Source organism: Microtus oregoni, unplaced genomic scaffold (genome assembly GCF_018167655.1).
Source record: "Microtus oregoni isolate MIOR12 unplaced genomic scaffold, Mior012 000051F_ref0000332, whole genome shotgun sequence".
Classification (NCBI taxonomy): domain Eukaryota; kingdom Metazoa; phylum Chordata; class Mammalia; order Rodentia; family Cricetidae; genus Microtus; species Microtus oregoni.
Window position 1 is genome coordinate 12,531,179 of NW_024543811.1, and position 66,095 is coordinate 12,597,273.

Genomic DNA, 66,095 nt, shown 5'->3' on the forward strand with positions numbered 1-66,095 from the left:
TGCTGGGTGCTCAGTGCTCAGGGTACTGGGTGCTCAGTTCTCAGGGTGCTGGGTGCTCAGTGCTCAGGGTGCTGGGTGCTCAGTGCTCGGGGTGCTGGGTGCTCAGTGCTCAGTACTCAGGGTGCTGGGTGCTCAGTGCTCGGGGTGCTGGGTGCTCAGTGCTCAGTACTCAGGGTGCTGGGTGCTCAGTGCTCGGGGTGCTGGGTACTCAGTGCTCGGGGTGCTGGGTGCTCAGTACTCACGGTGCTGGGTGCTCAGTACTCAGGGTGTTGGGTGCTCAGTACTCCGGGTGCTGGGTGCTCAGTTCTCGGGGTGCTCGGTGCTCAGTACTCAGTGATCAGGGTGCTGAGTGCTCAGTGCTCAGGGTGCTGGGTGTTCAGTACTCAGGGAGCTGGGTGCTCAGTACTCAGGGTGCTGGGTGCTCAGTGCTCAGGCTGCTGGGTGCTCAGTACTCGGGGTGCTCGGTGCCCAGTGCTCAGGGTGCTGGGTGCTCAGTACTCAGGGTGCTGGGTACTCAGTGCTCAGGGTGCTCGGTGCTCGGTACTCGGGGTGCTGGGTGCTCATTCTCGGGGTGCTGGGTGCTCAGTACTCAGGGTGCTGGGTGCTCAGTGCTCAGGGTGCTGGGTGCTCAGTACTCAGGGTGCTGGGTGCTCAGTGCTCAGGGTGCTGGGTGCTCAGTACTCAGGGTGCTGGGAGCTCAGTGCTCAGGGTGATCGGTGCTCAGTACTCAGGGTGCTCAGTGTTCAGGGTGCTTGGTGCTCAGTGCTCAGGGTGCTGGGTGCTCAGTACTCAGGGTTCTCATTGCTCAGGGGGCTGGGTGCTCAGTACTCAGGGTGCTGGGTGCTCAGTACTCAGGGTGCTCAGTGCTCAGTACTCAGGGTGCTCAGTGCTCAGTACTCAGGGTGCTCGGTGATCAGGGTGCTGGGTGCTCATTGCTCCGGGTGCTGGGTGCTCATTGCTCGCGGTGCTGCATGCTCAGTGCTCGGGGTGCTCGGTGCTCAGTACTCAGGGTGCTGGGTACTTAGTGCTCAGGGTGCTCGGTGCTCAGTACTCGGGGTGCTGGGTGCTCATTCTCGGGGTGCTTGGTGCTCAGTGCTCGGGGTGCTGGGTGCACAGTACTCAGGGTGCTGGGTGCTCAGTGCTCAGGGTGCTGGGTGCTCAGTACTCATGGTGCTGGGTGCTCAGTGCTAAGGGTGCTGGGTGCTCAGTACGCAGGGTGCTGGGTGCTCAGTGCTCAGGGTGCTGGGTGCTCAGTACTCAGGGTGCTGGGAGCTCAGTGCTCAGGGTGATCGGTGCTCAGTACTCAGGGTGCTCAGTACACAGGGTGCTGGGTGCTCAGTGCTCGGGGTGCTGGGTGCTCAGTATTCAGGGTGCTGGGTGCTCAGTGCTTTGGGTTCTGGGTGCTCAGTGCTCAGGGTGATCGGTGCTCAGTACTCAGGGTGCTGGGTGCTCAGTGCTCAGGGTGCTGGGTGCTCAGTCCTAAGGGTGCTTAGTGCTCAGGGTGCTGGGTGCTCAGTGCTCGGGGTGCTCGGTGCTCAGTATTCAGGGTGCTGAGTGCTCAGTACTCAGGGTGCTGAGTGCTCAGTACTCAGGGTGCTGGGTGCTCAGTGCTCAGGTTGCTGGGTGATCAGTGCTCAGGGTGCTGGGTGCTCAGTTCTCAGCGTGCTGGGTGCTCAGTGCTCGGGGTGCTGGGTGCTCAGTACTCAGGTTGCTGGGTGCTCAGTGCTTGGTGTGCTCGGTGCTCAGTACGTTGGGTGCTCACTACGCAGGGTGCTGGGTGCTCAGTGCTCAGGGTGCTGGGTGCTCAGTGCTCAGGGTGCTTGGTGCTCAGTGCTCAGGGTGCTGGGTGCTCAGTACTCAGGGTGCTGGTTGCTCAGTACTCAGGGTGCTCAGTGCTCAGTACTCAGGGTGCTCAGTGCTCAGTACTCAGGGTGCTCAGTTCTCAGGGTGCTGGGTGCTCAGTCCTCAGGGTGCTGGGTGCTCAGTGCTCAGGGTGCTCAGTGCTCAGTGCTCAGGGTGCTGGGTGCTCAGTACTCAGGGTGCTGTGTGCTCAGTGCTCGGGGTGCTGGGTGCTCAGTACCCAGAGTGCTGGGTGCTCAGTGCTCAGGGTGCTGGGTGCTCAGTGCTCAGGGTGCTCGGTGCTTAGTACTCAGGGTGCTCGGTGCTCGGGGTGCTGGGTGCTCAGTGCACGGGGTGCTGGGTGCTCAGTGCTCGGGGTGCTGGGTGCTCAGTGCTCAGGGTGCTGGGTGCTCAGTACTCAAGGTGCTGGCTGCTCAGTACTCAGGGAGCTGGGTGCTCAGTACTCAGGGAGCTCAGTGCTTGGGGTGCTGGGTGCTCAGTACTCAGGGTGCTCAGTGCTTGGGGTGTTGGGTGCTCAGTACTCAGGTTGCTGGGTGCTCAGTGTTCAGGGTGTTGGGTGCTCAGTACTCAGGGTGCTGGGTGCTCAGTACTCAGGGTGCTGGGTGCTCTGTGCTCGGGGTGCTGGGTGCTCAGTGCTCGGGGTGCTGGGTGCTCAGTGCTCGGGGTGCTGGGTGCTCAGTGCTCGGGGTGCTCAGTGCTCAGTACTCAGGGTGCTGGGTGCTCAGTGCTCAGGGCGCTGGGTGCTCAGTGCTCGGGGTGCTGGCTGCTCGGTGCTCAGGTTGCTGGGTGGTCAGTACTCGGGGTGCTGGGTGCTCAGTACTCAGGGTGCGGGGTGCTCATTGCTTGGGGTGCTGGTTGCTCAGTGCTCGGGGTGCTGCATGCTCAGTGCTCAGGGTGCTTGGTGCTCAGTGCTCAGGGTGCTGGGTGCTCAGTACTCAGGGTGCTGGGTGCTCAGTACTCGGGTGCTGGGTGCTCAGTGCTCAGGGTACTGGGTGCTCAGTGCTCAGGGTGCTGGGTGCTCAGTGCTCAGGGTGCTGGGTGCTCAGTGCTCGGGGTGCTGGGTGCTCAGTGCTCAGTACTCAGGGTGCTGGGTGCTCAGTGCTCGGGGTGCTGGGTGCTCAGTGCTCAGTACTCAGGGTGCTGGGTGCTCAGTGCTCGGGGTGCTGGGTACTCAGTGCTCGGGGTGCTGGGTGCTCAGTACTCGCGGTGCTGGGTGCTCAGTACTCAGGGTGTTGGGTGCTCAGTACTCCGGGTGCTGGGTGCACAGTTCTCGGGGTGCTCGGTGCTCAGTACTCAGTGATCAGGGTGCTGAGTGCTCAGTGCTCAGGGTGCTGGGTGTTCAGTACTCAGGGAGCTGGGTGCTCAGTACTCAGGGTGCTGGGTGCTCAGTGCTCAGGCTGCTGGGTGCTCAGTACTCGGGGTGCTCGGTGCCCAGTGCTCAGGGTGCTGGGTGCTCAGTACTCAGGGTGCTGGGTACTCAGTGCTCAGGGTGCTCGGTGCTCAGGACTCGGGGTGCTGGGTGCTCATTCTCGGGGTGCTGGGTGCTCAGTGCTCGGGGTGCTGGGTGCTCAGTACTCAGGGTGCTGGGTGCTCAGTGCTCAGGGTGCTGGGTGCTCAGTACTCAGGGTGCTGGGTGCTCAGTGCTCAGGGTGCTGGGTGCTCAGTACTCAGGGTGCTGGGTGCTCAGTGCTCAGGGTGCTGGGTGCTCAGTACTCAGGGTGCTGGGAGCTCAGTGCTCAGGGTGATCGGTGCTCAGTACTCAGGGTGCTCAGTACTCAGGGTGCTGGGTGCTCAGTGCTCGGGGTGCTGGGTGCTCAGTATTCAGGGTGCTGGGTGCTCAGTGCTTTGGGTTCTGGTTGCTCAGTGCTCAGGGTGATCGGTGCTCAGAACTCAGGGTGCTGGGTGCTCAGTGCTCAGGGTGCTGGGTGCTCAGTCCTCAGGGTGCTTAGTGCTCAGGGTGCTGGGTGCTCAGTGCTCGGGGTGCTCGGTGCTCAGTACTCAGGGTGCTGAGTGCTCAGTACTCAGGGTGCTGGGTGCTCAGTAATCAGGGTGCTGGGTGCTCAGTGCTCAGGTTGCTGGGTGATCAGTGCTCAGGGTGCTGGGTGCTCAGTGCTCAGCGTGCTGGGTGCTCAGTGCTCGGGGTGCTGGGTGCTCAGTACTCAGGTTGCTGGGTGCTCAGTGCTTGGAGTGCTCGGTGCTCAGTACGTTGGGTGCTCACTACTCAGGGTGCTGGGTGCTCAGTGCTCGGGGTAATCCGTGCTCAGTACTCAGGTTGCTGGGTGCTCAGTGCTCGGGGTGCTCAGTGCTCAGTACGTTGGGTGCTCACTACTCAGGGTGCTGGGTGCTCAGTGCTCAGGGTGCTGGGTGCTCAGTGCTCAGGGTGCTTGGTGCTCAGTGCTCAGGGTGCTGGGTGCTCAGTACTCAGGGTGCTCAGTTCTCATGGTGCTGGGTGCTCAGTCCTCAGGGTGCTGGGTGCTCTGTGCTCAGGGTGCTCAGTGCTCAGTGCTCAGGGTGCTGGGTGCTCAGTACTCAGGGTGCTGTGTGCTCAGTGCACGGGGTGCTGGGTGCTCAGTACTCAGAGTGCTGGGTGCTCAGTGCTCAGGGTGCTGGGTGCTCAGTGCTCAGGGTGCTCGGTGCTTAGTACTCAGGGTGCTCGGTGCTCGGGGTGCTGGGTGCTCAGTGCACGGGGTGCTGGGTGCTCAGTACTCAGAGTGCTGGGTGCTCAGTGCTCAGGGTGCTGGGTGCTCAGTGCTCAGGGTGCTCGGTGCTTAGTACTCAGGGTGCTCGGTGCTCGGGGTGCTGGGTGCTCAGTACTCAGAGTGCTGGGTGCTCAGTGCTCAGGGTGCTGGGTGCTCAGTGCTCAGGGTGCTCGGTGCTTAGTACTCAGGGTGCTGTGTGCTCAGTGCACGGGGTGCTGGGTGCTCAGTACTCAGAGTGCTGGGTGCTCAGTACTCAGAGTGCTGGGTGCTCAGTGCTCAGGGTGCTGGGTGCTCAGTACTCAGGGTGCTGTGTGCTCAGTGCACGGGGTGCTGGGTGCTCAGTACTCAGAGTGCTGGGTGCTCAGTGCTCAGGGTGCTGGGTGCTCAGTGCTCAGGGTGCTCGGTGCTTAGTACTCAGGGTGCTCGGTGCTCGGGGTGCTGGGTGCTCAGTGCACGGGGTGCTGGGTGCTCAGTACTCAGAGTGCTGGGTGCTCAGTGCTCAGGGTGCTGGGTGCTCAGTGCTCAGGGTGCTCGGTGCTTAGTACTCAGGGTGCTCGGTGCTCGGGGTGCTGGGTGCTCGGTGCTCAGGGTGCTGGGTGCTCAGTGCTCAGGGTGCTGGGTGCTCAGTACTCAAGGTGCTGGCTGCTCAGTACTCAGGGTGCTGGGTGCTCAGTACTCAGGGAGCTCAGTGCTTGGGGTGCTGGGTGCTCAGTACTCAGGGTGCTCAGTGCTTGGGGTGTTGGGTGCTCAGTACTCAGGTTGCTGGGTGCTCAGTGATCAGGATGTTGGGTGCTCAGTACTCAGGGTGCTGGGTGCTCAGTACTCAGGGTGCTGGGTGCTCAGTGCTCAGGGCGCTGTGTGCTCAGTGCTCGGGGTGCTGGCTGCTCGGTGCTCAGGTTGCTGGGTGGTCAGTACTCGGGGTGCTGGGTGCTCAGTACTCAGGGTGCGGGGTGCTCATTGCTTGGGGTGCTGGTTGCTCAGTGCTCGGGGTGCTGGGTGCTCAGTGCTCAGGGTGCTTGGTGCTCAGTGCTCAGGGTGCTGGGTGCTCAGTACTCAGGGTGCTGGGTGCTCAGTACTCGGGTGCTGGGTGCTCATTGCTCAGGGTGCTGGGTGCTCAGTGCTCAGGGTGCTGGGTGCTCAGTGCTCGGGGTGCTGGGTGCTCAGTGCTCAGTACTCAGGGTGCTGGGTGCTCAGTGCTCAGTACTCAGGGTGCTGGGTGCTCAGTGCTCAGGGTGCTGGGTGCTCAGTGCTCAGGGTGCTGGGTGCTCAGTGCTCGGTGTGCTGGGTGCTCAGTGCTCAGTACTCACGGTGCTGGGTGCTCAGTGCTCGGGGTGCTGGGTGCTCAGTGCTCAGTACTCAGGGTGCTGGGTGCTCAGTCCTCAGGGTGCTTAGTGCTCAGGGTGCTGGGTGCTCAGTGCTCGGGGTGCTCGGTGCTCAGTACTCAGGGTGCTGAGTGCTCAGTACTCAGGGTGCTGGGTGCTCAGTACTCAGGGTGCTGGGTGCTCAGTGCTCAGGTTGCTGGGTGATCAGTGCTCAGGGTGCTGGGTGCTCAGTGCTCAGCGTGCTGGGTGCTCAGTGCTCGGGGTGCTGGGTGCTCAGTACTCAGGTTGCTGGGTGCTCAGTGCTTGGTGTGCTCGGTGCTCAGTACGTTGGGTGCTCACTACTCAGGGTGCTGGGTGCTCAGTGCTCGGGGTGATCCGTGTTCAGTACTCAGGTTGCTGGGTGCTCAGTGCTCGGGGTGCTCAGTGCTCAGTACGTTGGGTGCTCACTACTCAGGGTGCTGGGTGCTCAGTGCTCAGGGTGCTGGGTGCTCAGTGCTCAGGGTGCTTGGTGCTCAGTGCTCAGGGTGCTGGGTGCTCAGTACTCAGGGTGCTGGTTGCTCAGTATTCAGGGTGCTCAGTGCTCAGTACTCAGAGTGCTCAGTGCTCAGTACTCAGGGTGCTCAGTTCTCAGGGTGCTGGGTGCTCAGTCCTCAGGGTGCTGGGTGCTCTGTGCTCAGGGTGCTCAGTGCTCAGTGCTCAGGGTGCTGGGTGCTCAGTACTCAGGGTGCTGTGTGCTCAGTGCTCGGGGTGCTGGGTGCTCAGTACTCAGAGTGCTGGGTGCTCAGTGCTCAGGGTGCTGGGTGCTCAGTGCTCAGGGTGCACGGTGCTTAGTACTCAGGGTGCTCGGTGCTCGGGGTGCTGGGTGCTCAGTGCACGGGGTGCTGGGTGCTCATTGCTCGGGGTGCTGGGTGCTCAGTGCTCAGGGTGCTGGGTGCTCAGTACTCAAGGTGCTGGCTGCTCAGTCCTCAGGGTGCTGGGTGCTCAGTACTCAGGGAGCTCAGTGCTTGGGGTGCTGGGTGCTCAGTACTCAGGGTGCTCAGTGCTTGGGGTGTTGGGTGCTCAGTACTCAGGTTGCTGGGTGCTCAGTGATCAGGATGTTGGGTGCTCAGTTCTCAGGGTGCTGGGTGCTCAGTACTCAGGGTGCTGGGTGCTCAGTGCTCGGGGTGCTGGGTGCTCAGTGCTCGGGGTGCTGGGTGCTCAGTGCTCGGGGTGCTGGGTGCTCAGTGCTCGGGGTGCTGGGTGCTCAGTGCTCAGGGTGCTGGGTGCTCAGTGCTCGGGGTGCTGGGTGCTCAGTGCTCGGGGTGCTGGGTTCTCAGTGCTCGGGGTGCTCGGTGCTCAGTGCTCGGGGTGCTGGGTGTTCAGTACTCGTGGTGCTCAGTGCTCAGTACTCAGGGTGCTGGGTGCTCAGTGCTCAGGGCGCTGGGTGCTCAGTGCTCGGGGTGCTGGCTGCTCGGTGCTCAGGTTACTGGGTGGTCAGTACTCGGGGTGCTGGGTGCTCAGTACTCAGGGTGCGGGGTGCTCATTGCTTGGGGTGCTGGTTGCTCAGTGCTCGGGGCGCTGGGTGCTCAGTGCTCGGGGCGCTGGTTGCTCAGTGCTCGGGGCGCTGGGTGCTCAGTGCTCGGGGTGCTCGGTGCTCAGTGCTCAAGGTGCTGGGTGCTCAGTACTCAGGGTGCCCATTGCTCATGGTGCTGGGTGCTCAGTACTCAGGGTGCTGGGTGCTCATTGCTCAGGGAGCTCGGTGCTAGGGGTGCTGGGTGCTCAGTGCTCGGGGTGCTCGGAGCTCAGTACTCAGAGTGCTGGGTGCTCAGTGCTCGGGGTGCTCGGTGCTCAGTACTCAGGGTGCTGGGTGCTCAATGTTCGGGGTGCTGGGTGCTCAGTGCTCAGTACTCAGGGTGCTGGGTGCTCAGTGCTCAGGGTGCTGTGTGCTCAGTGCTCAGGGTGCTGGGTGCTCAGTGCTCAGGGTGCTGGGTGCTCAGTGCTCGGGGTGCTCGGTGCTCAGTGCTCGGGGTGCTGGGTGCTCAGTACTCGTGGTGCTCAGTGCTCAGTACTCAGGGTGCTGGGTGCTCAGTGCTCAGGGCGCTGGGTGCTCAGTGCTCGGGGTGCTGGCTGCTCGGTGCTCAGGTTGCTGGGTGGTCAGTACTCCTGGTGCTGGGTGCTCAGTACTCAGGGTGCGGGGTGCTCATTGCTTGGGGTGCTGGTTGCTCAGTGCTCGGGGTGCTGGGTGCTCAGTGCTCGGGGCGCTGGGTGCTCAGTGCTCGGGGCGCTGTTTGCTCAGTGCTCGGGGCGCTGGGTGCTCAGTGCTCTGGGTGCTCGAAGCTCAGTACTCAGGGTGCTGGGTTCTCAGTGCTCGGGTTGCACGGTGCTCAGTACGTTGGGTGCTCACTACTCAGGGTGCTGAGTGCTCAGTGCTCAGGGTGCTCAGTGCTCAGTACTCAGGGTGCTCAGTGCTCAGTACTCAGGGTGCTCGGTGCTCAGGGTGCTGGGTGCTCATTGCTCGCGGGGCTGCGTGCTCAGTGCTCAGGGTGCTCAGTGCTCAGTACTCGGGATGCTGGGTGCTCAGTGCTCAGGGTGCTCAATGCTCAGTACTCGGGGTGCTGTGTGCTCAGTGCTCAGGGTGCTCAGTGCTCAGTGCTCGGGGTGCTGGGTGCTCAGTGCTCGGGGCGCTGGGTGCTCAGTGCTCGGGGTGCTGGGTGCTCAGTACTCGGGGTGCTGGGTGCTCAGTGCTCAGGGTGCTCAGTGCTCAGTACTCAGTGCTCAGGGTGCTCAGTGCTCAGTGCTCAGGGTGCTGTATGTTCACTACTCAGGGTGCTGGGTGCTCAGTACTCAGGGTGCTGGGTGCTCAGTGCTCAGGGTGCTGGGTGCTCAGTGCTCGGGGTGCTCAGTACTCAGGGTGCTGTGTGGTCAGTGCTCAGGGTACTGGATGCTCAGTACTCAGGGTGCTCGGTGCTTAGTACTCAGGGTGCTGGGTGCTCAGTACTCCGGGTGCTGGGTGCTCAGTGCTCGGGGTACTCGGAGCTCAGTACTCAGGGTGCTGGGTGCTCAGTTCTCGGGGTGATCGGTGCTCAGGACTCAGGGTGCTGGGTGCTCAGTGCTCGGGGTGCTTGGTGCTCTGTACGTTGGGTGCTCACTACTCAGGGTGCTGGGTGCTCAGTGCTCAGTGTGCTGGGTGCTCAGTGCTCAGGGTGCTGGGTGCTCAGTGCTCAGGGTGCTGGGTGCACAGTACTCAGGGTGCTGGGTGCTCAGTGCTCGGGGTGCTGGGTGCTCAGTGCTCAGGGTGCTGGGTGCTCAGTACTCGGGGTGCTGGGTGCTCAGTACTCAGGGTGCTGGGTGCTCAGTACTCGGGTGCTGGGTGCTCAGTACTCAGGGTGCTGGGTGCTCAGTACTCGGGTGCTGGGTGCTCAGTGCTCAGGGTGCTGGGTGCTCAGTGCTCGGGGTGCTGGGTGCTCAGTGCTCAGTATTCAGGGTGCTGGGTGCTCAGTGCTCGGGGTGCTGGGTGCTCAGTGCTCAGGGTGCTGGGTGCTCAGTGCTCGGGGTGCTGGGTGCTCAGTACTCAGGGTGCTGGGTGCTCAGTGCTCGGGGTGCTGGGTGCTCAGTGCTCAGTACTCAGGGTGCTGGGTGCTCAGTGCTCGGGGTGCTGGGTGCTCAGTGCTCGGGGTGCTGGGTGCTCAGTGCTCAGTACTCAGGGTGCTGGGTGCTCAGTACTCGGGTGCTGGGTGCTCAGTGCTCAGGGTGCTGGGTGCTCAGTGCTCGGGGTGCTGGGTGCTCAGTGCTCAGTACTCAGGGTGCTGGGTGCTCAGTGCTCGGGGTGCTGGGTGCTCAGTGCTCAGGGTGCTGGGTGCTCAGTGCTCAGGGTGCTGGGTGCTCAGTGCTCAGGGTGCTGGGTGCTCAGTGCTCGGGGTGCTGGGTGCTCAGTGCTCAGTACTCAGGGTGCTGGGTGCTCAGTGCTCGGGGTGCTGGGTGCTCAGTGCTCGGGGTGCTGGGTGCTCAGTGCTCAGTCCTCAGGGTGATGGGTGCACAGTGCTCAGGGTGCTGGGTGCTCAGTGCTCAGGGTGCTGGGTACTCAGTGCTCGGGGTGCTGGGTGCTCAGTACTCAGGGTGCTGGGTGCTCAGTACACATGGTGCTGGGTTCTCAGTGCTCGGGTTGCTGGGTGCTCAGTGCTCGGGGTGCTGGGTGCTCAGTGCTCGGGGTGCTGTGTGTTCAGTGCTCACGGTGCTGGGTGTTCAGTACTCAGGGTGCTGGGTGCTCAGTACTCAGGGTTCTCATTGCTCAGGGTGCTGGGTGCTCAGTACTCAGGGTGCTGGGTGCTCAGTACTCAGGGTGCTCAGTGCTCAGTACTCAGGGTGCTCAGTGCTCAGTACTCAGGGTGCTCGGTGCTCAGGGTGCTGGGTGCTCATTGCTCCGGGTGCTGGGTGCTCATTGCTCGCGGTGCTGCATGCTCAGTGCTCGGGGTGCTCGGTGCTCAGTACTCAGGGTGCTGGGTGCTCAGTGCTCGAGGTGCTCAGTACTCAGGGTGCTCTGTGTTCAGTGCTCAGGGTGCTGGGTGCTCAGTACTCAGGGTGCTGGGTGCTCAGTGCTCGGGGTGCTGGGTGCTCAGTGCTCAGGGTGCTGGGTGCTCAGTACTCAGGGTGCTGGGTGCTCAGTACTCCGGGTGCTGGGTGCTCAGTACTCAGGGTGCTGGGTGCTCAGTACTCAGGGTGCTGGTTGCTCAGTACTCGGGTGCTGGGTGCTCAGTGCTCGGGGTGCTGGGTGCTCAGTGCTCGGGGTGCTGGGTGCTCAGTGCTCGGGGTGCTCGGTGCTCAGTGCTCAAGGTGCTGGGTGCTCAGTACTCAGGGTGCTCATTGCTCAGGGTGCTGGGTGCTCAGTACTCAGGGTGCTCATTGCTCAGGGTGCTGGATGCTCAGTACTCAGGGTGCTCATCGCTCAGGGTGCTGGGTGCTCAGTGCTCAGGGTGCTCGGTGCTCGGGGCACTGGGTGCTCAGTGCTCAGGGTGCTCAGAGCTCAGTACTCAGGGTGCTGGGTGCTCAGTGCTCGGGGTGCTCGGTGCTCAGTACTCAGGGTGCTTGGTGCTCAGTGCTCGGGGTGCTCGGTGCTCAGTACGTTGGGTGCTCACTACTCAGGGTGCTGGGTGCTCAGTGCTCAGGGTGCTGGGTGCTCGGTGCTCAGGGTGCTGGGTGCTCAGTACTCAGGGTGCTGGGTGCTCAGTGCTCGGGGTGCTGGTTGCTCAGTACTCAGGGTGCTGGGTGCTCAGTACTCAGGGTGCTGGGTGCTCAGTACTCGGGTGCTGGGTGCTCAGTGCTCAGGGTGCTGGGTGCTCAGTGCTCGGGGTGCTGGGTGCTCAGTGCTCAAGGTGCTGGTTGCTCAGTACTCAGGGTGCTCATTGCTCAGGGTGCTGGGTGCTCAGTACTCAGGGTGCTGGGTGCTCGTTGCTCAGGTTGCATGGTGCTCATGGCGCTGGGTGCTCAGTGCTCGGGTTGCTCAGAGCTCAGTACTCAGGTTGCTGGGTGCTCAGTGCTCGGGGTGCTGGGTGCTCAGTGCTCAGTACTCAGGGTGCTGGGTGCTCAGTGCTCAGGGTGCTGTGTGCTCAGTGCTCAGGGTGCTGGGTGCTCAGTGCTCGGGGTGCTGGGTGCTCAGTGCTCAGTACTCAGGGTGCTGAGTGCTCAGTGCTCAGGGTGCTGTGTGCTCAGTGCTCAGGGTGCTGGGTGCTCAGTGCTCAGGGTGCTGGGTACTCAGTACTCAGGGTGCTGCGTGCTCAGTGCTCGGGGTGCTATGTGCTCAGTGATCGCGGTGCTGGGTGCTCAGTGCTCGGGGTGCTGGGTGCTCAGTGCTCGGGGTGCTATGTGCTCAGTGCTCGCGGTGCTTGGTGCTCAGTGCTCGGGGTGCTCGGTGCTCAGTACTCAGGGTGCTGTGTGTTCAGTTCTCAGGGTGCTGGGTGCTCAGTACTCAGGGTGCTCGGTGCTTAGTACTCAGTGTGCTGGGTGCTCAGTACTCCGGGTGCTGGGTGCTCAGTGCTCGGGGTTCTCGGTGCTCAGTGCTCAAGGTGCTGGGTGCTCAGTACTCAGGGTGCTAATTGCTCGGGGCACTGGGTGCTCAGTGCTCGGGGTGCTCGGAGCTCAGTACTCAGGGTGATGGGTGCTCAGTGCTCGGGGTGCTCGGTGCTCAGTACTCAGGGTGCTGGGTGCTCAGTGCTCGGGGTGCTCGGTGCTCAGTACGTTGTGTGCTCACTACTCAGGGTGCTGGGTGCTCAGTGCTCAGGGTGCTGGGTGCTCGGTGCTCAGGGTGCTGGGTGCTCAGTACTCAGGGTGCTGGGTGCTCAGTGCTCGGGGTGCTGGGTGCTCAGTTCTCAGGGTGCTGGGTGCTCAGTACTCAGGGTGCTGGGTGCTCAGTACTCGGGTGCTGGGTGCTCAGTGCTCAGGGTGCTGGGTGCTCAGTGCTCGGGGTGCTGGGTGCTCATTGCTCAGTACTCAGGGTGCTGGGTGTTCAGTGCTCGGGGTGCTGGGTGCTCAGTGCTCAGTACTCAGGGTGCTGGGTGCTCAGTGCTCAGGGTGCTGGGTGCTCAGTGCTCAGGGTGCTGGGTGCTCAGTGCTCAGGGTGCTGGGTACTCAGTGCTCAGGGTGCTGGGTGCTCAGTACTCAGGGTGCTCAGTGCTCAGTACTCGGGGTGCTGGGTGCTCAGTGCTCAGGGTGCTCAATGCTCAGTACTCGGGGTGCTGTGTGCTCAGTGCTCAGGGTGCTCAGTGCCCAGTGCTCGGGGTGCTGGGTGCTCCGTACTCGGGGCGCTGGGTGCTCAGTGCTCGGGGTGCTGGGTGCTCAGTACTCGGGGTGCTGGGTGCTCAGTGCTCAGTACTCAGGGTGCTCAGTACTCAGTGCTCAGGGTGCTCAGTGCTCAGTGCTCAGGGTGCTGGGTGTTCAGTACTCAGGGTGCTGGGTGCTCAGTACTCAGGGTGCTGGGTGCTCAGTGCTCAGGGTGCTGGGTGCTCAGTGCTCGGGGTGCTCAGTACTCAGGGTGCTGTGTGTTCAGTGCTCAGGGTACTGGGTGTTCAGTACTCAGGGTGCTCGGTGCTTAGTACTCAGGGTGCTGGGTGCTCAGTACTCCGGGTGCTGGGTGCTCAGTGCTCAGGGTGCTCGGAGCTCAGTACTCAGGGTCCTGGGTGCTCAGTTCTCGGGGTGATCGGTGCTCAGTACTCAGGGTGCTGGGTGCTCAGTGCTCGGGGTGTTCGGTGCTCAGTACGTTGGGTGCTCACTACTCAGGGTGCTGGGTGCTCAGTACTCAGGGTGCTCGGTGCTCAGTACTCAGGGTGCTGGGTGCTCAGTGCTCGGGGTGCTGGGTGCTCAGTACTCAGGGTGCTGGGTGCTCAGTGCTCGGGGTGCTCGGTGCTCAGTACGCTGGGTGCTCAGTACTCAGGGTGCTGGGTGCTCAGTACTCAGGGTGCTGGGTGCTCAGTACTCAGGGTGCTGGGTGCTTAGTACTCAGGGTGCTGCGTGCTCAGTGCTCGGGGTGCTGGGTGCTCAGTGCTCGGGGTGCTCAGTGCTCAGTGCTCGGGGTGCTGGGTGCTCAGTACTCAGGTTGCTGGGTGCTCAGTACTCGTTGTGCTGGGTGCTCAGTGCTCAGCGTGCTGGGTGCTCAGTACTCAGGGTGCTCGGTGCTCAGTGCTCGGGGTGCTGGGTGCTCAGTACTCAGGGTGCTGGGTGCTCAGTACTCAGGGTGCCCAGTTCTCAGTACTCAGCGTGCTGGCTGCTCAGTGCTCAGGGTGCTCGGTGCTCAGTACTCAGGGTGCTCAGTGCTCAGTACTCAGCGTGCTGGTTGCTCAGTGCTCAGGGTGCTGGGTGCTCAGTACTCAGGGTGCTGGGTGCTTAGTACTCAGGGTGCTCGGTCCTCAGTGCTCAGGGTGCTGGGTGCTCAGTACTCAGGGAGCAGGGTGCTCAGTGCTCAGGGTGCTCAGTGCTCAGTACTCAGGGTGCTCAGTGCTCAGTGCTCAGGGTGCTCAGTGCTCAGTACTCAGGGTGCTCAGTGCTCAGTGCTCTGGGTGCTGGGTGCTGGGTGCTCAGTGCTTGGGGTGCTGGGTGCTCAGTGCTCAGGGTGCTGGGTGCTCAGTACTCAGTGTGCTCAGTGCTCAGGGTGCTGGGTGCTCAGTGCTCGGGGTGCTGGGTACTCAGTGCTCAGTACACAGGGTGCTGGGTGCTCAGTGCTCTGGGTGCTGCGTGCTCAGTACCCAGTACTCAGGGTGCTGGGTGCTCAGTGCTCGGGGTGCTGGATGCTCAGTACTCAGGGTGCTGGGTGCTCAGTGCTCAGGGTGCTGGGTGCTCAGTACTCAGGGTGCTGGGTGCTCAGTGCTCAGGGTGCTGGGTGCACAGTACTCAGGGTGCTGGGTCCTCAGTGCTCAGGGTGCTGGGTGCTCAGTGCTCGGGGTGCTCAGTACTCAGGGTGCTGTGTGTTCAGTGCTCAGGGTACTGGGTTCTCAGTACTGAGGGTGCTCGGTGCTTAGTACTCAGGGTGCTGGGTGCTCAGTACTCAGGGTGCTCATTGCTCAGGGTGCTGGGTGCTCAGTACTCAGGGTGCTCATTGCTCAGGGTGCTGGGTGCTCAGTCCTCAGGGTGCTGGGTGCTCAGTGCTCGGGGTGCTCGGTGCTCAGTGCTCAGGGTGCTGGGTGCTCAGTACTCAGGGTGCTCATTGCTCAGGGTGCTGGGTGCTCAGTACTCAGGGTGCTGGGTGCTCAGTACTCAGGGTGCTCAGTGCTCAGTACTCAGGGAGCTCAGTGCTCATTACTCAGGGTGCTCAGTGCTCAGGGTGCTGGGTGCTCACTGCTCGGGGTGCTGGGTGCTCAGTGCTCAGGTTGCTGGGTGCTCAGTGCTCAGGGTGCTCGGTGCTCAGTGCTCAGGGTGCTGGGTGCTCAGTACTCAGGGTGCTAGGTGCTCAGTACTCAGGGTGCTCAGTGCTCAGTACTCAGGGTGCTCAGTGCTCAGTACTCAGGGTGCTCAATGCTCAGGGTGCTGGGTGCTCAGTGCTCGGGGTGCTTGGTGCTCAGTCCTCAGGGTGCTGGGTGCTCAGTGCTCAGGGTGCTCGGTGCTCAGTGCTCAGGGTGCTGGGTGCTAAGTACTCAGGTTGCTGGGTGCTCAGTGCTCGGGGTGCTTGGTGCTCAGTCCTCAGGGTGCTGGGTGCTCAGTGCTCAGGGTGCTGGGTGCTCAGTGCTCAGGGTGCTGGGTGCTCAGTACTCAGGGTGCTGGGTGCTCAGTGCTCGGGGTGCTCGGTGCTCAGTACTCAGGGTGCTGGGTGCTCAGTGCTCAGGGTGCTGGGTGCACAGTACTCAGGGTGCTTGGTCCTCAGTGCTCAGGGTGCTGGGTGCTCAGTACTCAGGGTGCTGGGTGCTTAGTACTCAGGGTGCTCGGTCCTCAGTGCTCAGGGTGCTGGGTGCTCAGTACTCAGGGAGCAGGGTGCTCAGTGCTCAGGGTGCTCAGTGCTCAGTACTCAGGGTGCTCGGTGCTCAGTGCTCAGGGTGCTCAGGGCTCAGTACTCAGGGTGCTCAGTGCTCTGGGTGCTGGGTGCTCAGTGCTCCGGGTGCTGGGTGCTCAGTGCTCAGTGTGCTGGGTGCTCAGTACTCAGGGTGCTCAGTGCTCAGGGTGCTGGGTGCTCAGTGCTCGGGGTGCTGGGTACTCAGTGCTCAGTACACAGGGTGCTGGGTGCTCAGTGCTCTGGGTGCTGGGTGCTCAGTACTCAGTACTCAGGGTGCTGGGTGCTCAGTGCTCGGGGTGCTGGATGCTCACTACTCAGGGTGCTGGGTGCTCAGTGCTCAGGGTGCTGGGTGCTCAGTACTCAGGGTGCTGGGTGCTCAGTGCTCAGGGTGCTGGGTGCACAGTACTCAGGGTGCTGGGTGCTCAGTGCTCAGGGTGCTGGGTGCTCAGTGCTCAGGGTGCTGGGTGCTCAGTGCTCGGGGTGCTCAGTACTCAGGGTGCTGTGTGTTCAGTGCTCAGGGTACTGGGTGTTCAGTACTCAGGGTGCTCGGTGCTTAGTACTCAGGGTGCTGGGTGCTCAGTACTCCGGGTGCTGGGTGCTCAGTGCTCAGGGTGCTCGGAGCTCAGTACTCAGGGTCCTGGGTGCTCAGATCTCGGGGTGATCGGTGCTCAGTACTCAGGGTGTTGGGTGCTCAGTGCTCGGGGTGTTCGGTGCTCAGTACGTTGGGTGCTCACTACTCAGGGTGCTGGGTGCTCAGTACTCAGGGTGCTCGGTGCTCAGTACTCAGGGTGCTGGGTGCTCAGTGCTCGGGGTGCTGGGTGTTCAGTACTCAGGGTGCTGGGTGCTCAGTGCTCGGGGTGGTCGGTGCTCAGTACGCTGGGTGCTCAGTACTCACGGTGCTGGGTGCTCAGTACTCAGGGTCCTGGGTGCTCAGTACTCAGGGTGCTGGGTGCTTAGTACTCAGGGTGCTGCGTGCTCAGTGCTCAGGGTGCTGGGTGCTCAGTGCTCGGGGTGCTCAGTGCTCAGTGCTCGGGGTGCTGGGTGCTCAGTACTCAGGTTGCTGGGTGCTCAGTACTCGTTGTGCTGGGTGCTCAGTGCTCAGCGTGCTGGGTGCTCAGTACTCAGGGTGCTCGGTGCTCAGTGCTCGGGGTGCTGGGTGCTCAGTACTCAGGGTGCTGGGTGCTCAGTACTCAGGGTGCTCAGTTCTCAGTACTCAGCGTGCTGGCTGCTCAGTGCTCAGGGTGCTCGGTGCTCAGTACTCAGGGTGCTCAGTGCTCAGTACTCAGCGTGCTGGTTGCTCAGTGCTCAGGGTGCTGGGTGCTCAGTACTCAGGGTGCTGGGTGCTTAGTACTCAGGGTGCTCGGTCCTCAGTGCTCAGGGTGCTGGGTGCTCAGTACTCAGGGAGCAGGGTGCTCAGTGCTCAGGGTGCTCAGTGCTCAGTACTCAGGGTGCTCAGTGCTCAGTGCTCAGGGTGCTCAGTGCTCAGTACTCAGGGTGATCAGTGCTCAGTGCTCTGGGTGCTGGGTGCTGGGTGCTCAGTGCTTGGGGTGCTGGGTGCTCAGTGCTCAGGGTGCTGGGTGCTCAGTACTCAGGGTGCTCAGTGCTCAGGGTGCTGGGTGCTCAGTGCTCGGGGTGCTGGGTACTCAGTGCTCAGTACACAGGGTGCTGGGTGCTCAGTGCTCTGGGTGCTGCGTGCTCAGTACTCAGTACTCAGGGTGCTGGGTGCTCAGTGCTCGGGGTGCTGGATGCTCAGTACTCAGGGTGCTGGGTGCTCAGTGCTCAGGGTGCTGGGTGCTCAGTACTCAGGGTGCTGGGTGCTCAGTACTCAGGGTGCTCATTGCTCAGGGTGCTGGGTGCGCAGTACTCAGGGTGCTCATTGCTCAGGGTGCTGGGTGCTCAGTGCTCGGGGTGCTCAGTACTCAGGGTGCTGTGTGTTCAGTGCTCAGGGTACTGGGTTCTCAGTACTGAGGGTGCTCGGTGCTTAGTACTCAGGGTGCTGGGTGCTCAGTACTCAGGGTGCTCATTGCTCAGGGTGCTGGGTGCTCAGTACTCAGGGTGCTCATTGCTCAGGGTGCTGGGTGCTCAGTACTCAGGGTGCTGGGTGCTCAGTGCTCGGGGTGCTCGGTGCTCAGTGCTCAGGGTGCTGGATGCTCAGTACTCAGGGTGCTCATTGCTCAGGGTGCTGGGTGCTCAGTACTCAGGGTGCTGGGTGCTCAGTATTCAGGGTGCTCAGTGCTCAGTACTCAGGGAGCTCAGTGCTCATTACTCAGGGTGCTCAGTGCTCAGGGTGCTGGGTGCTCACTGCTCGGGGTGCTGGGTGCTCAGTGCTCAGGTTGCTGGGTGCTCAGTGCTCAGGGTGCTCGGTGCTCAGTGCTCAGCGTGCTGGGTGCTCAGTACTCAGGGTGCTAGGTGCTCAGTACTCAGGGTGCTCAGTGCTCAGTACTCAGGGTGCTCAGTGCTCAGTACTCAGGGTGCTCAATGCTCAGGGTGCTGGGTGCTCAGTGCTCAGGGTGCTCGGTGCTCAGTGCTCAGGGTGCTGGGTGCTAAGTACTCAGGGTGCTGGGTGCTCAGTGCTCGGGGTGCTTGGTGCTCAGTCCTCAGGGTGCTGGGTGCTCAGTGCTCAGGGTGCTGGGTGCTCAGTGCTCAGGGTGCTGGGTGCTCAGTACTCAGGGTGCTGGGTGCTCAGTGCTCGGGGTGCTCGGTGCTCAGTACTCAGGGTGCTGGGTGCTCAGTGCTCAGGGTGCTGGGTGCACAGTACTCAGGGTGCTTGGTCCTCAGTGCTCAGGGTGCTGGGTGCTCAGTACTCAGGGTGCTGGGTGCTTAGTACTCAGGGTGCTCGGTCCTCAGTGCTCAGGGTGCTGGGTGCTCAGTACTCAGGGAGCAGGGTGCTCAGTGCTCAGGGTGCTCAGTGCTCAGTACTCAGGGTGCTCGGTGCTCAGTGCTCAGGGTGCTCAGGGCTCAGTACTCAGGGTGCTCAGTGCTCTGGGTGCTGGGTGCTCAGTGCTCCGGGTGCTGGGTGCTCAGTGCTCAGTGTGCTGGGTGCTCAGTACTCAGGGTGCTCAGTGCTCAGGGTGCTGGGTGCTCAGTGCTCGGGGTGCTGGGTACTCAGTGCTCAGTACACAGGGTGTTGGGTGCTCAGTGCTCTGGGTGCTGGGTGCTCAGTACTCAGTACTCAGGGTGCTGGGTGCTCAGTGCTCGGGGTGCTGGATGCTCACTACTCAGGGTGCTGGGTGCTCAGTGCTCAGGGTGCTGGTTGCTCAGTACTCAGGGTGCTGGGTGCTCAGTGCTCAGGGTGCTGGGTGCACAGTACTCAGGGTGCTGGGTCCTCAGTGCTCAGGGTGCTGGGTTCTCAGTGCTCGGGGTGCTCAGTACTCAGGGTGCTGTGTGTTCAGTGCTCAGGGTACTGGGTGCTCAGTACTGAGGGTGCTCGGTGCTTAGTACTCAGGGTGCTGGGTGCTCAGTACTCAGGGTGCTCATTGCTCAGGGTGCTGGGTGCTCAGTACTCAGGGTGCTCATTGCTCAGGGTGCTGGGTGCTCAGTGCTCGGGGTGCTCGGTGCTCAGTGCTCAGATGGTTGGGTGCTCAGTACTCAGGGTGATCATTGCTCAGGGTGCTGGGTGCTCAGTACTCAGGGTGCTCATGGCTCAGGGTGCTGGGTGCTCAGTGCTCAGGGTGCTGGGTGCTCAATGCTCGGGTTGCTGGCTGCTCAGTGCTCAGGTTGCTGGGTGCTCAGTGCTCAGGGTGCTCGGTGCTCAGTGCTCAGGGTGCTGGGTGCTCAGTACTCAGGGTGCTAGGTGCTCAGTACTCAGGGTGCTCAGTGCTCAGTACTCAGGGTGCTCAGTGCTCAGTACTCAGGGTGCTCAGTGCTCAGGGTGCTGGGTGCTCAGAGCTCGGGGTGCTTGGTGCTCAGTCCTCAGGGTGCTGGGTGCTCAGTGCTCAGGGTGCTCGGTGCTCAGTGCTCAGGGTGCTGGGTGCTAAGTACTCAGGGTGCTGGGTGCTCAGTGCTCGGGGTGCTGGGTGCTCAGTACTCAGTGTGCTGGGTGCTCAGTGCTCAGGGTGCTCGGTGCTTAGTACTCAGGGTGCTCGGTGCTCGGGGTGCTGGGTGCTCAGTGCTCGGGGTGCTGGGTACTCAGTGCTCGCGGTGCTGGGTGCTCAGTGCTTGGGGTGCTGGGTGCTCAGTGCTCGGGGTGCTCCGTGCTCAGTGCTCGGGGTGCTGGGTGCTCAGTACTCTGGGTGCTCGGTGCTCAGTACTCAGGGTGCTGGGTGCTCAGTGCTCAGGGTGATGGGTGCTCAGTACTCAGGGTGCTGGGTGCTCGGTGCTCAGTACGCTGGGTGCTCAGTGCTCAGGGTGCTGGGTGCTCAGTGCTCGGGGCGCTGGGTGCTCAGTGCTCGGGGTGCTCGGAGCTCAGTACTCAGGGTGCTGGGTGCTCAGTGCTCGGGGTGATCGGTGCTCAGTACTCAGGGTGCTGGGTGCTCAGTGCTCGGGTTTCTCGGTGCTCAGTACGTTGGGTGCTCACTACTCAGGGTGCTGGGTGCTCAGTGCTCAGGGTGCTGGGTGCTCAGTGCTCAGGGTGCTGGGTGCTCAGGGTGCTGGGTGCTCAGTACTCAGGGTGCTGGGTGCTCAGTGCTCAGGGTGCTTGGTGCTCAGTACTCACGGTGCTGGGTGCTCAGTACTCGGCGTGCTGGGTGCTCAGTACTCAGGGTGCTGGGTGCTCAGTACTCAGGGTGCTGGGTGCTCAGTCCTCGGGTGCTGGGTGCTCAGTGCTCAGGGTGCTGGGTGCTCAGTGCTCGGGGTGCTGGGTGCTCAGTGCTCAGTACTCAGGGTGCTGGGTGCTCAGTGCTCGGGGTGCTGGGTGCTCAGTGCTCAGAACTCAGGGTGCTGGGTGCTCAGTGCTCAGGGTGCTGTGTGCTCAGTGCTCAGGGTGCTGGGTGCTCAGTGCACAGGGTGCTGGGTACTCAGTGCTCAGGGTGCTGGGTGCTCAGTACTCAGGGTGCTGGGTGCTCTGTACTCAGGGTGCTGGGTGCTCAGTGCTCGGGGTGCTGGGTGCTCATTGCTCGCGGTGCTGGGTGCTCAGTGCTCGGGGTGCTCGGTGCTCAGTACTCAGGGTGCTGGGTGCTCAGTGCTCGAGGTGCTCAGTACTCAGGGTGCTGTGTGTTCAGTGCTCAGGGTGCTGGGTGCTCAGTACTCAGGGTGCTGGGTGCTCAGTGCTCGGGGTGCTGGGTGCTCAGTGCTCAGGGTGCTGGGTGCTCAGTACTCAGGGTGCTGGGTGGTCAGTACTCGGTGTGCTGGGTGCTCAGTACTCAGGGTGCTGGGTGCTCAGTACTCAGGGTGCTGGGTGCTCAGTACTCGGGTGCTGGGTGCTCAGTGCTCAGGGTGCTGGGTGCTCAGTGCTCGGGGTGCTGGGTGCTCAGTGCTCGGGGTGCTCGGTGCTCAGTGCTCAAGGTGCTGGGTGCTCAGTACTCAGGGTGCTCATTGCTCAAGGTGCTGGGTGCTCAGTACTCAGGGTGCTTGCTGCTCAGTGCTCAGGGTGCTCGGTTCTCGGGGCACTGGGTGCTCAGTGCTTGGGGTGCTCGAAGCTCAGTACTCAGGGTGCTGGGTGCTCAGTGCTCGGGGTGCTCGGTGCTCAGTACTCAGGGTGCTGGGTGCTCAGTGCTCGGGGTGCTGGGTGCTCAGTGCTCAGTACTCAGGGTGCTGGGTGCTCAGTGCTCAGGGTGCTGTGTGCTCAGTGCTCAGGGTGCTGGGTGCTCAGTGCTCATGGTGCTGGGTACTCAGTACTAAGGGTGCTGGGTGCTCAGTGCTCGGGGTGCTATGTGCTCAGTGCTCGCGGTGCTGGGTGCTCAGTGCTCGGGGTGCTGGGTGCTCAGTGCTCGGGGTGCTATGTGCTCAGTGCTCGCAGTGCTGGGTGCTCAGTGCTCGGAGTGCTCGGTGCTCAATACTCAGGGTGCTGGGTGCTCAGTGCTCGAGGTGCTCAGTAGTCAGGGTGCTGTGTGTTCAGTGCTCAGGGTGCTGGGTGCTCAGTACTCAGGGTGCTCATTGCACAGGGTGCTGGGTGCTCAGTACTCCGGGTGCTGGGTGCTCAGTGCTCGGGGTTCTCAGTGCTCAGCGCTCAAGGTGCTGCGTGCTCAGTACTCAGGGTGCTCATTGCTCAGGGTGCTGGGTGCTCAGTGCTCAGGGTGCTCGGTGCTCGGGGCACTGGGTGCTCAGTGCTCAGGGGGCTCAGAGCTCAGTACTCAGGGTGCTGGGTGCTCAGTGCTCGGGGTGCTCGGTGCTCAGTACTCAGTGTGCTGGGTGCTCAGTGCTCGGGGTGCTCGGTGCTCAGTACGTTGGGTGCTCACTACTCAGGGTGCTGGATGCTCAGTGCTCAGGGTGCTGGGTGCTCGGTGCTCAGGGTGCTGGGTGCTCAGTACTCAGGGTGCTGGGTGCTCACTGCTCGGGGTGCTGGGTGCTCAGTACTCAGGGTGCTGGGTGCTCAGTACTCAGGGTGCTGGGTGCTCAGTACTCGGGTGCTGGGTGCTCAGTGCTCAGGGTGCTGGGTGCTCAGTGCTCGGGGTGCTGGGTGCTCAGTGCTCAGTACTCAGGGTGCTGGGTGTTCAGTGCTCGGGGTGCTGGGTTCTCAGTGCTCAGTACTCAGGGTGCTGGGTGCTCAGTGCTCAGGGTGCTGGGTGCTCAGTGCTCAGGGTGCTGGGTGCTCAGTGCTCAGGGTGCTGGGTACTCAGTGCTCAGGGTGCTGGGTGCTCAGTGCTCGGGGTGCTGGGTGCTCAGTACTCGGGGTGCGTGGTGCTCAGTGCTCAGGGTGCTCAGTGCTCAGTACTCAATGCTCAGGGTGCTCAGTGCTCAGTGCTCAGGGTGCTGGGTGTTCAGTACTCAGGGTGCTGGGTGCTCAGTACTCAGGGTGCTGGGTGCTCAGTCCTCGGGTGCTGGGTGCTCAGTGATCAGGGTGGTGGGTGCTCAGTGCTCGGTGTGCTGGGTGCTCAGTGCTCAGTACTCAGGGTGCTGGGTGCTCAGTGCTCGGGGTGCTGGGTGCTCAGTGCTCAGGGTGCTGGGTGCTCAGTGCTCGGGGAGCTGGGTGCTCAGGGCTCAGTACTCAGGGTGCTGGGTGCTCAGTGCTCGGGGTGCTGGGCGCTCAGTACTCAGTGTGCTGGGTGCTCAGTACTCAGGGTGCTGGGTGCTCAGTACTCGGGTGCTGGGTGCTCAGTGCTCAGGGTGCTGGGTGCTCAGTGCTCGGGGTGCTGGGTGCTCAGTGCTCAGGGGGCTGGGTGCTCAGTGCTCAGGGCGCTGGGTGCTCAGTGCTCGGGGTGCTGGGTGCTCAGTGCTCAGTCCTCAGGGTGATGGGTGCTCAGTGCTCAGGGTGCTGGGTGCTCAGTGCTCAGGGTGCTGGGTACTCAGTGCTCGGGGTGCTGGGTGCTCAGTACTCAGGGTGCTGGGTGCTCAGTACACATGGTGCTGGGTTCTCAGTGCTCGGGTTGCTGGGTGCTCAGTGCTCGGGGTGCTGGGTGCTCAGTGCTCGGGGTGCTGTGTGTTCAGTGCTCAGGGTGCTGGGTGTTCAGTACTCAGGATGCTGGGTGCTCAGTACTCAGGGTTCTCATTGCTCAGGGTGCTGGGTGCTCAGTAATCAGGGTGCTGGGTGCTCAGTACTCAGGGTGCTCAGTGCTCAGTACTCAGGGTGCTCAGTGCTCAGTACTCAGGGTGCTCGGTGCTCAGGGTGCTCTGTGCTCAGTGCTCGGGGTGCTCGGTGCTCAGTACTCAGGGTGCTGGGTGCTCAGTGCTCAGGGTGCTGGGTGCTCAGAGCTCAGGGTGCTGGGTGCTCAGTGCTCAGGGTGCTGGGAGCTCAGTACTCAGGGTGCTCGTTGCTCGGGGTGCTGAGTGCTCAGTGCTCAGGGTGTTCGGTGCTCGGGGCACTGGGTGCTCAGTGCTCAGGGGGCTCAGAGCTCAGTACTCAGGGTGCTGGGTGCTCAGTGCTCGGGGTGCTCGGTGCTCAGTACTCAGTGTGCTGGGTGCTCAGTGCTCGGGGTGCTCGGTGCTCAGTACGTTGGGTGCTCACTACTCAGGGTGCTGGATGCTCAGTGCTCAGGGTGCTGGGTGCTCGGTGCTCAGGGTGCTGGGTGCTCAGTACTCAGGGTGCTGGGTGCTCACTGCTCGGGGTGCTGGGTGCTCAGTACTCAGGGTGCTGGGTGCTCAGTACTCAGGGTGCTGGGTGCTCAGTACTCGGGTGCTGGGTGCTCAGTGCTCAGGGTGCTGGGTGCTCAGTGCTCCAGGTGCTGGGTGCTCAGTGCTCAGTACTCAGGGTGCTGGGTGTTCAGTGCTCGGGGTGCTGGGTGCTCAGTGCTCAGTACTCAGGGTGCTGGGTGCTCAGGGCTCAGGGTGCTGGTTGCTCAGTGCTCAGGGTGCTGGGTGCTCAGTGCTCAGGGTGCTGGGTACTCAGTGCTCAGGGTGCTGGGTGCTCAGTACTCAGGGTGCTCAGTGCTCAGTACTCGGGGTGCTGGGTGCTCAGTGCTCAGGGTGCTCAGTGCTCAGTACTCGGGGTGCTGTGTGCTCAGTGCTCAGGGTTGTCAGTGCTCGGGGTGCTGGGTGCTCAGTGCTCGGGGCGCTGGGTGCTCAGTGCTCGGGGTGCTGGGTGCTCAGTACTCGGGGTGCGTGGTGCTCAGTGCTCAGGGTGCTCAGTGCTCAGTACTCAGTGCTCAGGGTGCTCAGTGCTCAGTGCTCAGGGTGCTGGGTGTTCAGTACTCAGGGTGCTGGGTGCTCAGTACTCAGGGTGCTGGGTGCTCAGTCCTCGGGTGCTGGGTGCTCAGTGCTCAGGGTGCTGGGTGCTCAGTGCTCGGGGTGCTGGGTGCTCAGTGCTCAGTACTCAGGGTGCTGGGTGCTCAGTGCTCGGGGTGCTGGGTGCTCAGTGCTCAGGGTGCTGGGTGCTCAGTGCTCGGGGAGCTGGGTGCTCAGGGCTCAGTACTCAGGGTGCTGGGTGCTCAGTGCTCGGGGTGCTGGGTGCTCAGTGCTCAGGGTGCTGGGCGCTCAGTACTCAGGGTGCTGGGTGCTCAGTACTCAGGGACCTGGGTGCTCAGTACTCGGGTGCTGGGTGCTCAGTGCTCAGGGTGCTGGGTGCTCAGTGCTCGGGGTGCTGGGTGCTCAGTGCTCAGGGTGCTGGGTGCTCAGTGCTCAGGGCGCTGGGTGCTCAGTGCTCGGGGTGCTGGGTGCTCAGTGCTCAGTCCTCAGGGTGATGGGTGCTCAGTGCTCAGGGTGCTGGGTGCTCAGTGCTCAGGTTGCTGGGTACTCAGTGCTCGGGGTGCTGGGTGCTCAGTACTCAGGGTGCTGGGTGCTCAGTACACATGGTGCTGGGTTCTCAGTGCTCGGGTTGCTTGGTGCTCAGTGCTCGGGGTGCTGGGTGCTCAGTGCTCGGGGTGCTGTGTGTTCAGTGCTCAGGGTGCTGGATGTTCAGTACTCAGGATGCTGGTTGCTCAGTACTCAGGGTTCTCATTGCTCAGGGTGCTGGGTGCTCAGTATTCAGGGTGCTGGGTGCTCAGTACTCAGGGTGCTCAGTGCTCAGTACTCAGGGTGCTCAGTGCTCAGTATTCAGGGTGCTCGGTGCTCAGGGTGCTGTGTGCTCAGTGCTCGGGGTGCTCGGTGCTCAGTACTCAGGGTGCTGGGTGCTCAGTGCTCAGGGTGCTGGGTGCTCAGTGCTCAGGGTGCTGGGTGCTCAGTGCTCAGGGTGCTGGGAGCTCAGTACTCACGGTGCTCGTTGCTCGGGGTGCTGGGTGCTCAGTGCTCGGGGTGCTCGGTGCTCAGTACTCGGGGTGCTCAGTGCTCAGTACTCAGGGTGCTGCGTGCTCGGTGCTCAGGACGCTGGGTGCTCAGTACTCAGGGTGCTGGGTGCTCAGTACTCAGGGTGCTCGGTGCTCAGTACTCAGGGTGCTGGGTGCTCAGTGCTCGGGGTGCTGGGTGCTCAGTTCTCAGGGTGCTCAGTGCTCAGTACTCAGCGTGCTGGGTGCTCAGTGCTCAGGGTGCTCGGTGCTCAGTACTCAGGGTGCTCAGTGCTCAGTACTCAGCGCGCTGGGTGCTCAGTGCTCAGGGTGCTCTCTGCTCAGTACTCAGGGTGCTCAGTGCTCAGTACTCAGCGTGCTGGGTGCTCAGTGCTCAGGGTGCTCGGTGCTCAATACTCAGGGTGCTCAGTGCTGAGTACTCAGCGTGCTGGCTGCTCAGTGCTCGGGGTGCTGGGTGCTCAGTACTCAGGGTGCTGGGTGCTCAGTACTCGTTGTGCTGGGTGCTAAGTGCTCAGGGTGCTGGGTGCTCAGAACTCAGGGTGCTGGGTGCTCAGTACACAGGGTGCTCAGTGCTTAGTACTCAGCGTGCTGGGTGCTCAGTGCTCAGGGTGCTCGGTGCTCAGTGCTCGGGGTGCTGAGTGCTCAGTGCTCAGGGTGCTGGGTGCTCAGTACTCAGGGTGCTGGGTGCTCAGTACTCAGGGTGCTGGGTGCTCAGTACTCGGGTGCTGGGTGCTCAGTGTTCAGGGTGCTGGGTGCTCAGTGCTCGGGGTGCTGGGTGCTCAGTGCTCAGTACTCAGGGTGCTGGGTGCTCAGTGCTCGGGGTGCTGGGTGCTCAGTGCTCAGTACTCAGGGTGCTGGGTGCTCAGTGCTCGGGGTGCTGGGTGCTCAGTGCTCAGTACTCAGGGTGCTGGGTGAACAGTGCTCGGGCTGCTAGGTGCTCAGTGCTCAGGGTGCTGGGTGCTCAGTGCTCAGGGCGCTGGGTGCTCAGTGCTCGGGGTGCTGGGTGCTCAGTGCTCAGTCCTCAGGGTGATGGGTGCTCAGTGCTCAGGGTGCTGGTTGCTCAGTGCTCAGGGTGCTGGGTACTCAGTGCTCGGGGTGCTGGGTGCTCAGTACTCAGGGTGCTGGGTGCTCAGTACACATGGTGCTGGGTTCTCAGTGCTCGGGTTGCTGGGTGCTCAGTGCTCCGGGTGCTGGGTGCTCAGTGCTCGGGGTGCTGTGTGTTCAGTGCTCAGGGTGCTGGGTGTTCAGTACTCAGGATGCTGGGTGCTCAGTACTCAGGGTTCTCATTGCTCAGGGTGCTGGGTGCTCAGTACTCAGGGTGCTGGGTGCTCAGTACTCAGGGTGCTCAGTGCTCAGTACTCAGGGTGCTCAGTGCTCAGTACTCAGGGTGCTCGGTGCTCAGGGTGCTGGGTGCTCAGTGCTCGGGGTGCTCGGTGCTCAGTACTCAGGGTGCTGGGTGCTCAGTACTCAGGGAGCTGGGTGCTCAGTGCTCAGGGTGCTGGGTGCTCAGTGCTCAGGGTGCTGGGTGCTCAGTACTCAGGGTGCTCGGTGCTCGGGGTGCTGGGTGCTCAGTGCTCGGGGTGCTCGGTGCTCAGTCCTCCGGGTGCTCAGTGCTCAGTACTCAGGGTGCTGGGTGCTCAGTGCTCAGGGTGCTGGGTGCTCAGTACTCAGGGTGCTGGGTGCACGGTGCTCAGTACGCTGGGTGCTCAGTACTCAGGTTGCTGGGTGCTCAGTACTCAGGGTGCTCGGTGCTCAGTACTCAGGGTGCTGGGTGCTCAGTGCTCGGGGTGCTGGGTGCTCAGTACTCAGGGTGCTCGGTGCTCAGTACTCAGCGTGCTGGGTGCTCAGTGCTCAGGGTGCTCGGTGCTCAGTACTCAGGGTGCTCAGTGCTCAGTACTCAGCGTGCTGGGTGCTCAGTGCTCAGGGTGCTCGGTGCTCAGTACTCATGGTGCTCAGTGCTCAGTACTCAGCGTGCTGGGTGCTCAGTGCTCAGGATGCTCTGTGCTCAGTACTCAGGGTGCTCAGTGCTCAGTACTCAGCGTGCTGGGTGCTCAGTGCTCGGGGTGCTGGGTGCTCAGTACTCAGGGTGCTGGGTGCTCAGTACTCGTTGTGCTGGGTGCTAAGTGCTCAGGGTGCTGGGTGCTCAGAACTGAGGGTGCTGGGTGCTCAGTACTCAGGGTACTCAGTGCTCAGTACTCAGCGTGCTGGGTGCTCAGTGCTCAGGGTGCTCGGTGCTCAGTACTCAGGGTGCTCAGTGCTCAGTACTCAGCGTGCTGGGTGCTCAGTGTTCAGGGTGCTGGGTGCTCAGTACTCAGGGTGCTGGGTGCTTAGTACTCAGGGTGCTCGGTCCTCAGTGCTCAGGGTGCTGGGTGCTTAGTACTCAGGGAGCAGGGTGCTCAATGCTCATTGTGCTCAGTGCTCAGTACTCAGGGTGCTCGGTGCTCAGTGATCAGGGTGCTCAGTGCTCAGTACTCAGGGTGCTCAGTGCTCAGTGCTCTGGGTGCTGGGTGCTCAGTGCTCGGGGTGCTGGGTGCTCAGTGCTCAGGGTGCTGGGTGCTCAGTACTCAGGGTGCTCAGTGCTCAGGGTGCTGGGTGCTCAGTGCTCGGGGTAATGGGTACTCAGTGCTCAGTACACAGGGTGCTGGGTGCTCAGTGCTCTGGGTGCTGGGTGCTCAGTACACAGTACTCAGGGTGCTGGGTGCTCAGTGCTCGGGGTGCTGGATGCTCAGTACTCAGGGTGCTGGGTGCTCAGTGCTCGGGGTGCTGGATGCACAGTACTCAGGGTGCTGGGTCCTCAGTGCTCAGGGTGCTGGGTGCTCAGTGCTCGGGGTGCTCAGTACTGAGGGTGCTGTGTGTTCAGTGCTCAGGGTACTGGGTGCTCAGTACTGAGGGTGTTCGGTGCTTAGTACTCAGGGTGCTGGGTGCTCAGTACTCAGGATGCTCATTGCTCAGGGTGCTGGGTGCTCAGTACTCAGGGTGCTCATTGCTCAGGGTGCTGGGTGCTCAGTACTCAGTGTGCTGGGTGCTCAGTGCTCGGGGTGCTGGGTGCTCAGTGCTCAGGGTGCTGGGTGCTCAGTACTCAGGGTGCTGGGTGGTCAGTACTCGGGGTACTGGGTGCTCAGTACTCAGGGTGCTGGGTGCTCAGTACTCAGGGTGCTGGGTGCTCAGTACTCGGGTGCTGGGTGCACAGTGCTCAGGGTGCTGGGTGCTCAGTGCTCGGGGTGCTGGGTGCTCAGTGCTCGGGGTGCTCGGTGCTCAGTGCTCAAGGTGCTGGGTGCTCAGTACTCAGGGTGCTCATTGCTCAAGGTGCTGGGTGCTCAGTACTCAGGGTGCTTGGTGCTCAGTGCTCAGGGTGCTCGGTTCTCGGGGCACTGGGTGCTCAGTGCTTGGGGTGCTCGAAGCTCAGTACTCATGGTGCTGGGTGCTCAGTGCTCGGGGTGCTCGGTGCTCAGTACTCAGGGTGCTGGGTGCTCAGTGCTCGGGGTGCTGGGTGCTCAGTGCTCAGTACTCAGGGTGCTGGGTGCTCAGTGCTCAGGGTGCTGTCTGCTCAGTGCTCAGGGTGCTGGGTGCTCAGTGCTCATGGTGCTGGGTACTCAGTACTAAGGGTGCTGGGTGCTCAGTGCTCGGGGTGCTATGTGCTCAGTGCTCGCGGTGCTGGGTGCTCAGTGCTCGGGGTGCTATGTGCTCAGTGCTCGCGGTGCTGGGTGCTCAGTGCTCGGGGTGCTCGGTGCTCAATACTCAGGGTGCTGGGTGCTCAGTGCTCGAGGTGCTCAGTAGTCAGGGTGCTGTGTGTTCAGTGCTCAGGGTGCTGGGTGCTCAGTACTCAGGGTGCTCGGTGCTTAGTACTCAGGGTGCTGGGTGCTCAGTACTCCGGGTGCTGGGTGCTCAGTGCTCGGGGTTCTCAGTGCTCAGCGCTCAAGGTGCTGCGTGCTCAGTACTCAGGGTGCTCATTGCTCAGGTTGCTGGGTGCTCAGTGCTCAGGGTGCTCGGTGCTCGGGGCACTGGGTGCTCAGTGCTCAGGGGGCTCAGAGCTCAGTACTCAGGGTGCTGGGTGCTCAGTGCTCGGGGTGCTCGGTGCTCAGTACTCAGTGTGCTGGGTGCTCAGTGCTCGGGGTGCTCGGTGCTCAGTACGTTGGGTGCTCACTACTCAGGGTGCTGGATGCTCAGTGCTCAGGGTGCTGGGTGCTCGGTGCTCAGGGTGCTGGGTGCTCAGTACTCAGGGTGCTGGGTGCTCACTGCTCGGGGTGCTGGGTGCTCAGTACTCAGGGTGCTGGGTGCTCAGTACTCAGGGTGCTGGGTGCTCAGTACTCGGGTGCTGGGTGCTCAGTGCTCAGGGTGCTGGGTGCTCAGTGCTTGGGGTGCTGGGTGCTCAGTGCTCAGTACTCAGGGTGCTGGGTGTTCAGTGCTCGGGGTGCTGGGTGCTCAGTGCTCAGTACTCAGGGTGCTGGGTGCTCAGTGCTCAGGGTGCTGGGTGCTCAGTGCTCAGGGTGCTGGGTGCTCAGTGCTCAGGGTGCTGGGTACTCAGTGCTCAGGGTGCTGGGTGCTCAGTACTCAGGGTGCTCAGTGCTCAGTACTCGGGGTGCTGGGTGCTCAGTGCTCAGGGTGCTCAGTGCTCAGTACTCGGGGTGCTGTGTGCTCAGTGCTCAGGGTGCTCGGTGCTCAGTACTCAGGGTGCTCAGTGCTGAGTACTCAGCGTGCTGGCTGCTCAGTGCTCGGGGTGCTGGGTGCTCAGTACTCAGGGTGCTGGGTGCTCAGTACTCGTTGTGCTGGGTGCTAAGTGCTCAGGGTGCTGGGTGCTCAGAACTCAGGGTGCTGGGTGCTCAGTACTCAGGGTGCTCAGTGCTTAGTACTCAGCGTGCTGGGTGCTCAGTGCTCAGGGTGCTCGGTGCTCAGTGCTCGGGGTGCTGAGTGCTCAGTGCTCAGGGTGCTGGGTGCTCAGTACTCAGGGTGCTGGGTGCTCAGTACTCAGGGTGCTGGGTGCTCAGTACTCGGGTGCTGGGTGCTCAGTACTCAGGGTGCTGGGTGCTCAGTACTCGGGTGCTGGGTGCTCAGTGTTCAGGGTGCTGGGTGTTCAGTGCTCGGGGTGCTGGGTGCTCAGTGCTCAGTACTCAGGGTGCTGGGTGCTCAGTGCTCGGGGTGCTGGGTGCTCAGTGCTCAGGGTGCTGTGTGCTCAGTGATCGGGGTGCTGGGTGCTCAGTGCACAGTACTCAGGGTGCTGGGTGCTCAGTGCTCGGGGTGCTGGGTGCTCAGTACTCAGGGTGCTGGGTGCTCAGTACTCAGGGTGCTGGGTGCTCAGTGCTCAGGGTGCTGGGTGCTCAGTGCTCGTGGTGCTGGGTGCTCAGTGCTCAGTACTCAGGGTGCTGGGTGATCAGTGCTCGGGCTGCTGGGTGCTCAGTGCTCAGGGTGCTGGGTGCTCAGTGCTCAGGGCGCTGGGTGCTCAGTGCTCGGGGTGCTGGGTGCTCAGTGCTCAGTCCTCAGGGTGATGGGTGCTCAGTGCTCAGGGTGCTGGTTGCTCAGTGCTCAGGGTGCTGGGTACTCAGTGCTCGGGGTGCTGGGTGCTCAGTACTCAGGGTCCTGGGTGCTCAGTACTCGGGTGCTGGGTGCTCAGTGCTCAGGGTGCTGGGTGCTCAGTGCTCAGGGTGCTCGGTGCTCAGTGCTCAGGGTGCTGGGTGCTCAGTACTCAGGGTGCTCGGTGCTCGGGGTGCTGGGTGCTCAGTGCTCGGGGTGCTCGGTGCTCAGTCCTCCGGGTGCTCAGTGCTCAGTACTCAGGGTGCTGGGTGCTCAGTGCTCAGGGTGCTGGGTGCTCAGTACTCAGGGTGCTGGGTGCACGGTGCTCAGTACGCTGGGTGCTCAGTACTCAGGTTGCTGGGTGCTCAGTACTCAGGGTGCTCGGTGCTCAGTACTCAGGGTGCTGGGTGCTCAGTGCTCGGGGTGCTGGGTGCTCAGTACTCAGGGTGCTCGGTGCTCAGTACTCAGCGTGCTGGGTGCTCAGTGCTCAGGGTGCTCGGTGCTCAGTACTCAGGGTGCTCAGTGCTCAGTACTCAGCGTGCTGGGTGCTCAGTGCTCAGGGTGCTCGGTGCTCAGTACTCATGGTGCTCAGTGCTCAGTACTCAGCGTGCTGGGTCCTCAGTGCTCAGGATGCTCTGTGCTCAGTACTCAGGGTGCTCAGTGCTCAGTACTCAGCGTGCTGGGTGCTCAGTGCTCGGGGTGCTGGGTGCTCAGTACTCAGGGTGCTGGGTGCTCAGTACTCGTTGTGCTGGGTGCTAAGTGCTCAGGGTGATGGGTGCTCAGAACTGAGGGTGCTGGGTGCTCAGTACTCAGGGTACTCAGTGCTCAGTACTCAGCGTGCTGGGTGCTCAGTGCTCAGGGTGCTCGGTGCTCAGTACTCAGGGTGCTCAGTGCTCAGTACTCAGCGTGCTGGGTGCTCAGTGTTCAGGGTGCTGGGTGCTCAGTACTCAGGGTGCTGGGTGCTTAGTACTCAGGGTGCTCGGTCCTCAGTGCTCAGGGTGCTGGGTGCTTAGTACTCAGGGAGCAGGGTGCTCAATGCTCAGGGTGCTCAGTGCTCAGTACTCAGGGTGCTCGGTGCTCAGTGATCAGGGTGCTCAGTGCTCAGTACTCAGGGTGCTCAGTGCTCAGTGCTCTGGGTGCTGGGTGCTCAGTGCTCGGGGTGCTGGGTGCTCAGTGCTCAGGGTGCTGGGTGCTCAGTACTCAGGGTGCTCAGTGCTCAGGGTGCTGGGTGCTCAGTGCTCGGGGTAATGGGTACTCAGTGCTCAGTACACAGGGTGCTGGGTGCTCAGTGCTCTGGGTGCTGGGTGCTCAGTACACAGTACTCAGGGTGCTGGGTGCTCAGTGCTCGGGGTGCTGGATGCTCAGTACTCAGGGTGCTGGGTGCTCAGTGCTCGGGGTGCTGGATGCACAGTACTCAGGGTGCTGGGTCCTCAGTGCTCAGGGTGCTGGGTGCTCAGTGCTCGGGGTGCTCAGTACTGAGGGTGCTGTGTGTTCAGTGCTCAGGGTACTGGGTGCTCAGTACTGAGGGTGTTCGGTGCTTAGTACTCAGGGTGCTGGGTGCTCAGTACTCAGGATGCTCATTGCTCAGGGTGCTGGGTGCTCAGTACTCAGGGTGCTCATTGCTCAGGGTGCTGGGTGCTCAGTACTCAGTGTGCTGGGTGCTCAGTGCTCGGGGTGCTGGGTGCTCAGTGCTCAGGGTGCTGGGTGCTCAGTACTCAGGGTGCTGGGTGGTCAGTACTCGGGGTACTGGGTGCTCAGTACTCAGGGTGCTGGGTGCTCAGTACTCAGGGTGCTGGGTGCTCAGTACTCGGGTGCTGGGTGCACAGTGCTCAGGGTGCTGGGTGCTCAGTGCTCGGGGTGCTGGGTGCTCAGTGCTCGGGGTGCTCGGTGCTCAGTGCTCAAGGTGCTGGGTGCTCAGTACTCAGGGTGCTCATTGCTCAAGGTGCTGGGTGCTCAGTACTCAGGGTGCTTGGTGCTCAGTGCTCAGGGTGCTCGGTTCTCGGGGCACTGGGTGCTCAGTGCTTGGGGTGCTCGAAGCTCAGTACTCAGGGTGCTGGGTGCTCAGTGCTCGGGGTGCTCGGTGCTCAGTACTCAGGGTGCTGGGTGCTCAGTGCTCGGGGTGCTGGGTGCTCAGTGCTCAGTACTCAGGGTGCTGGGTGCTCAGTGCTCAGGGTGCTGTCTGCTCAGTGCTCAGGGTGCTGGGTGCTCAGTGCTCATGGTGCTGGGTACTCAGTACTAAGGGTGCTGGGTGCTCAGTGCTCGGGGTGCTATGTGCTCAGTGCTCGCGGTGCTGGGTGCTCAGTGCTCGGGGTGCTATGTGCTCAGTGCTCGCGGTGCTGGGTGCTCAGTGCTCGGGGTGCTCGGTGCTCAATACTCAGGGTGCTGGGTGCTCAGTGCTCGAGGTGCTCAGTAGTCAGGGTGCTGTGTGTTCAGTGCTCAGGGTGCTGGGTGCTCAGTACTCAGGGTGCTCGGTGCTTAGTACTCAGGGTGCTGGGTGCTCAGTACTCCGGGTGCTGGGTGCTCAGTGCTCGGGGTTCTCAGTGCTCAGCGCTCAAGGTGCTGCGTGCTCAGTACTCAGGGTGCTCATTGCTCAGGTTGCTGGGTGCTCAGTGCTCAGGGTGCTCGGTGCTCGGGGCACTGGGTGCTCAGTGCTCAGGGGGCTCAGAGCTCAGTACTCAGGGTGCTGGGTGCTCAGTGCTCGGGGTGCTCGGTGCTCAGTACTCAGTGTGCTGGGTGCTCAGTGCTCGGGGTGCTCGGTGCTCAGTACGTTGGGTGCTCACTACTCAGGGTGCTGGATGCTCAGTGCTCAGGGTGCTGGGTGCTCGGTGCTCAGGGTGCTGGGTGCTCAGTACTCAGGGTGCTGGGTGCTCACTGCTCGGGGTGCTGGGTGCTCAGTACTCAGGGTGCTGGGTGCTCAGTACTCAGGGTGCTGGGTGCTCAGTACTCGGGTGCTGGGTGCTCAGTGCTCAGGGTGCTGGGTGCTCAGTGCTTGGGGTGCTGGGTGCTCAGTGCTCAGTACTCAGGGTGCTGGGTGTTCAGTGCTCGGGGTGCTGGGTGCTCAGTGCTCAGTACTCAGGGTGCTGGGTGCTCAGTGCTCAGGGTGCTGGGTGCTCAGTGCTCAGGGTGCTGGGTGCTCAGTGCTCAGGGTGCTGGGTACTCAGTGCTCAGGGTGCTGGGTGCTCAGTACTCAGGGTGCTCAGTGCTCAGTACTCGGGGTGCTGGGTGCTCAGTGCTCAGGGTGCTCAGTGCTCAGTACTCGGGGTGCTGTGTGCTCAGTGCTCAGGGTGCTCGGTGCTCAGTACTCAGGGTGCTCAGTGCTGAGTACTCAGCGTGCTGGCTGCTCAGTGCTCGGGGTGCTGGGTGCTCAGTACTCAGGGTGCTGGGTGCTCAGTACTCGTTGTGCTGGGTGCTAAGTGCTCAGGGTGCTGGGTGCTCAGAACTCAGGGTGCTGGGTGCTCAGTACTCAGGGTGCTCAGTGCTTAGTACTCAGCGTGCTGGGTGCTCAGTGCTCAGGGTGCTCGGTGCTCAGTGCTCGGGGTGCTGAGTGCTCAGTGCTCAGGGTGCTGGGTGCTCAGTACTCAGGGTGCTGGGTGCTCAGTACTCAGGGTGCTGGGTGCTCAGTACTCGGGTGCTGGGTGCTCAGTACTCAGGGTGCTGGGTGCTCAGTACTCGGGTGCTGGGTGCTCAGTGTTCAGGGTGCTGGGTGCTCAGTGCTCGGGGTGCTGGGTGCTCAGTGCTCAGTACTCAGGGTGCTGGGTGCTCAGTGCTCGGGGTGCTGGGTGCTCAGTGCTCAGGGTGCTGTGTGCTCAGTGATCGGGGTGCTGGGTGCTCAGTGCACAGTACTCAGGGTGCTGGGTGCTCAGTGCTCGGGGTGCTGGGTGCTCAGTACTCAGGGTGCTGGGTGCTCAGTACTCAGGGTGCTGGGTGCTCAGTGCTCAGGGTGCTGGGTGCTCAGTGCTCGTGGTGCTGGGTGCTCAGTGCTCAGTACTCAGGGTGCTGGGTGATCAGTGCTCGGGCTGCTGGGTGCTCAGTGCTCAGGGTGCTGGGTGCTCAGTGCTCAGGGCGCTGGGTGCTCAGTGCTCGGGGTGCTGTGTGCTCAGTGCTCAGTCCTCAGGGTGATGGGTGCTCAGTGCTCAGGGTGCTGGTTGCTCAGTGCTCAGGGTGCTGGGTACTCAGTGCTCGGGGTGCTGGGTGCTCAGTACTCAGGATCCTGGGTGCTCAGTACTCGGGTGCTGGGTGCTCAGTGCTCAGGGTGCTGGGTGCTCAGTGCTCGGGGTGCTGGGTGCTCAGTGCTCAGGGTGCTGGGTGCTCAGTGCTCAGGGCGCTGGGTGCTCAGTGCTCGGGGTGCTGGGTGCTCAGTGCTCAGTCCTCAGGGTGATGGGTGCTCAGTGCTCAGGGTGCTGGGTGCTCAGTGCTCAGGTTGCTGGGTACTCAGTGCTCGGGGTGCTGGGTGCTCAGTACTCAGGGTGCTGGGTGCTCAGTACACATGGTGCTGGGTTCTCAGTGCTCGGGTTGCTGGGTGCTCAGTGCTCGGGGTGCTGGGTGCTCAGTGCTCGGGGTGCTGTGTGTTCAGTGCTCAGGGTGCTGGATGTTCAGTACTCAGGATGCTGGTTGCTCAGTACTCAGGGTTCTCATTGCTCAGGGTGCTGGGTGCTCAGTATTCAGGGTGCTGGGTGCTCAGTACTCAGGGTGCTCAGTGCTCAGTACTCAGGGTGCTCAGTGCTCAGTATTCAGGGTGCTCGGTGCTCAGGGTGCTGTGTGCTCAGTGCTCGGGGTGCTCGGTGCTCAGTACTCAGGGTGCTGGGTGCTCAGTGCTCAGGGTGCTGGGTGCTCAGTGCTCAGGGTGCTGGGTGCTCAGTGCTCAGGGTGCTGGGAGCTCAGTACTCACGGTGCTCGTTGCTCGGGGTGCTGGGTGCTCAGTGCTCGGGGTGCTCGGTGCTCAGTACTCGGGGTGCTCAGTGCTCAGTACTCAGGGTGCTGGGTGCTCAGTGCTCAGGGTGCTGGGTGCTCAGTACTCAGGGTGCTGCGTGCTCGGTGCTCAGGACGCTGGGTGCTCAGTACTCAGGGTGCTGGGTGCTCAGTACTCAGGGTGCTCGGTGCTCAGTACTCAGGGTGCTGGGTGCTCAGTGCTCGGGGTGCTGGGTGCTCAGTTCTCAGTGTGCTCAGTGCTCAGTACTCAGCGTGCTGGGTGCTCAGTGCTCAGGGTGCTCGGTGCTCAGTACTCAGGGTGCTGGGTGCTCAGTACTCAGGGTGCTGGGTGCTCAGTACTCGGGTGCTGGGTGCTCAGTGTTCAGGGTGCTGGGTGCTCAGTGCTCGGGGTGCTGGGTGCTCAGTGCTCAGTACTCAGGGTGCTGGGTGCTCAGTGCTCGGGGTGCTGGGTGCTCAGTGCTCAGTACTCAGGGTGCTGGGTGCTCAGTGCTCGGGGTGCTGGGTGCTCAGTGCTCAGTACTCAGGGTGCTGGGTGAACAGTGCTCGGGCTGCTAGGTGCTCAGTGCTCAGGGTGCTGGGTGCTCAGTGCTCAGGGCGCTGGGTGCTCAGTGCTCGGGGTGCTGGGTGCTCAGTGCTCAGTCCTCAGGGTGATGGGTGCTCAGTGCTCAGGGTGCTGGTTGCTCAGTGCTCAGGGTGCTGGGTACTCAGTGCTCGGGGTGCTGGGTGCTCAGTACTCAGGGTGCTGGGTGCTCAGTACACATGGTGCTGGGTTCTCAGTGCTCGGGTTGCTGGGTGCTCAGTGCTCCAGGTGCTGGGTGCTCAGTGCTCGGGGTGCTGTGTGTTCAGTGCTCAGGGTGCTGGGTGTTCAGTACTCAGGATGCTGGGTGCTCAGTACTCAGGGTTCTCATTGCTCAGGGTGCTGGGTGCTCAGTACTCAGGGTGCTGGGTGCTCAGTACTCAGGGTGCTCAGTGCTCAGTACTCAGGGTGCTCAGTGCTCAGTACTCAGAGTGCTCGGTGCTCAGGGTGCTGGGTGCTCAGTGCTCGGGGTGCTCGGTGCTCAGTACTCAGGGTGCTGGGTGCTCAGTACTCAGGGAGCTGGGTGCTCAGTGCTCAGGGTGCTGGGTGCTCAGTGCTCAGGGTGCTGGGTGCTCAGTACTCAGGGTGCTCGGTGCTCGGGGTGCTGGGTGCTCAGTGCTCGGGGTGCTCGGTGCTCAGTCCTCCGGGTGCTCAGTGCTCAGTACTCAGGGTGCTGGGTGCTCAGTGCTCAGGGTGCTGGGTGCTCAGTACTCAGGGTGCTGGGTGCACGGTGCTCAGTACGCTGGGTGCTCAGTACTCAGGTTGCTGGGTGCTCAGTACTCAGGGTGCTCGGTGCTCAGTACTCAGGGTGCTGGGTGCTCAGTGCTCGGGGTGCTGGGTGCTCAGTACTCAGGGTGCTCGGTGCTCAGTACTCAGCGTGCTGGGTGCTCAGTGCTCAGGGTGCTCGGTGCTCAGTACTCAGGGTGCTCAGTGCTCAGTACTCAGCGTGCTGGGTGCTCAGTGCTCAGGGTGCTCGGTGCTCAGTACTCATGGTGCTCAGTGCTCAGTACTCAGCGTGCTGGGTGCTCAGTGCTCAGGATGCTCTGTGCTCAGTACTCAGGGTGCTCAGTGCTCAGTACTCAGCGTGCTGGGTGCTCAGTGCTCGGGGTGCTGGGTGCTCAGTACTCAGGGTGCTGGGTGCTCAGTACTCGTTGTGCTGGGTGCTAAGTGCTCAGGATGCTGGGTGCTCAGAACTGAGGGTGCTGGGTGCTCAGTACTCAGGGTACTCAGTGCTCAGTACTCAGCGTGCTGGGTGCTCAGTGCTCAGGGTGCTCGGTGCTCAGTACTCAGGGTGCTCAGTGCTCAGTACTCAGCGTGCTGGGTGCTCAGTGTTCAGGGTGCTGGGTGCTCAGTACTCAGGGTGCTGGGTGCTTAGTACTCAGGGTGCTCGGTCCTCAGTGCTCAGGGTGCTGGGTGCTTAGTACTCAGGGAGCAGGGTGCTCAATGCTCAGGGTGCTCAGTGCTCAGTACTCATGGTGCTCGGTGCTCAGTGATCAGGGTGCTCAGTGCTCAGTACTCAGGGTGCTCAGTGCTCAGTGCTCTGGGTGCTGGGTGCTCAGTGCTCGGGGTGCTGGGTGCTCAGTGCTCAGGGTGCTGGGTGCTCAGTACTCAGGGTGCTCAGTGCTCAGGGTGCTGGGTGCTCAGTGCTCGGGGTAATGGGTACTCAGTGCTCAGTACACAGGGTGCTGGGTGCTCAGTGCTCTGGGTGCTGGGTGCTCAGTACACAGTACTCAGGGTGCTGGGTGCTCAGTGCTCGGGGTGCTGGATGCTCAGTACTCAGGGTGCTGGGTGCTCAGTGCTCGGGGTGCTGGATGCACAGTACTCAGGGTGCTGGGTCCTCAGTGCTCAGGGTGCTGGGTGCTCAGTGCTCGGGGTGCTCAGTACTGAGGGTGATGTGTGTTCAGTGCTCAGGGTACTGGGTGCACAGTACTGAGGGTGTTCGGTGCTTAGTACTCAGGGTGCTGGGTGCTCAGTACTCAGGATGCTCATTGCTCAGGGTGCTGGGTGCTCAGTACTCAGGGTGCTCATTGCTCAGGGTGCTGGGTGCTCAGTACTCAGTGTGCTGGGTGCTCAGTGCTCGGGGTGCTGGGTGCTCAGTGCTCAGGGTGCTGGGTGCTCAGTACTCAGGGTGCTGGGTGGTCAGTACTCGGGGTGCTGGGTGCTCAGTACTCAGGGTGCTGGGTGCTCAGTACTCAGGGTGCTGGGTGCTCAGTACTCGGGTGCTGGGTGCACAGTGCTCAGGGTGCTGGGTGCTCAGTGCTCGGGGTGCTGGGTGCTCAGTGCTCGGGGTGCTCGGTGCTCAGTGCTCAAGGTGCTGGGTGCTCAGTACTCAGGGTGCTCATTGCTCAAGGTGCTGGGTGCTCAGTACTCAGGGTGCTTGGTGCTCAGTGCTCAGGGTGCTCGGTTCTCGGGGCACTGGGTGCTCAGTGCTTGGGGTGCTCGAAGCTCAGTACTCAGGGTGCTGGGTGCTCAGTGCTCGGGGTGCTCGGTGCTCAGTACTCAGGGTGCTGGGTGCTCAGTGCTCGGGGTGCTGGGTGCTCAGTGCTCAGTACTCAGGGTGCTGGGTGCTCAGTGCTCAGGGTGCTGTCTGCTCAGTGCTCAGGGTGCTGGGTGCTCAGTGCTCATGGTGCTGGGTACTCAGTACTAAGGGTGCTGGGTGCTCAGTGCTCGGGGTGCTATGTGCTCAGTGCTCGCGGTGCTGGGTGCTCAGTGCTCGGGGTGCTATGTGCTCAGTGCTCGCGGTGCTGGGTGCTCAGTGCTCGGGGTGCTCGGTGCTCAATACTCAGGGTGCTGGGTGCTCAGTGCTCGAGGTGCTCAGTAGTCAGGGTGCTGTGTGTTCAGTGCTCAGGGTGCTGGGTGCTCAGTACTCAGGGTGCTCGGTGCTTAGTACTCAGGGTGCTGAGTGCTCAGTACTCCGGGTGCTGGGTGCTCAGTGCTCGGGGTTCTCAGTGCTCAGCGCTCAAGGTGCTGCGTGCTCAGTACTCAGGGTGCTCATTGCTCAGGTTGCTGGGTGCTCAGTGCTCAGGGTGCTCGGTGCTCGGGGCACTGGGTGCTCAGTGCTCAGGGGGCTCAGAGCTCAGTACTCAGGGTGCTGGGTGCTCAGTGCTCGGGGTGCTCGGTGCTCAGTACTCAGTGTGCTGGGTGCTCAGTGCTCGGGGTGCTCGGTGCTCAGTACGTTGGGTGCTCACTACTCAGGGTGCTGGATGCTCAGTGCTCAGGGTGCTGGGTGCTCGGTGCTCAGGGTGCTGGGTGCTCAGTACTCAGGGTGCTGGGTGCTCACTGCTCGGGGTGCTGGGTGCTCAGTACTCAGGGTGCTGGGTGCTCAGTACTCAGGGTGCTGGGTGCTCAGTACTCGGGTGCTGGGTGCTCAGTGCTCAGGGTGCTGGGTGCTCAGTGCTTGGGGTGCTGGGTGCTCAGTGCTCAGTACTCAGGGTGCTGGGTGTTCAGTGCTCGGGGTGCTGGGTGCTCAGTGCTCAGTACTCAGGGTGCTGGGTGCTCAGTGCTCAGGGTGCTGGGTGCTCAGTGCTCAGGGTGCTGGGTGCTCAGTGCTCAGGGTGCTGGGTACTCAGTGCTCAGGGTGCTGGGTGCTCAGTACTCAGGGTGCTCAGTGCTCAGTACTCGGGGTGCTGGGTGCTCAGTGCTCAGGGTGCTCAGTGCTCAGTACTCGGGGTGCTGTGTGCTCAGTGCTCAGGGTGCTCGGTGCTCAGTACTCAGGGTGCTCAGTGCTGAGTACTCAGCGTGCTGGCTGCTCAGTGCTCGGGGTGCTGGGTGCTCAGTACTCAGGGTGCTGGGTGCTCAGTACTCGTTGTGCTGGGTGCTAAGTGCTCAGGGTGCTGGGTGTTCAGAACTCAGGGTGCTGGGTGCTCAGTACTCAGGGTGCTCAGTGCTTAGTACTCAGCGTGCTGGGTGCTCAGTGCTCAGGGTGCTCGGTGCTCAGTGCTCGGGGTGCTGAGTGCTCAGTGCTCAGGGTGCTGGGTGCTCAGTACTCAGGGTGCTGGGTGCTCAGTACTCAGGGTGCTGGGTGCTCAGTACTCGGGTGCTGGGTGCTCAGTACTCAGGGTGCTGGGTGCTCAGTACTCGGGTGCTGGGTGCTCAGTGTTCAGGGTGCTGGGTGCTCAGTGCTCGGGGTGCTGGGTGCTCAGTGCTCAGTACTCAGGGTGCTGGGTGCTCAGTGCTCGGGGTGCTGGGTGCTCAGTGCTCAGGGTGCTGTGTGCTCAGTGATCGGGGTGCTGGGTGCTCAGTGCACAGTACTCAGGGTGCTGGGTGCTCAGTGCTCGGGGTGCTGGGTGCTCAGTACTCAGGGTGCTGGGTGCTCAGTACTCAGGGTGCTGGGTGCTCAGTGCTCAGGGTGCTGGGTGCTCAGTGCTCGTGGTGCTGGGTGCTCAGTGCTCAGTACTCAGGGTGCTGGGTGATCAGTGCTCGGTCTGCTGGGTGCTCAGTGCTCAGGGTGCTGGGTGCTCAGTGCTCAGGGCGCTGGGTGCTCAGTGCTCGGGGTGCTGGGTGCTCAGTGCTCAGTCCTCAGGGTGATGGGTGCTCAGTGCTCAGGGTGCTGGTTGCTCAGTGCTCAGGGTGCTGGGTACTCAGTGCTCGGGGTGCTGGGTGCTCAGTACTCAGGGTGCTGGGTGCTCAGTACACATGGTGCTGGGTTCTCAGTGCTCGGGTTGCTGGGTGCTCAGTGCTCCGGGTGCTGGGTGCTCAGTGCTCGGGGTGCTGTGTGTTCAGTGCTCAGGGTGCTGGGTGTTCAGTACTCAGGATGCTGGGTGCTCAGTACTCAGGGTTCTCATTGCTCAGGGTGCTGGGTGCTCAGTACTCAGGGTGCTGGGTGCTCAGTACTCAGGGTGCTCAGTGCTCAGTACTCAGGGTGCTCAGTGCTCAGTACTCAGGGTGCTCGGTGCTCAGGGTGCTGGGTGCTCAGTGCTCGGGGTGCTCGGTGCTCAGTACTCAGGGTGCTGGGTGCTCAGTACTCAGGGAGCTGGGTGCTCAGTGCTCAGGGTGCTGGGTGCTCAGTGCTCAGGGTGCTGGGTGCTCAGTACTCAGGGTGCTCGGTGCTCGGGGTGCTGGGTGCTCAGTGCTCGGGGTGCTGGGTGCTCAGTACTCAGGGTGCTGGGTGCTCAGTGCTCAGGGTGCTGGGTGCTCAGTACTCAGGGTGCTGGGTGCACGGTGCTCAGTACGCTGGGTGCTCAGTACTCAGGTTGCTGGGTGCTCAGTACTCAGGGTGCTCGGTGCTCAGTACTCAGGGTGCTGGGTGCTCAGTGCTCGGGGTGCTGGGTGCTCAGTACTCAGGGTGCTCGGTGCTCAGTACTCAGCGTGCTGGGTGCTCAGTGCTCAGGGTGCTGGGTGCTCAGTACTCAGGGTGCTCAGTGCTCAGTACTCAGCGTGCTGGGTGCTCAGTGCTCAGGGTGCTCGGTGCTCAGTACTCAGGGTGCTCAGTGCTCAGTACTCTGCGTGCTGGGTGCTCAGTGCTCAGGGTGCTCGGTGCTCAGTACTCAGGGTGCTCAGTGCTCAGTACTCAGCGTGCTGGGTGCTCAGTGCTCGGGGTGCTGGGTGCTCAGTACTCAGGGTGCTGGGTGCTCAGTACTCGTTGTGCTGGGTGCTAAGTGCTCAGGGTGCTGGGTGCTCAGAACTGAGGGTGCTGGGTGCTCAGTACTCAGGGTACTCAGTGCTCAGTACTCAGCGTGCTGGGTGCTCAGTGCTCAGGGTGCTCGGTGCTCAGTACTCAGGGTGCTCAGTGCTCAGTACTCAGCGTGCTGGGTGCTCAGTGTTCAGGGTGCTGGGTGCTCAGTACTCAGGGTGCTGGGTGATTAGTACTCAGGGTGCTCGGTCCTCAGTGCTCAGGGTGCTGGGTGCTTAGTACTCAGGGAGCAGGGTGCTCAATGCTCAGGGTGCTCAGTGCTCAGTATTCAGGGTGCTCGGTGCTCAGAGATCAGGGTGCTCAGTGCTCAGTACTCAGGGTGCTCAGTGCTCAGTGCTCTGGGTGCTGGGTGCTCAGTGCTCGGGGTGCTGGGTGCTCAGTGCTCAGGGTGCTGGGTGCTCAGTACTCAGGGTGCTCAGTGCTCAGGGTGCTGGGTGCTCAGTGCTCGGGGTAATGGGTACTCAGTGCTCAGTACACAGGGTGCTGGGTGCTCAGTGCTCTGGGTGCTGGGTGCTCAGTACTCAGTACTCAGGGTGCTGGGTGCTCAGTGCTCGGGGTGCTGGATGCTCAGTACTCAGGGTGCTGGGTGCTCAGTGCTCGGGGTGCTGGATGCACAGTACTCAGGGTGCTGGGTCCTCAGTGCTCAGGGTGCTGGGTGCTCAGTGCTCGGGGTGCTCAGTACTGAGGGTGCTGTGTGTTCAGTGCTCAGGGTACTGGGTGCTCAGTACTGAGGGTGTTCGGTGCTTAGTACTCAGGGTGCTGGGTGCTCAGTACTCAGGGTGCTCATTGATCAGGGTGCTGGGTGCTCAGTACACAGGGTGCTCATTGCTCAGGGTGCTGGGTGCTCAGTACTCAGTGTGCTGGGTGCTCAGTGCTCGGGGTGCTCGGTGCTCAGTGCTCAGGGTGCTGGGTGCTCAGTACTCAGGGTGCTCATTGCTCAGGGTGCTGGGTGCTCAGTACTCAGGGTGCTGGGTGCTCAGTACTCAGGGTGCTCAGTGCTCAGTACTCAGGGAACTCAGTGCTCAGTACTCAGGGTACTGGGTGCTCAGTGCTCAGGGTGCTGGGTGCTCAGTGATGAGGGTGGTCAGTACTCAGGGTGCTGTGTGTTCAGTGCTCAGTGTACTGGGTGCTCAGTACTCAGGGTGCTGGGTGCTCAGTGCTCGGGGTGCTGGGTGCTCAGTGCTCAGTACTCAGTGTGCTGGGTGCTCAGTGCTCAGGGTGCTGGGTGCTCAGTGCTCAGGGTGCTGGGTGCTCAGAGCTCACGGTGCTGGGTACTCAGTGCTCGGGGTGCTCAGTGCTCAGTACTCGGGGTGCTGGGTGCTCAGTGCTCAGGGTGCTCAATGCTCAGTACTCGGGGTGATGTGTGCTCAGTGCTCAGGGTGCTCAGAGCTCAGTGCTCGGGGTGCTGGGTGCTCAGTGCTCGGGGCGCTGGGTGCTCAGTGCTCGTGGTGCTGGGTGCTCAGTAGTCGGGGTGCTGCGTGCTCAGTGCTCAGGGTGCTCAGTGCTCAGTACTCAGTGCTCAGGGTGCTCAGTGCTCAGTGCTCAGGGTGCTGGGTGTTCAGTACTCAGGGTGCTGGTTGCTCAGTACTCAGCGTGCTGGGTACTCAGTGCTCAGGGTGCTGGGTGCTCAGTGCTCGGGGTGCTCAGTACTCAGGCTGCTGTGTGTTCAGTGCTCAGGGTACTGGGTGCTCAGTACTCAGGGTGCTCGGTGCTTAGTACTCAGGGTGCTGGGTGCTCAGTACTCCGGTTGCTGGGTGCTCAGTGCTCGGGGTGCTCGGAGCTCAGTACTCAGAGTGCTGGGTGCTCAGTTCTCGGGGTGATCGGTGCTCAGTACTCAGGGTGCTGGGTGCTCAGTGCTCAGGGTGCTCGGTGCTCAGTATGTTGGGTGCTCACTACTCAGGGTGCTGGGTGCTCAGTGCTCAGTGTGCTGGGTGCTCAGTGCTCAGGGTGCTGGGTGATCAGTGCTCATGGTGCTGGGTACTCAGTGCTCGGGGTGCTGGGTGCTCAGTGCTCGGGTTGCTGGGTGCTCAGTGCTCAGTCCTCAGGGTGATGGGTGCTCAGTGCTCAGGGTGCTGGGTGCTCAGTACTCAGGGTGCTGGGTGCTCAGTGCTCGGGGTGCTGGGTGCTCAGTGCTCGGGTTGCTGGGTGCTCAGTGCTCAGTCCTCAGGGTGATGGGTGCTCAGTGCTCAGGGTGCTGGGTGCTCAGTGCTCAGGGTGCTGGGTACTCAGTGCTCGGGGTGCTGGGTGCTCAGTACTCAGGGTGCTGGGTGCTCAGTACACATGGTGCTGGGTTCTCAGTGCTCGGGTTGCTGGGTGCTCAGTGCTCGGGGTGCTGGGTTCTCAGTGCTCGGGGTGCTGTGTGTTCAGTGCTCAGGGTGCTGGGTGTTCAGTACTCAGGATGCTGGGTGCTCAGTACTCAGGGTGCTCAGTGCTCAGTACTCAGGGTGCTCAGTGCTCAGTACTCAGGGTGCTCGGTGCTCGGGGTGCTGTGTGCTCAGTGCTCGGGGTGCTCGGTGCTCAGTACTCAGGGTGCTGGGTGCTCAGTGCTCAGGGTGCTGGGTGCTCAGTGCTCAGGGTGCTGGGAGCTCAGTACTCAGGGTGCTCGGTGCTCGGGGTGCTGGGTGCTCAGTACTCGGGGTGCTCAGTGCTCAGTACTCAGGGTGCTGGGTGCTCAGTGCTCAGGGTGCTGGGTGCTCAGTACTCAGGGTGCTGCGTGCTCGGTGCTCAGGACGCTGGGTGCTCAGTACTCAGGGTGCTCGGTGCTCAGTACTCAGGGTGCTGGGTGCTCAGTGCTCGGGGTGCTGGGTGCTCAGTACTCAGGGTGCTCAGTGCTCAGTACTCAGCGTGCTGGGTGCTCAGTGCTCAGGGTGCTCGGTGCTCAGTACTCAGGGTGCTCAGTGCTCAGTACTCAGCGTGCTGGGTGCTCAGTGCTCAGGGTGCTCGGTGCTCAGTACTCAGGGTGCTCAGTGCTCAGTACTCAGCGTGCTGGGTGCTCATTGCTCGGGGTGCTGGGTGCTCAGTACTCAGGGTGCTGGGTGCTCAGTACTCGTTGTGCTGGGTGCTAAGTGCTCAGGTTGCTGGGTGCTCAGAACTCAGGGTGCTGGGTGCTCAGTACTCAGGGTGCTCAGTGCTTAGTACTCAGCGTGCTGGGTGCTCAGTGCTCAGGGTGCTCGGTGCTCAGTGCTCGGGGTGCTGAGTGCTCAGTGCTCAGGGTGCTGGGTGCTCAGTACTCGGGTGCTGGGTGCTCAGTACTCAGGGTGCTGGGTGCTCAGTACTCGGGTGCTGGGTGCTCAGTGTTCAGGGTGCTGGGTGCTCAGTGCTCGGGGTGCTGGGTGCTCAGTGCTCAGTACTCAGGGTGCTGGGTGCTCAGTGCTCGGGGTGCTGGGTGCTCAGTGCTCAGGGTGATGGGTGCTCAGTGCTCGGGGTGCTGGGTGCTCAGTGCACAGTACTCAGGGTGCTGGGTGCTCAGTGCTCGGGGTGCTGGGTGCTCAGTGCTCAGGGTGCTGGGCGCTCAGTACTCAGGGTGCTGGGTGCTTAGTACTCAGGGTGCTGGGTGCTCAGTGCTCAGGGTGCTGGGTGCTCAGTGCTCGTGGTGCTGGGTGCTCAGTGCTCAGTACTCAGCGTGCTGGGTGCTCAGTGCTCAGGGTGCTCGGTGCTCAGTACTCAGGGTGCTCAGTGCTCAGTACTCAGCCTGCTGGGTGCTCAGTGCTCAGGGTGCTCGGTGCTCAGTACTCAGGGTGCTCAGTGCTCAGTACTCAGCGTGCTGGGTGCTCAGTGCTCAGGGTGCTCGGTGCTCAGTACTCAGGGTGCTCAGTGCTGAGTACTCAGCGTGCTGGGTGCTCAGTGCTCGGGGTGCTGGGTGCTCAGTACTCAGGGTGCTGGGTGCTCAGTACTCGTTGTGCTGGGTGCTAAGTGCTCAGGGTGCTGGGTGCTCAGAACTCAGGGTGCTGGGTGCTCAGTACTCAGGGTGCTCAGTGCTTAGTACTCAGCGTGCTGGGTGCTCAGTGCTCAGGGTGCTCGGTGCTCAGTGCTCGGGGTGCTGAGTGCTCAGTGCTCAGGGTGCTGGGTGCTCAGTACTCAGGGTGCTTGGTGCTCAGTACTCAGGGTGCTGGGTGCTCAGTACTCGGGTGCTTGGTGCTCAGTACTCAGGGTGCTGGGTGCTCAGTACTCGGGTGCTGGGTGCTCAGTGTTCAGGGTGCTGGGTGCTCAGTGCTCGGGGTGCTGGGTGCTCAGTGCTCAGTACTCAGGGTGCTGGGTGCTCAGTGCTCGGGGTGCTGGGTGCTCAGTGCTCAGGGTGCTGGATGCTCAGTGCTCGGGGTGCTGGGTGCTCAGTGCACAGTACTCAGGGTGCTGGGTGCTCAGTGCTCGGGGTGCTGGGCGCTCAGTACTTAGGGTGCTGGGTGCTCAGTACTCAGGGTGCTGGGTGCTCAGTGCAGAGGGTGCTGGGTGCTCAGTGCTCGTGGTGCTGTGTGCTCAGTGCTCAGTACTCAGGGTGCTGGGTGATCAGTGCTCGGGCTGCTGGGTGCTCAGTGCTCAGGGTGCTGGGTGCTCAGTGCTCAGGGTGCTGGGTGCTCTGTGCTCGTGGTGCTGGGTGCTCAGTGCTCAGTAATCAGGGTGTTGGGTGATCAGTGCTCGGGCTGCTGGGTGCTCAGTGCTCAGGGTGCTGGGTGCTCAGTGCTCGTGGTGCTGGGTGCTCAGTGCTCAGTACTCAGGGTGATGGGTGCTCAGTGCTCAGGGTGCTGGTTGCTCAGTGCTCAGGGTGCTGGGTACTCAGTGCTCGGGGTGCTGGGTGCTCAGTACTCAGGGTGCTGGGTGCTCAGTACACATGGTGCTGGGTTCTCAGTGCTCGGGTTGCTGGGTGCTCAGTGCTCCGGGTGCTGGGTGCTCAGTGCTCGGGGTGCTGTGTGTTCAGTGCTCAGGGTGCTGGGTGTTCAGTACTCAGGATGCTGGGTGCTCAGTACTCAGGGTTCTCATTGCTCAGGGTGCTGGTTGCTCAGTACTCAGGGTGCTGGGTGCTCAGTACTCAGGGTGCTCAGTGCTCAGTACTCAGGGTGCTCAGTGCTCAGTACTCAGGGTGCTCGGTGCTCAGGGTGCTGGGTGCTCAGTGCTCGGGGTGCTCGGTGCTCAGTACTCAGGGTGCTGGGTGCTCAGTACTCAGGGAGCTTGGTGCTCAGTGCTCAGGGTGCTGGGTGCTCAGTGCTCAGGGTGCTGGGTGCTCAGTACTCAGGGTGCTCGGTGCTCGGGGTGCTGGGTGCTCGGTGCTCGGGGTGCTCGGTGCTCAGTCCTCCGGGTGCTCAGTGCTCAGTACTCAGGGTGCTGGGTGCTCAGTGCTCAGGGTGCTGGGTGCTCAGTACTCAGGGTGCTAGGTGCACGGTGCTCAGTACGCTGGGTGCTCAGTACTCAGGGTGCTGGGTGCTCAGTACTCAGGGTGCTCGGTGCTCAGTTCTCAGGGTGCTGGGTGCTCAGTGCTCGGGGTGCTGGGTGCTCAGTACTCAGGGTGCTCAGTGCTCAGTACTCAGCGTGCTGGGTGCTCAGTGCTCAGGGTGCTCGGTGCTCAGTACTCAGGGTGCTCAGTGCTCAGTACTCAGCGTGCTGGGTGCTCAGTGCTCAGGGTGCTCGGTGCTCAGTACTCAGGGTGCTCAGTGCTCAGTACTCAGCGTGCTGGGTGCTCAGTGCTCAGGGTGCTCGGTGCTCATTACTCAGGGTGCTCAGTGCTCAGTACTCAGCGTGCTGGGTGCTCAGTGCTCGGGGTGCTGGGTGCTCAGTACTCAGGGTGCTGGGTGCTCAGTACTCGTTGTGCTGGGTGCTAAGTGCGCAGGGTGCTGGGTGCTCAGAACTGAGGGTGCTGGGTGCTCAGTACTCAGGGTGCTCAGTGCTCAGTACTCAGCGTGCTGGGTGCTCAGTGCTCAGGGTGCTCGGTGCTCAGTACTCAGGGTGCTCAGTGCTCAATACTCAGCGTGCTGGGTGCTCAGTGCTCAGGGTGCTGGGTGCTCAGTACTCAGGGTGCTGGGTGCTTAGTACTCAGGGTGCTCGGTCCTCAGTGCTCAGGGTGCTGGGTGCTTAGTACTCAGAGAGCAGGGTGCTCAATGCTCAGGGTGCTCAGTGCTCAGTACTCAGGGTGCTCGGTGCTCAGTGATCAGGGTGCTCAGTGCTCAGTACTCAGGGTGCTCAGTGCTCAGTGCTCTGGGTGCTGGGTGCTCAGTGCTCGGGGTGCTGGGTGCTCAGTGCTCAGGGTGCTGGGTGCTCAGTACTCAGGGTGCTCAGTGCTCAGGGTGCTGGGTGCTCAGTGCTCGGGGTAATGGGTACTCAGTGCTCAGTACAGAGGGTGCTGGGTGCTCAGTGCTCTGGGTGCTGGGTGCTCAGTACTCAGTACTCAGGGTGCTGGGTGCTCAGTGCTCGGGGTGCTGGTTGCTCAGTACTCAGGGTGCTGGGTGCTCAGTGCTCGGGGTGCTGGATGCACAGTACTCAGGGTGCTGGGTCCTCAGTGCTCAGGGTGCTGGGTGCTCAGTGCTCGGGGTGCTCAGTACTCAGGGTGCTGTGTGTTCAGTGCTCAGGGTACTGGGTGCTCAGTACTGAGGGTGCTCGGTGCTTAGTACTCAGGGTGCTGGGTGCTCAGTACTCAGGGTGCTCATTGCTCAGGGTGCTGGGTGCTCAGTACTCAGGGTGCTCATTGCTCAGGGTGCTGGGTGCTCAGTACTCAGTGTGCTGGGTGCTCAGTGCTCGGGGTGCTCGGTGCTCAGTGCTCAGGGTGCTGGGTGCTCAGTACTCAGGGTGCTCATTGCTCAGGGTGCTGGGTGCTCAGTACTCAGGGTGCTGGGTGCTCAGTACTCAGGGTGCTCAGTGCTCAGTACTCAGGGAGCTCAGTGCTCAGTACTCAGGGTGCTGGGTGCTCAGTGCTCAGGGTGCTGGGTTCTCAGTGCTGAGGGTGCTCAGTACTCAGGGTGCTGTGTGTTCAGTGCTCAGGGTACTGGGTGCTCAGTACTCAGGGTGCTGGGTGCTCAGTGCTCGGGGTGCTGGGTGCTCAGTGCTCAGTACTCAGTGTGCTGGGTGCTCAGTGCTCAGGGTGCTGGGTGCTCAGTGCTCAGGGTGCTGGGTGCTCAGTGCTCACGGTGCTGGGTACTCAGTGCTCGGGGTGCTCAGTGCTCAGTACTCGGGGTGCTGGGTGCTCAGTGCTCAGGGTGCTCAATGCTCAGTACTCGGGGTGCTGTGTGCTCAGTGCTCAGGGTGCTCAGAGCTCAGTGCTCGGGGTGCTGGGTGCTCAGTGCTCGGGGCGCTGGGTGCTCAGTGCTCGTGGTCCTGGGTGCTCAGTACTCGGGGTGCTGCGTGCTCAGTGCTCAGGTTGCTCAGTTCTCAGTACACAGTGCTCAGGGTGCTCAGTGCTCAGTGCTCAGGGTGCTGGGTGTTCAGTACTCAGGGTGCTGGGTGCTCAGTACTCAGGGTGCTGGGTACTCAGTGCTCAGGGTGCTGGGTGCTCAGTGCTCTGGGTGCTCAGTACTCAGGCTGCTGTGTGTTCAGTGCTCAGGGTACTGGGTGCTCAGTACTCAGGGTGCTCGGTGCTTAGTACTCAGGGTGCTGGGTGCTCAGTACTCCGGTTGCTGGGTGCTCAGTGCTCGGGGTGCTCGGAGCTCAGTACTCAGAGTGCTGGGTGCTCAGTTCTCGGGGTGATCGGTGCTCAGTACTCAGGGTGCTGGGTGCTCAGTGCTCGGGGTGCTCGGTGCTCAGTACGTTGGGTGCTCACTACTCAGGGTGCTGGGTGCTCAGTGCTCAGTGTGCTGGGTGCTCAGTGCTCAGGGTGCTGGGTGCTCAGTGCTCAGGGTGCTGGGTGCTCAGTACTCAGGGTGCTGGGTGCTCAGTGCTCGGGGTGCTGGGTGCTCAGTGCTCGGGTTGCTGGGTGCTCAGTGCTCAGTCCTCAGGGTGATGGGTGCTCAGTGCTCAGGGTGCTGGGTGCTCAGTGCTCAGGGTGCTGGGTACTCAGTGCTCGGGGTGCTGGGTGCTCAGTACTCAGGGTGCTGGGTGCTCAGTACACATGGTGCTGGGTTTTCAGTGCTCGGGTTGCTGGGTACTCAGTGCTCGGGGTGCTGGGTTCTCAGTGCTCGGGGTGCTGTGTGTTCAGTGCTCAGGGTGCTGGGTGTTCAGTACTCAGGATGCTGGGTGCTCAGTACTCAGGGTTCTCATTGCTCAGGGTGCTGGGTGCTCAGTACTCAGGGTGCTGGGTGCTCAGTACTCAGGGTGCTCGGTGCTCAGGGTGCTGTGTGCTCAGTGCTCGGGGTGCTCAGTGCTCAGTACTCAGGGTGCTCAGTGCTCAGTACTCAGGGTGCTCGGTGCTCAGGGTGCTGTGTGCTCAGTGCTCGGGGTGCTCGGTGCTCAGTACTCAGGGTGCTGGGTGCTCAGTGCTCAGGGTGCTGGGTGCTCAGTGCTCAGGGTGCTGGGTGCTCAGTGCTCAGGGTGCTGGGAGCTCAGTACTCAGGGTGCTCGGTGCTCGGGGTGCTGGGTGCTCAGTGCTCGGGGTGCTCGGTGCTCAGTACTCGGGGTGCTCAGTGCTCAGTACTCAGGGTGTTGGGTGCTCAGTGCTCAGGGTGCTGGGTGCTCAGTACTCAGGGTGCTGCGTGCTCGGTGCTCAGGACGCTGGGTGCTCAGTACTCAGGGTGCTGGGTGCTCAGTACTCAGGGTGCTCGGTGCTCAGTACTCAGGGTGCTGGGTGCTCAGTGCTCGGGGTGCTGGGTGCTCAGTACTCAGGGTGCTCAGTGCTCAGTACTCAGCGTGCTGGGTGCTCAGTGCTCAGGGTGCTCGGTGCTCAGTACTCAGGGTGCTCAGTGCTCAGTACTCAGCGTGCTGGGTGCTCAGTGCTCAGGGTGCCCGGTGCTCAGTACTCAGGGTGCTCAGTGCTCAGTACTCAGCGTGCTGGGTGCTCAGTGCTCAGGGTGCTCGGTGCTCAGTACTCGGGGTGCTCAGTGCTCAGTACTCAGGGTGTTGGGTGCTCAGTGCTCAGGGTGCTGGGTGCTCAGTACTCAGCGTGCTGGGTGCTCATTGCTCGGGGTGCTGGGTGCTCAGTACTCAGGGTGCTGGGTGCTCAGTACTCGTTGTGCTGGGTGCTAAGTGCTCAGGGTGCTGGGTGCTCAGAACTCAGGGTGCTGGGTGCTCAGTATTCAGGGTGCTCAGTGCTTATTACTCAGCGTGCTGGGTGCTCAGTGCTCAGGCTGCTCGGTGCTCAGTGCTCGGGGTGCTGAGTGCTCAGTGCTCAGGGTGCTGGGTGCTCAGTATTCAGGGTGCTGGGTGCTCAGTACTCAGGGTGCTGGGTGCTCAGTACTCGGGTGCTGGGTGCTCAGTACTCAGGGTGCTGGGTGCTCAGAACTCGGGTGCTGGGTGCTCAGTGTTCAGGGTGCTGGGTGCTCAGTGCTCGGGGTGCTGGGTGCTCAGTGCTCAGTACTCAGGGTGCTGGGTGCTCAGTGCTCGGGGTGCTGGGTGCTCAGTGCTCAGGGTGATGGGTGCTCAGTGCTCGGGGTGCTGGGTGCTCAGTGCACAGTACTCAGGGTGCTGGGTGCTCAGTGCTCGGGGTGCTGGGTGCTCAGTGCTCAGGGTGCTGGGCGCTCAGTACTCAGGGTGCAGGGTGCTCAGTACTCAGGGTGCTGGGTGCTCAGTGCTCAGGGTGCTGGGTGCTCAGTGCTCGTGGTGCTGGGTGCTCAGTGCTCAGTACTCAGGGTGCTGGGTGATCAGTGCTCGGGGTGCTGGGTGCTCAGTGCTCAGGGTGCTGGGTGCTCAGTGCTCAGGGCGCTGGGTGCTCAGTGCTCGGGGTGCTGGGTGCTCAGTGCTCAGTCCTCAGGGTGATGGGTGCTCAGTGCTCAGGGTGCTGGGTGCTCAGTACTCAGGGTGCTGGGTGCACGGTGCTCAGTACGCTGGGTGCTCAGTACTCAGGGTGCTGGGTGCACGGTGCTCAGTACGCTGGGTGCTCAGTACTCAGGGTGCTGGGTGCTCAGTACTCAGGGTGCTGGGTGCTCAGTGCTCAGGGTGCTGGGTGCTCAGTGCTCAGGGTTCTGGGTGCTCAGTACTCAGGGTGCTCGGTGCTCGGGTTGCTGGGTGCTCAGTGCTCGGGGTGCTCGGTGCTCAGTCCTCCGGGTGCTCAGTGCTCAGTACTCAGGGTGCTGGGTGCTCAGTGCTCAGGGTGCTGGGTGCTCAGTACTCAGGGTGCTGGGTGCACGGTGCTCAGTACGCTGGGTGCTCAGTACTCAGGGTGCTGGGTGCACAGTACTCAGGGTGCTCGGTGCTCAGTACTCAGGGTGCTGGGTGCTCAGTGCTCGGGGTGCTGGGTGCTCAGTACTCAGGGTGCTCAGTGCTCAGTACTCAGCGTGCTGGGTGCTCAGTGCTCAGCGTGCTCGGTGTTCAGTACTCAGGGTGCTCAGTGCTCAGTACTCAGCGTGCTGGGTGCTCAGTGCTCAGGGTGCTCGGTGCTCAGTACTCAGGGTGCTCAGTGCTCAGTACTCAGCGTGCTGGGTGCTCAGTGCTCAGGGTGCTCGGTGCTCAGTACTCAGGGTGCTCAGTGCTCAGTACTCAGCGTGCTGGGTGCTCAGTGCTCGGGGTGCTGGGTGCTCAGTACTCAGGGTGCTGGGTGCTCAGTACTCGTTGTGCTGGGTGCTAAGTGCTCAGGGTGCTGGGTGCTCAGAACTGAGGGTGCTGTGTGCTCAGTACTCAGAGTGCACAGTGCTCAGTACTCAGCGTGCTGGGTGCTCAGTGCTCAGGGTGCTCGGTGCTCAGTACTCAGGGTGCTTAGTGCTCAGTACTCAGCGTGCTGGGTGCTCAGTGCTCAGGGTGCTGGGTGCTCAGTACTCAGGGTGCTGGGTGCTTAGTACTCAGGGTGCTCGGTCCTCAGTGCTCAGGGTGCTGGGTGCTCAGTACTCAGGGAGCAGGGTGCTCAGTGCTCAGGGTGCTCAGTGCTCAGTACTCAGGGTGCTCGGTGCTCAGTGATCAGGTTGCTCAGTGCTCAGTACTCAGGGTGCTCAGTGCTCAGTGCTCTGGGTGCTGGGTGCTCAGTGCTCGGGGTGCTGGGTGCTCAGTGCTCAGGGTGCTGGGTGCTCAGTACTCAGGGTGCTCAGTGCTCAGGGTGCTGGGTGCTCAGTGCTCGGGGTGCTGGGTACTCAGTGCTCAGTACACAGGGTGCTGGGTGCTCAGTGCTCTGGGTGCTGGGTGCTCAGTACTCAGTACTCAGGGTGCTGGGTGCTCAGTGCTCGGGGTGCTGGATGCTCAGTACTCAGGGTGCTGGGTGCTCAGTGCTCAGGGTGCTGGATGCACAGTACTCAGGGTGCTGGGTCCTCAGTGCTCAGGGTGCTGGGTGCTCAGTGCTCGGGGTGCTCAGTACTCAGGGTGCTTTGTGTTCAGTGCTCAGGGTACTGGGTGCTCAGTACTGAGGGTGCTCGGTGCTTAGTACTCAGGGTGCTGGGTGCTCAGTACTCAGGGTGCTCATTGCTCAGGGTGCTGCGTGCTCAGTACTCAGGGTGCTCATTGCTCAGGGTGCTGGGTGCTCAGTACTCAGTGTGCTGGGTGCTCAGTGCTCGGGGTGCTCGGTGCTCAGTGCTCAGGGTGCTGGGTGCTCAGTACTCAGGGTGCTCATTGCTCAGGGTGCTGGGTGCTCAGTACTCAGGGTGCTGGGTGCTCAGTACTCAGGGTGCTCAGTGCTCAGTACTCAGGGAGCTCAGTGCTCAGTACTCAGGGTGCTGGGTGCTCAGTGCTCAGGGTGCTGGGTGCTCAGTGCTGAGGGTGCTCAGTACTCAGGGTGCTGTGTGTTCAGTGCTCAGGGTACTGGGTGCTCAGTACTCAGGGTGCTGGGTGCTCAGTGCTCGGGGTGCTGGGTGCTCAGTGCTCAGTACTCAGTGTGCTGGGTGCTCAGTGCTCATGGTGCTGGGTGCTCAGTGCTCAGGGTGCTGGGTGCTCAGTGCTCACGGTGCTGGGTACTCAGTGCTCGGGGTGCTCAGTGCTCAGTACTCGCGGTGCTGGGTGCTCAGTGCTCAGGGTGCTCAATGCTCAGTACTCGGGGTGCTGTGTGCTCAGTGCTCAGGGTGCTCAGTGCTCAGTGCTCGGGGTACTGGGTGCTCAGTGCTCGGGGCGCTGGGTGCTCAGTGCTCGTGGTGCTGGGTGCTCAGTACTCGGGGTGCTGCGTGCTCAGTGCTCAGGTTGCTCAGTGCTCAGTACTCAGTGCTCAGGGTGCTCAGTGCTCAGTGCTCAGGGTGCTGGGTGTTCAGTACTCAGGGTGCTGGGTGCTCAGTACTCAGGGTGCTGGGTACTCAGTGCTCAGGGTGCTGGGTGCTCAGTGCTCGGGGTGCTCAGTACTCAGGCTGCTGTGTGTTCAGTGCTCAGGGTACTGGGTGCTCAGTACTCAGGGTGCTCGGTGCTTAGTACTCAGGGTGCTGGGTGCTCAGTACTCCGGTTGCTGGGTGCTCAGTGCTCGGGGTGCTCGGAGCTCAGTACTCAGAGTGCTGGGTGCTCAGTTCTCGGGGTGATCGGTGCTCAGTACTCAGGGTGCTGGGTGCTCAGTGCTCGGGGTGCTCGGTGCTCAGTACGTTGGGTGCTCACTACTCAGGGTGCTGGGTGCTCAGTGCTCAGTGTGCTGGGTGCTCAGTGCTCAGGGTGCTGGGTGCTCAGTGCTCAGGGTGCTGGGTGCTCAGTACTCAGGGTGCTGGGTGCTCAGTGCTCGGGGTGCTGGGTGCTCAGTGCTCAGGGTGCTGGGTGCTCAGTGCTCAGGGTGCTGGATGCACAGTACTCAGGGTGCTGGGTCCTCAGTGCTCAGGGTGCTGGGTGCTCAGTGCTCGGGGTGCTCAGTACTCAGGGTGCTTTGTGTTCAGTGCTCAGGGTACTGGGTGCTCAGTACTGAGGGTGCTCGGTGCTTAGTACTCAGGGTGCTGGGTGCTCAGTACTCAGGGTGCTCATTGCTCAGGGTGCTGCGTGCTCAGTACTCAGGGTGCTCATTGCTCAGGGTGCTGGGTGCACAGTACTCAGTGTGCTGGGTGCTCGGTGCTCGGGGTGCTCGGTGCTCAGTGCTCAGGGTGCTGGGTGCTCAGTACTCAGGGTGCTCATTGCTCAGGGTGCTGGGTGCTCAGTACTCAGGGTGCTGGGTGCTCAGTACTCAGGGTGCTCAGTGCTCAGTACTCAGGGAGCTCAGTGCTCAGTACTCAGGGTGCTGGGTGCTCAGTGCTCAGGGTGCTCATTGCTCAGGGTGCTGCGTGCTCAGTACTCAGGGTGCTCATTGCTCAGGGTGCTCAGTGCTCAGTACTCAGCGTGCTGGGTGCTCAGTGCTCAGGGTGCTCGGTGCTCAGTACTCAGGGTGCTCAGTGCTCAGTACTCAGCGTGCTGGGTGCTCAGTGCTCAGGGTGCTGGGTGCTCAGTACTCAGGGTGCTCATTGCTCAGGGTGCTCAGTGCTCAGTACTCAGCGTGCTGGGTGCTCAGTGCTCAGGGTGCTCGGTGCTCAGTACTCAGGGTGCTCAGTGCTCAGTACTCAGCGTGCTGGGTGCTCAGTGCTCGGGGTGCTGGGTGCTCAGTACTCAGGGTGCTGGGTGCTCAGTACTCGTTGTGCTGGGTGCTAAGTGCTCAGGGTGCTGGGTGCTCAGAACTGAGGGTGCTGTGTGCTCAGTACTCAGAGTGCACAGTGCTCAGTACTCAGCGTGCTGGGTGCTCAGTGCTCAGGGTGCTCGGTGCTCAGTACTCAGGGTGCTTAGTGCTCAGTACTCAGCGTGCTGGGTGCTCAGTGCTCAGGGTGCTGGGTGCTCAGTACTCAGGGTGCTGGGTGCTTAGTACTCAGGGTGCTCGGTCCTCAGTGCTCAGGGTGCTGGGTGCTCAGTACTCAGGGAGCAGGGTGCTCAGTGCTCAGGGTGCTCAGTGCTCAGTACTCAGGGTGCTCGGTGCTCAGTGATCAGGTTGCTCAGTGCTCAGTACTCAGGGTGCTCAGTGCTCAGTGCTCTGGGTGCTGGGTGCTCAGTGCTCGGGGTGCTGGGTGCTCAGTGCTCAGGGTGCTGGGTGCTCAGTACTCAGGGTGCTCAGTGCTCAGGGTGCTGGGTGCTCAGTGCTCGGGGTGCTGGGTACTCAGTGCTCAGTACACAGGGTGCTGGGTGCTCAGTGCTCTGGGTGCTGGGTGCTCAGTACTCAGTACTCAGGGTGCTGGGTGCTCAGTGCTCGGGGTGCTGGATGCTCAGTACTCAGGGTGCTGGGTGCTCAGTGCTCAGGGTGCTGGATGCACAGTACTCAGGGTGCTGGGTCCTCAGTGCTCAGGGTGCTGGGTGCTCAGTGCTCGGGGTGCTCAGTACTCAGGGTGCTTTGTGTTCAGTGCTCAGGGTACTGGGTGCTCAGTACTGAGGGTGCTCGGTGCTTAGTACTCAGGGTGCTGGGTGCTCAGTACTCAGGGTGCTCATTGCTCAGGGTGCTGCGTGCTCAGTACTCAGGGTGCTCATTGCTCAGGGTGCTGGGTGCTCAGTACTCAGTGTGCTGGGTGCTCAGTGCTCGGGGTGCTCGGTGCTCAGTGCTCAGGGTGCTGGGTGCTCAGTACTCAGGGTGCTCATTGCTCAGGGTGCTGGGTGCTCAGTACTCAGGGTGCTGGGTGCTCAGTACTCAGGGTGCTCAGTGCTCAGTACTCAGGGAGCTCAGTGCTCAGTACTCAGGGTGCTGGGTGCTCAGTGCTCAGGGTGCTGGGTGCTCAGTGCTGAGGGTGCTCAGTACTCAGGGTGCTGTGTGTTCAGTGCTCAGGGTACTGGGTGCTCAGTACTCAGGGTGCTGGGTGCTCAGTGCTCGGGGTGCTGGGTGCTCAGTGCTCAGTACTCAGTGTGCTGGGTGCTCAGTGCTCATGGTGCTGGGTGCTCAGTGCTCAGGGTGCTGGGTGCTCAGTGCTCACGGTGCTGGGTACTCAGTGCTCGGGGTGCTCAGTGCTCAGTACTCGCGGTGCTGGGTGCTCAGTGCTCAGGGTGCTCAATGCTCAGTACTCGGGGTGCTGTGTGCTCAGTGCTCAGGGTGCTCAGTGCTCAGTGCTCGGGGTGCTGGGTGCTCAGTGCTCGGGGCGCTGGGTGCTCAGTGCTCGTGGTGCTGGGTGCTCAGTACTCGGGGTGCTGCGTGCTCAGTGCTCAGGGTGCTCAGTGCTCAGTACTCAGTGCTCAGGGTGCTCAGTGCTCAGTGCTCAGGGTGCTGGGTGTTCAGTACTCAGGGTGCTGGGTGCTCAGTACTCAGGGTGCTGGGTACTCAGTGCTCAGGGTGCTGGGTGCTCAGTGCTCGGGGTGCTCAGTACTCAGGCTGCTGTGTGTTCAGTGCTCAGGGTACTGGGTGCTCAGTACTCAGGGTGCTCGGTGCTTAGTACTCAGGGTGCTGGGTGCTCAGTACTCCGGTTGCTGGGTGCTCAGTGCTCGGGGTGCTCGGAGCTCAGTACTCAGAGTGCTGGGTGCTCAGTTCTCGGGGTGATCGGTGCTCAGTACTCAGGGTGCTGGGTGCTCAGTGCTCGGGGTGCTCGGTGCTCAGTACGTTGGGTGCTCACTACTCAGGGTGCTGGGTGCTCAGTGCTCAGTGTGCTGGGTGCTCAGTGCTCAGGGTGCTGGGTGCTCAGTGCTCAGGGTGCTGGGTGCTCAGTACTCAGGGTGCTGGGTGCTCAGTGCTCGGGGTGCTGGGTGCTCAGTGCTCAGGGTGCTGGGTGCTCAGTGCTCAGGGTGCTGGATGCACAGTACTCAGGGTGCTGGGTCCTCAGTGCTCAGGGTGCTGGGTGCTCAGTGCTCGGGGTGCTCAGTACTCAGGGTGCTTTGTGTTCAGTGCTCAGGGTACTGGGTGCTCAGTACTGAGGGTGCTCGGTGCTTAGTACTCAGGGTGCTGGGTGCTCAGTACTCAGGGTGCTCATTGCTCAGGGTGCTGCGTGCTCAGTACTCAGGGTGCTCATTGCTCAGGGTGCTGGGTGCTCAGTACTCAGTGTGCTGGGTGCTCGGTGCTCGGGGTGCTCGGTGCTCAGTGCTCAGGGTGCTGGGTGCTCAGTACTCAGGGTGCTCATTGCTCAGGGTGCTGGGTGCTCAGTACTCAGGGTGCTGGGTGCTCAGTACTCAGGGTGCTCAGTGCTCAGTACTCAGGGAGCTCAGTGCTCAGTACTCAGGGTGCTGGGTGCTCAGTGCTCAGGGTGCTCATTGCTCAGGGTGCTGCGTGCTCAGTACTCAGGGTGCTCATTGCTCAGGGTGCTCAGTGCTCAGTACTCAGCGTGCTGGGTGCTCAGTGCTCAGGGTGCTCGGTGCTCAGTACTCAGGGTGCTCAGTGCTCAGTACTCAGCGTGCTGGGTGCTCAGTGCTCGGGGTGCTGGGTGCTCAGTACTCAGGGTGCTCATTGCTCAGGGTGCTCAGTGCTCAGTACTCAGCGTGCTGGGTGCTCAGTACTCAGGGTGCTCAGTGCTCAGTACTCAGCGTGCTGGGTGCTCAGTGCTCGGGGTGCTGGGTGCTCAGTACTCAGGGTGCTGGGTGCTCAGTACTCGTTGTGCTGGGTGCTAAGTGCTCAGGGTGCTGGGTGCTCAGAACTGAGGGTGCTGTGTGCTCAGTACTCAGAGTGCACAGTGCTCAGTACTCAGCGTGCTGGGTGCTCAGTGCTCAGGGTGCTCGGTGCTCAGTACTCAGGGTGCTTAGTGCTCAGTACTCAGCGTGCTGGGAGCTCAGTGCTCAGGGTGCTGGGTGCTCAGTACTCAGGGTGCTGGGTGCTTAGTACTCAGGGTGCTCGGTCCTCAGTGCTCAGGGTGCTGGGTGCTCAGTACTCAGGGAGCAGGGTGCTCAGTGCTCAGGGTGCTCAGTGCTCAGTACTCAGGGTGCTCGGTGCTCAGTGATCAGGTTGCTCAGTGCTCAGTACTCAGGGTGCTCAGTGCTCAGTGCTCTGGGTGCTGGGTGCTCAGTGCTCGGGGTGCTGGGTGCTCAGTGCTCAGGGTGCTGGGTGCTCAGTACTCAGGGTGCTCAGTGCTCAGGGTGCTGGGTGCTCAGTGCTCGGGGTGCTGGGTACTCAGTGCTCAGTACACAGGGTGCTGGGTGCTCAGTGCTCTGGGTGCTGGGTGCTCAGTACTCAGTACTCAGGGTGCTGGGTGCTCAGTGCTCGGGGTGCTGGATGCTCAGTACTCAGGGTGCTGGGTGCTCAGTGCTCAGGGTGCTGGATGCACAGTACTCAGGGTGCTGGGTCCTCAGTGCTCAGGGTGCTGGGTGCTCAGTGCTCGGGGTGCTCAGTACTCAGGGTGCTTTGTGTTCAGTGCTCAGGGTACTGGGTGCTCAGTACTGAGGGTGCTCGGTGCTTAGTACTCAGGGTGCTGGGTGCTCAGTACTCAGGGTGCTCATTGCTCAGGGTGCTGCGTGCTCAGTACTCAGGGTGCTCATTGCTCAGGGTGCTGGGTGCTCAGTACTCAGTGTGCTGGGTGCTCAGTGCTCGGGGTGCTCGGTGCTCAGTGCTCAGGGTGCTGGGTGCTCAGTACTCAGGGTGCTCATTGCTCAGGGTGCTGGGTGCTCAGTACTCAGGTTGCTGGGTGCTCAGTACTCAGGGTGCTCAGTGCTCAGTACTCAGGGAGCTCAGTGCTCAGTACTCAGGGTGCTGGGTGCTCAGTGCTCAGGGTGCTGGGTGCTCAGTGCTGAGGGTGCTCAGTACTCAGGGTGCTGTGTGTTCAGTGCTCAGGGTACTGGGTGCTCAGTACTCAGGGTGCTGGGTGCTCAGTGCTCGGGGTGCTGGGTGCTCAGTGCTCAGTACTCAGTGTGCTGGGTGCTCAGTGCTCATGGTGCTGGGTGCTCAGTGCTCAGGGTGCTGGGTGCTCAGTGCTCACGGTGCTGGGTACTCAGTGCTCGGGGTGCTCAGTGCTCAGTACTCGCGGTGCTGGGTGCTCAGTGCTCAGGGTGCTCAATGCTCAGTACTCGGGGTGCTGTGTGCTCAGTGCTCAGGGTGCTCAGTGCTCAGTGCTCGGGGTGCTGGGTGCTCAGTGCTCGGGGCGCTGGGTGCTCAGTGCTCGTGGTGCTGGGTGCTCAGTACTCGGGGTGCTGCGTGCTCAGTGCTCAGGGTGCTCAGTGCTCAGTACTCAGTGCTCAGGGTGCTCAGTGCTCAGTGCTCAGGGTGCTGGGTGTTCAGTACTCAGGGTGCTGGGTGCTCAGTACTCAGGGTGCTGGGTACTCAGTGCTCAGGGTGCTGGGTGCTCAGTGCTCGGGGTGCTCAGTACTCAGGCTGCTGTGTGTTCAGTGCTCAGGGTACTGGGTGCTCAGTACTCAGGGTGCTCGGTGCTTAGTACTCAGGGTGCTGGGTGCTCAGTACTCCGGTTGCTGGGTGCTCAGTGCTCGGGGTGCTCGGAGCTCAGTACTCAGAGTGCTGGGTGCTCAGTTCTCGGGGTGATCGGTGCTCAGTACTCAGGGTGCTGGGTGCTCAGTGCTCGGGGTGCTCGGTGCTCAGTACGTTGGGTGCTCACTACTCAGGGTGCTGGGTGCTCAGTGCTCAGTGTGCTGGGTGCTCAGTGCTCAGGGTGCTGGGTGCTCAGTGCTCAGGGTGCTGGGTGCTCAGTACTCAGGGTGCTGGGTGCTCAGTGCTCGGGGTGCTGGGTGCTCAGTGCTCAGGGTGCTGGGTGCTCAGTGCTCAGGGTGCTGGATGCACAGTACTCAGGGTGCTGGGTCCTCAGTGCTCAGGGTGCTGGGTGCTCAGTGCTCGGGGTGCTCAGTACTCAGGGTGCTTTGTGTTCAGTGCTCAGGGTACTGGGTGCTCAGTACTGAGGGTGCTCGGTGCTTAGTACTCAGGGTGCTGGGTGCTCAGTACTCAGGGTGCTCATTGCTCAGGGTGCTGCGTGCTCAGTACTCAGGGTGCTCATTGCTCAGGGTGCTGGGTGCTCAGTACTCAGTGTGCTGGGTGCTCGGTGCTCGGGGTGCTCGGTGCTCAGTGCTCAGGGTGCTGGGTGCTCAGTACTCAGGGTGCTCATTGCTCAGGGTGCTGGGTGCTCAGTACTCAGGGTGCTGGGTGCTCAGTACTCAGGGTGCTCAGTGCTCAGTACTCAGGGAGCTCAGTGCTCAGTACTCAGGGTGCTGGGTGCTCAGTGCTCAGGGTGCTGGGTGCTCAGTGCTGAGGGTGCTCAGTACTCAGGGTGCTGTGTGTTCAGTGCTCAGGGTACTGGGTGCTCAGTACTCAGGGTGCTGGGTGCTCAGTGCTCGGGGTGCTCGGTGCTCAGTGCTCAGTACTCAGTGTGCTGGGTGCTCAGTGCTCATGGTGCTGGGTGCTCAGTGCTCAGGGTGCTGGGTGCTCAGTGCTCACGGTGCTGGGTACTCAGTGCTCGGGGTGCTCAGTGCTCAGTACTCGCGGTGCTGGGTGCTCAGTGCTCAGGGTGCTCAATGCTCAGTACTCGGGGTGCTGTGTGCTCAGTGCTCAGGGTGCTCAGTGCTCAGTGCTCGGGGTGCTGGGTGCTCAGTGCTCGGGGCGCTGGGTGCTCAGTGCTCGTGGTGCTGGGTGCTCAGTACTCGGGGTGCTGCGTGCTCAGTGCTCAGGGTGCTCAGTGCTCAGTACTCAGTGCTCAGGGTGCTCAGTGCTCAGTGCTCAGGGTGCTGGGTGTTCAGTACTCAGGGTGCTGGTTGCTCAGTACTCAGGGTGCTGGGTACTCAGTGCTCAGGGTGCTGGGTGCTCAGTGCTCGGGGTGCTCAGTACTCAGGCTGCTGTGTGTTCAGTGCTCAGGGTACTGGGTGCTCAGTACTCAGGGTGCTCGGTGCTTAGTACTCAGGGTGCTGGGTGCTCAGTACTCCGGTTGCTGGGTGCTCAGTGCTCGGGGTGCTCGGAGCTCAGTACTCAGAGTGCTGGGTGCTCAGTTCTCGGGGTGATCGGTGCTCAGTACTCAGGGTGCTGGGTGCTCAGTGCTCGGGGTGCTCGGTGCTCAGTACGTTGGGTGCTCACTACTCAGGGTGCTGGGTGCTCAGTGCTCAGTGTGCTGGGTGCTCAGTGCTCAGGGTGCTGGGTGCTCAGTGCTCAGGGTGCTGGGTGCTCAGTACTCAGGGTGCTGGGTGCTCAGTGCTCGGGGTGCTGGGTGCTCAGTGCTCAGGGTGCTGGGTGCTCAGTACTCAGGGTGCTGGGTGCTCAGTACTCAGGGTGCTGGGTGCTCAGTACTCGGGTGCTGGGTGCTCAGTGCTCAGGGTGCTGGGTGCTCAGTGCTCGGGGTGCTGGGTGCTCAGTGCTCAGTACTCAGGGTGCTGGGTGCTCAGTGCTCGGGGTGCTGGGTGCTCAGTGCTCAGGGTGCTGGGTGCTCAGTGCTCGGGGTGCTGGGTGCTCAGTGCTCAGTACTCAGGGTGCTGGGTACTCAGTGCTCGGGGTGCTGGGTGCTCAGTGCTCAGGGTGCTGGGCGCTCAGTACTCAGGGTGCTGGGTGCTCAGTACTCAGGGTGCTGGGTGCTCAGTACTCGGGTGCTGGGTGCTCAGTGCTCAGGGTGCTGGGTGCTCAGTGCTCGGGGTGCTGGGTGCTCAGTGCTCAGTACTCAGGGTGCTGGGTGCTCAGTGCTCGGGGTGCTGGGTGCTCAGTGCTCAGGGTGCTGGGTGCTCAGTGCTCAGGGCGCTGGGTGCTCAGTGCTCATGGTGCTGGGTGCTCAGTGCTCAGTCCTCAGGGTGATGGGTGCACAGTGCTCAGGGTGCTGGGTGCTCAGTGCTCAGGGTGCTGGGTACTCAGTGCTCGGGGTGCTGGGTGCTCAGTACTCAGGGTGCTGGGTGCTCAGTACACATGGTGCTGGGTTCTCAGTGCTCGGGTTGCTGGGTGCTCAGTGCTCGGGGTGCTGGGTGCTCAGTGCTCGGGGTGCTGTGTGTTCAGTGCTCAGGGTGCTGGGTGTTCAGTACTCAGGGTGCTGGGTGCTCAGTACTCAGGGTTCTCATTGCTCAGGGTGCTGGGTGCTCAGTACTCAGGGTGCTCAGTGCTCAGTACTCAGGGTGCTCAGTGCTCAGTACTCAGGGTGCTCGGTGCTCAGGGTGCTGGGTGCTCAGTGCTCGGGGTGCTCGGTGCTCAGTACTCAGGGTGCTGTGTGCTCAGTGCTCAGGGTGCTGGGTGCTCAGTGCTCAGGGTGCTGGGTGCTCAGTGCTCAGGATGCTGGGTGCTCAGTACTCAGGGTGCTCGGTGCTCGGGGTGCTGGGTGCTCAGTGCTTGGGGTGCTCGGTGCTGAGTACTCGGGGTGCTCAGTGCTCAGTACTCAGGGTGCTGGGTGCTCAGTGCTCAGGGTGCTGGGTGCTCAGTACTCAGGGTGCTGGGTGCTCAGTGCTCAGTACGCTGGGTGCTCAGTACTCAGGGTGCTGGGTGCTCAGTACTCAGGGTAATCGGTTCTCAGTACTCAGGGTGCTGGGTGCTCAGTGCTCGGGGTGCTGGGTGCTCAGTACTCAGGGTGCTCAGTGCTCAGTACTCAGCGTGCTGGGTGCTCAGTGCTCAGGGTGCTCGGTGCTCAGTACTCAGGGTGCTCAGTGCTCAGTACTCAGCGTGCTGGGTGCTCAGTGCTCAGGGTGCTCGGTGCTCAGTACTCAGGGTGCTCAGTGCTCAGTACTCAGCGTGCTGGGTGCTCAGTGCTCAGGGTGCTCGGTGCTCAGTACTTAGGGTGCTCAGTGCTCAGTACTCAGCGTGCTGGGTGCTCAGTGCTCAGGGTGCTCGGTGCTCAGTACTCAGGGTGTTCATTGCTCAGTACTCAGCGTGCTGGGTGCTCAGTGCTCGGGGTGCTGGGTGCTCAGTACTCAGGGTGCTGGGTGCTCAGTACTCGTTTTGCTGGGTGCTAAGTGCTCAGGGTGCTGGGTGCTCAGAACTCAGGGTGCTGGGTGCTCAGTACTCAGGGTGCTCAGTGCTCAGTACTCAGCGTGCTGGGTGCTCAGTGCTCAGGGTGCTGAGTGCTCAGTACTCAGGGTGCTGGGTGCTTAGTACTCAGTGTGCTCGGTCCTCAGTGCTCAGGGTGCTGGGTGCTCAGTACTCAGGGAGCAGGGTGCTCAGTGCTCAGGGTGCTCAGTGTTCAGTACTCAGGGTGCTCTGTGCTCAGTGCTCAGGGTGCTCAGTGCTCAGTACTCAGGGTGCTCAGTGCTCAGTGCTCTGGGTGCTGGGTGCTCAGTGCTCGGGGTGCTGGGTGCTCAGTGCTCAGGGTGCTGGGTGCTCAGTACTCAGGGTGCTCAGTGCTCAGGGTGCTGGGTGCTCAGTGCTCGTTGTGCTGGGTACTCAGTGCTCAGTACACAGGGTGCTGGGTGCTCAGTGCTCTGGGTGCTGGGTGCTCAGTACTCAGTACTCAGGGTGCTGGGTGCTCAGTGCTCGGGGTGCTGGATGCTCAGTACTCAGGGTGCTGGGTGCTCAGTGCTCGGGGTGCTGGATGCACAGTACTCAGTGTGCTGGGTCCTCAGTGCTCAGGGTGCTCAGTACTCAGGGTGCTGTGTGTTCAGTGCTCAGGGTACTGTGTGCTCAGTACTGAGGTTGCTCGGTGCTTAGTACTCAGAGTGCTGGGTGCTCAGTACTCAGGGTGCTCATTGCTCAGGGTGCTGGGTGCTCAGTACTCAGGGTGCTCATTGCTCAGGGTGCTGGGTGCTCAGTACTCAGGGTGCTGGGTGCTCAGTGCTCGGGGTGCTCGGTGCTCAGTGCTCAGGGTGCTGGGTCCTCAGTACTCAGGGTGCTCATTGCTCAGGGTGCTGGGTGCTCAGTACTCAGGGTGCTGGGTGCTCAGTACTCAGGGTGCTCAGTGCTCAGTACTCAGGGAGCTCAGTGCTCAGTACTCAGGGTGCTCAGTGCTCAAGGTGCTGGGTGCTCACTGCTCGGGGTGCTGGGTGCTCAGTGCTCAGGTTGCTGGGTGCTCAGTGCTCAGGGTGCTCGGTGCTCAGTGCTCTGGGTGCTGGGTGCTCAGTACTCAGGGTGCTCAGTGCTCAGTACTCAGGGTGCTCAGTGCTCAGTACTCAGGGTGCTCAGTGCTCAGGGTGCTGGGTGCTCAGTGCTCGGGGTGCTGGGTGCTCAGTCCTCAGGGTGCTGGGTGCTCAGTGCTCAGGGTGGTCGGTGCTCAGTGCTCAGGGTGCTGGGTGCTAAGTACTCAGGGTGCTGGGTGCTCAGTGCTCGGGGTGCTGGGTGCTCAGTACTCAGTCAGGGTGCTCAGTGCTCAGTACTCGGGGTGCTGGGTGCTCAGTACTCAGGGTGCTGGGTGCTTAGTACTCAGGGTGCTCAGTGCTCAGTACACAGGGTGCTGGGTCCTCAGTGCTCGGGGTGCTGGGTGCTCAGTGCTCAGTACTCAGGGTGCTGGGTGCTCAGTGCTCGGGGTGCTGGGTGCTCAGTACTCAGCGTGCTGGGTGCTCAGTACTCAGGGTGCTGGGTGCTCAGTGCTCAGGATGCTGGGTGCTCAGTGCTCAGGGTGCTGGGTGCTCAGTGATCGGGGTGCTGGGTGCTCAGTACTCAGGGTGCTCAGTGCTCAGTACTCAGTGCTCGGGGTCCTGGGTGCTCCGTGCTCGGGGTGCTGGGTGCTCAGTGCTGAGGGTGGTGCTGTGTGCTCAGTACTCAGGGTGCTGGGTGCTCAGTGCTCAGGGTGCTGGGTGCTCAGTACTAAGGGTGCTGGGTGCTCAGTACTCAGGGTGCTCGGTGCTCAGTACTCAGGGTGCTGAGTGCTCAGTGCTCAGGGTGCTGGGTACTCAGTACTCAGGGTGCTGGGTGCTCAGTGCTCAGGGTGATCGGTGCTCAGTACTCAGGATGCTCAGTACTCAGGGTGCTGGGTGCTCAGTGCTCGGGGTGCTGGGTGCTCAGTACTCGGGGTGCTGGATGCTCTGTACTCAGGGTGCTGGGTGCTCAGTGCTCGGTGTCCTGGGTGCTCAGTGCTCAGGGTGATCGGTGCTCAGTACTCAGGGTGCTGGGTGCTCAGTGCTCAGGGTGCTGGGTGCTCAGTCCTCAGGGTGCTCAGTGCTCAGGGTGCTGGGTGCTCAGTGCTCGGGGTGCTGGGTGCTCAGTGCTCAGGGTGCTGGGTGCTCAGTACTAAGGGTGTTGGGTGCTCAGTACTCAGGGTGCTCGGTGCTCAGTACTCAGGGTGCTGATTGCTCAGTGCTCAGGGTGCTGGGTACTCAGTACTCAGGATGCTGGGTGCTCAGTGCTCAGGGTGATCGGTGCTCAGTACTCAGGATGCTCAGTACTCAGGGTGCTGGGTGCTCAGTGCTCGGGGTGCTGGGTGCTCAGTACTCGGGGTGCTGGATGCTCTGTACTCAGGGTGCTGGGTGCTCAGTGCTCAGGGTGCTGGGTGCTCAGTGCTCAGTACTCAGGGTGCTGGGTGCTCAGTGCTCGGGGTGCTGGGTGCTCAGTACTCAGCATGCTCCGTGCTCAGTACTCAGGGTGCTGGGTGCTCAGTGCTCAGGGTGCTGGGTGCTCAGTGATCAGGGTACTTGGTGCTCAGTGATCGGGGTGCTGGGTGCTCAGTACTCAGGGTGCT